The sequence below is a fragment of the Setaria viridis genome, chromosome 1, assembly GCF_005286985.2.
Source record: "Setaria viridis chromosome 1, Setaria_viridis_v4.0, whole genome shotgun sequence".
NCBI classification, from domain to species: Eukaryota; Viridiplantae; Streptophyta; class Magnoliopsida; order Poales; family Poaceae; genus Setaria; species Setaria viridis.
This window is the reverse complement of record NC_048263.2, coordinates 2,691,022-2,761,278: the sequence shown is the minus strand read 5'-3', so window position 1 is coordinate 2,761,278 and position 70,257 is coordinate 2,691,022. Positions and strand designations below refer to the sequence as shown.

The following is a 70,257-nucleotide window of genomic DNA, read 5'->3' as shown; positions in this document are numbered from 1 at the left end:
TCATTTGCACCGTAGTGAACAACTCCATCACATGGAGGCTAGAGCGGTGTGCAAGCGTACGCAGCGCAGAAAATAAAGCCGACAGACATGTATGCATGGACATGGAAAGAGAAGATGAATGTTCTCACTCATCACTCATCACACACACAGAGAGAGAGAGAGAGAGAGAGGGGGGGGGGGGGGGGGGGGGGGGAGTTCTTGAAAAGCCTGCCCAAAGAGCAAAGAGTAGCAGAACAGCAGTAGTGCTCAAACGATCCCACAACTTTGAAACCAGTTTGGACACATTTGCTTGGCCTTTGCCTCCTCCTCTTGCCCTGTGCATTCTCCGTTCTTTGCCTTCATTTGCTCCAGCAACCGGGAAGCTAGCGAGGTGTGACAGCGGCCGCAAGGAGAACAGGCAGAGGTAAACGCATTGTTCTTGTCCAGATCCTTGGATCTCTTTCTTTTAGCATTATGCTGCATGGTGCCAAGATTGTTCTTGGATTAGACAATGTATATAGGCCAACTTTTGCTCTCTAATTTGTTGCTCAGCTCCTGTGGATGATGTCTGATGAGTGATGGGCAGGGAAGCGCCTATTTGGGCACATGCATGATGCACCACCACACTTGCATTCCATTTTATAATGTCATGGAACCTCCCTCCAGAAAAAGATGTATATATATATTATATTCTGCAGAACTGTCGTGCATTTGGATTAGCAATTCCTTTCTTTATCACAACTAACTAGCAGCTGTGGATCATGGCCAATGATGGGGGGTGGTAAATCCCATGAACCTCTTATCCTGTTTCCTCGCAACTTGAGCAGCTCTCATGTCATGGTCATGCCATGCCATTCCAGTGTCCTCTAGCGTTGCCACAGTATATAGGATGGGCGTGGACGCCTGTATGGGGCGCCAACCGCCAACACCTTTGCCTTTGCTGCTCGGGAGAAGCTGCAGGGTCCCTCCATGTCTCTGATGGAGTGATGGTTTGTGAGAGAGGGGAGAGAGCCCAGGCCAGATAAATCTCTGTCTGACCCAGCAGCTCCAAGATCACGGACCTGCTCACTGGGGGCTTTGATGATGATGCTTGTAATGTTCGCAGCCGCCGCCCCACCCCCCCTGATTTCCTTTCAATACCATCATCATGATTCATGCATGCTTTGCTTACCTGAGAAGTGATAGCATCTCCCCTGCCGGCTAACCCCAATTGCTGTCTTGCTTCTTGTAGGTGTTCCATTTGGAAGTGCTCATGTTTCCATTTTAGGATGTGCATGGGGAGTTGAATCTTGAAAAGAGTTCTTGATTTTTTTTTTCTAATTTCTTTTTGGTTGTCTGTGTCTCCTTGGTTCTTGTGTTCGTCTTATATTATTGCTTCTGCTTGCTCCGGAGGAGGCTCATCTCTCAGGTCTCTAGCATCGAGCCATCGAGGTCTTTGCCTGCACTTCTATCGCATCTCACTCACAGTAGTATGCTGGAATTTTGTTAGGCTCCATGCACCTTTCTGTGACAGGATGATGCTACTGCCTACTAGTTATCAGAATCTCGAGCTCGTGGCTTTTATCCCTTCCTTTTTCTTCCCAGCGATCATATTGCAATCACCATGGGGATCCTTTTAGACCTTGTACGGCTTGTTATGAGCAGTTGCACATCTTCTTTTGATCTAAAAAAATGATCTTATTCATGCTGCTGTTGCAGGTGTGCTGAAATCACAGCTATTTTTTCGAGATTCCCTGACCCACAACTATAATGGCGAGCAATCCGTCTATGTTTTCGCCGATCGGGGTGGATGCCATGACTGGCGGCTACTTCATGGTGGGCGGCGGCGGCGGCATGATGAGCGCCGATGTGCCGCACTTCCACCCGAGCGTGCTTCTTGAGCACGGCGGCTTCGGGTTCGGCCTCGGCGACGCGGCAGTCGGCGCCACCGCTACGGCGTCGGACCTGGCCGCGAACAACGTCATGCTGGCCTCCTTCGCCAGCCAGCTCGTGGCTACCGGCCCCGCGCCGCAGGATGATCTTATCGCCGGGAGGACGCCGCCGGAGGAAATGGACGAGGGGTATGGCGCCGACAGCGGGGTCAGCTGTGTCGCGGCGAACCTGCAGTGCCCCGGCCACTCGGGCGGCGCCATGGCGGTTTGGCCGTCGTCGTCGTCCAAGAAGCCGGCCGGCACTTGGAGCAGCGCCGGCGGCTCAAGAGCCGTCTCGGTCCACGCGCCGTACCACCACCTCACCACACTCCCCGAAGTTGCCGGTTTCCACTACCCCCTAGCCGCTGCCGCCGCCGCTGCCGCCGCCGTCATTGCGCCGGCGTCGAGCGAGCTGTCGCTGACCCTGTGCTCCAAGTCGTCCCCGGACAGCGCGCTGAACGCCGCCGGCCAGTGCTCGTCGGGAGCCAGCCGCTCCGCGCTGACGGAGCTGCACCCGCGAGCGCGCAGCAGGCCGGCGGCACACTTCTCCGTGGTGGTGGCGCGCTCGCGGTACGCGGCCGTGGCGCAGGAGGTGCTCAACGACGTCGTCGGCCACATGCTAAACGGCGTCGCGGACGCGGCCGCCGACTCGTGCAGCGGCATCGACGGCGGAGGCTCGGCCGGCGCGCCGTCCGTGGTGAGCTCCTCGAACCGGCTCATGGCCTCGTCCGAGGACGCCGGCGAGCGGAGGGGCGAGGCGCAGAGGGTCAAGAGCGACCTCCTCAAGCTGCTTCAGCTGGTGAGCGTTCGTCCACGCTATTCCTCAAAGCAAATTTCACTGCATTTTTCATGCTCTCTACTTCTATTCAGATTATTTTTAAGCATTTCGAATTTTCGATGATGGTGATGATTTGCAGATGGATGAGAAGTACAACCAATGTTTGGACGAGATCCAGAGCACGACGGCCAAGTTCAACGCGCTGATGCATTCGGGGGGCGGCGCCGGCGGCGGCAACGGCAGCATCTGCGCGCCGTTCGCGCACCGCGCCGTGTCGGCGGTGTACCGCGGCCTGAGGCGTCGGATCGCCGGCCAGATCGTGGCGGCGGCGACCCGAGCCACCGGATGGGGTGGCGAGTCGTCGTCGTCGGTGACCGCGGCCGGCGGCGACGCGGAGCGGAGCTGGGAGTCGGAGTTCATCAAGAAGCACTGGGCGGCGCAGCAGCTGCGGCGCGGCGAGCAGCAGTGCTGGCGGCCCCAGCGCGGCCTGCCGGAGAAGTCCGTCGCCGTGCTCAAGGCCTGGTTGTTCGAGAACTTCCTGCACCCGTAAGTCCATGACCTCGCCGGCATGCCTGTCGATTAACGTGGCGACGAATCGACATTGTTGATCACAATCAGATTGGTGATCTGCTCAGGTACCCGAAGGACCATGAGAAGGACGTGCTGGCTGGAAGAAGCGGCCTCACCAGGAACCAGGTACAAGCTTTTCACTCTGCCTGAAAAAGGATCAAACTCGATCAAATTCATTTCAAAATTGAACTTTCCGGTGACGGATTTGAGTGATTGTGTGTTGGCAGGTGTCGAACTGGTTCATAAACGCGCGAGTTCGTCTGTGGAAGCCGATGATTGAGGAGATGTACCAGGACCTGAAGAAGAGCTCGGGTGTCGGAGGGCAGGGGCCGGCAATGGAGCCGCACACGAGCAAGCGTCGAATTTGCGAGCTAGAAGGCCAGTGAACTCCATAGCTAGCTGCATTTGGGAGCTTTTCTAGCACTCAACTCCTGCCATGCTGCCATTGATCTGTTATTGGCCCTTGTAATTTCCTACTGTTATGTACATATCATTGCCAATGCCAGCATTTTCCAATAGATCCTCAGAGCATCCTGGTTGATGCACTTGGAACCGCTGAATGAATTGAGCATACACTCTTGTTCAGTTGGTCATTCAGGCTTCAGGTGGTGATTCTAGTTGGCAATGTGGGCAGTTTCAGATAAGGGCAGATTCCATGCTTGTTTGTTGTCTGGTTCTACAAGTTGATAATGTCCACAAATTTGGAACTTGTTCTCGCTAGGATCATGACTCATGAGAGAATTCCAGCGAATTTAGAACACACTATCAAACTTGAACTGCGATAAGTACCCCGAACATGACAACGTAGCCATGAGTCATGGAGTCGTGAAGTGAGATTTGAAGAGAGAATATCATAGGGAAGCCACTCCTTTGGGGGAATTGTGAAAAGAAAAATCTATAAAACACATTTCCAAGTTCGGAAATTCTCAGGAATCTCAATACTTGTAGGGGTAAAACTTCAAGGCCAAACGTGACTTCGTTTATACAAGATAATAAATTCATAAAAGAAAAGAAAAGAAAAGAACAATAAGGTCGGCACAGACTGTTTCTCTGTACTTTCTTCCTTTGCGGAGTCGTTTGGTTGTGAAATTTTTAATATGCTTCTATTTTCCAAGCAACACTATCTAAGGACTATTACAGTTTTTAATTTTGTTGTGGGTTTCTTACAGTTTCACCGATTTTATTTTCGTCAGATTTTGATAGGCTTGGTTGCCCAAAGTACAATGCGATACAGTTGTTGATTGGACTATCTGCATTACAACAGGAAGCTACTTGTTGGATCGTAGCTAGCATTTAGGTAGCGCCCCATTTCTCGATCAGGATGTCGTCCAAATTCGCCACGTGAAGGCCATGAAGGCACATGAGATGTTGGGCCTGGGCCTGATTTAGAGCTCGTTTGGTACGGGGACTTCAGCTTCGTAGCTGTAGCTGTAGCACGCAGAGCCGAAGCTACGGGGAACCATTTTTTGAGCTTCATCTCCTTCCTAGTTCATTTCGAGGTCTCGGTATTCGTTCTGACTTCGTGCTACAGTCACGCACAGTGCTAAATAGTGCATGTTACTGTAGCGCGAAGCCGAAGCCCTTTTGACCTAAGCCGTACCAAAGGGAGCCTTATAGTGTCTTCCTGCATGCAAGTTGGAGTTGTTGTCATCTGTGTCACCGTGTGACATGACACTTCATGGAAACTAAAATATTAACAATCATGTGAAAAATAAGGATAACTACATCATGTGAAACATTCAGATTTTTAAAAGAAAAAAAGATAATTGGAGACTCCTTTGGATCCTCTAGGTGAAATCATATGTGATCCTACACAAAGAATCCTAGAAATTCTTAAAACAAGTAAAATATCTAGCCATCATAGACTAAAATCATCATAAGTATTTGATCTATTATATTTTCTAAAAAATACCCACCTATGCTATTATGAAAATAGCATAAAGTAACCCTCTAAATCTGTATCTAAATTACCCACCTTTGCCATTATATAAAATAAACTAAAATAATCACTAATCTTCATCAAAATTACCCATTTATGCCATTATAAAAATAATTTAAAATAACCTCCTAAATTTGCAACTAAATAGCCTACAACTAATACTTAAAAATAACTTAAAATAACCCTTAAAATTTGCATCTCATATGTTATTACATGAGGTAACCTTAAATTCTAATCAAATCACCTTCATTAAAAATATAAATAAATATATAATTTTAAATCGTCTATTTCTTACACTATTTTTGACACAACTCAGCAGGGGAAGCCCCTACCTATTTTTTATATAATTTTTTTTTATTTCAAACCCGTTTAATTCGCTCCCACGGGGAGCCGAACCCGGGCTTTCTGGGTGCTACTCAAGTGCTCTAACCATTAGGCTAAAAATCCTTTCGCATTTCTTACACTATTGATATATGGCATAATAATATATGATATAATAATTAAAGTTTATACGCATGATGTGTGTCACCACTTATAAAGATATAGAGGAAGTGTTGAGAATATGGATTTCTATGTTAAAATTATATCTCAAACTTAGGGTCCATGAAAAAAATTCAAGCTTATACCTATATTGCAAAGTGAAAAGTTCAAGATTATAAATCTTGCTGAAAACATTGTAGAGTAATTACTAACTAAAATCTATCACAATCGGATGAGAATAATAAGTATATATCTATATAAGTATCATGTTCGAATATTTAACAAACGAGAGGTATCTCAAGGTAACAATTTTGTAGTAGCGTGGCTTCATTTTTTTTTCTCCACTGGAGACTCCCAATTAGTTCTCACGAGATATGCTAGAAAAAAAATCAAATCCTAGAAATTCTCACAAAAATCAGAAACATCAAACATCAATCCTCTAAATTCTAATAATCATAGTCATTGGTCTCCTAGAAATTCTCACAAAAATCAGAAACATCAAACATCAATCCTCTAAATTCTAATAATCATAGTCATTGGTCTACTATATTTTTCAAAAAGTTACCCACCAATATCATTATGAAAATATTCTACAATAAACCCTAAACCTATATCTAAATTACAAAGCTCTGCCATTATAAAAATAATCTAAAGTAACTCATAATCTTCATCCAATTTACTCATGCATATTATTATAAAAACATAACTTAAAATATCATTCTAAATTTGTATCTAAGTTAGCCACATATATTATTATTAAAAGTAACCTAAAGTAAACAGCTAAATCTTAATCTAATTATCTTCATATGCATTATACAAAAATGTTCAAATGTAAACTAATATATGATTCTAATTAAATTACCTATTTATATCACTAATGATATAGAAATAATAAATTAAGGTATACACGCATGATGGACATCACCATGTAGACCATTTATACATGCATGTGAGGAAGTGACGTAAAATATTGATTTTATGCTAAACACAATGTGTGGAGATGCGATACAAAATAAAATAGTGTGAATGTGAATGAAAAAGTGTATGGAGTAATTAATAATTAAAAATCATCATAACTAGACAAAGATAAGTACACATCTATATGAGTATTATGTTGAAGTATTGAAAAAAATAAGAGAGTAGTAGGTAAACAATTTTTATTATTAGTTAGGAGTTTAGTTTCTAAGTAATTTTCAAATATAATAGTTTTTAAAAATATTAGCCAATGTGGGAGCACGGGTTGATGGACTAGTATATAGAAACCAAGTTCTTAAAAGAAAAAAAGAGAAAAGACGCACAGAGAGAGCAAACACAATGTTAAGTTCATCTAGACATTCACTGATAGAAAGAGAACTAGTGGATGACCTAAATTATTAATAGAGGTGGTTTTAATACCGGTCCACTAAAAAAATACTCTATCAAATTCTATGTTTGATGCTGCGTGTCTTATTTATTTGATGTGTCCAGTGTCAATTGATAGAGAGGTAAATGAGATGACAATGGTTAAGTTTAATATTGAGCGACCGAAACTCCCATATACATTCATAGAGATGCTACCGTGATTATTAACACCAGAACACCGAAGAGCAGAAGGGGTGATAACATCGGAGATGTTCCCATGTTACTACAAGTCCACACCCTATTTAAGCTACATAAAGACACGTACAACGTGAAAGCATACGTACACTCTCATTTTCATGTTTCAAAGATAGGATGATAAAACTTCTATGAAATTTACCAATTGTCCAATTCCGAGGAGCACGTCAATCATGGAGAAAGGCATTCATGGGCTCTAGACACGCAATGAGCACATGTGACAGCAAGAATTCATACAAACCCGAACGATTGAAACAGTGTTGGCAGTGGACGTAGGACATGGTGTTGGCCGATTGTTATAATAGGAAATTTGGCAATAGAAGCAATAAGATTAGTAACACAAATACCTTATCAAGTAAAATAAAAAATAAACTTTACAAATTACACACTTTAGAACATAAAGATATATTTAAATATTGACTTATGGTTATTTACTCATGAATATTTAAGAACGCGTAGCTGGAAACCTTGCAATAGCATAGGTTGATAGACTACTATACTAAATCAAATGAATAATATAATAAAAACCAAATGAAGTATAACAGATCATAGAGATGAGCCTATAGAATTAGAATTGATTACACTATTTACTTTCACTCCCGTTCAATTCATACGAACTTAAGTGGTTCACATTTAGGCAAAGAGGGGGCACATGCCCCTATTTACATTTGAAGTTTAAGATAACATTTTATCAAAAAATCATGCAAAAAACTAAATTAGGTAATGAGAAGGAAATAATGGTGCACATGATTTGTGGTGGATGAATAATACTACATCGGATGACACGCTTGTGACACAACAGGTAACTAAACAAGTGAAATATGGAAAGACAATATGCTAGTAGTTAATATTAATTGAACTAAAAATGAAATTACAAAAAAGTAGCTCAATAAGAAAATAAACATACATTTGTCTTTAAGCGTACTGCATCTCCAAATATAAGTAAAGACACCACCTAGTGCTTCCTATAAAGTGATTTGATTATTATTGCATATACGTCCAAGAGGACTAGTGAGAAGAAACATACGGATTGGACAACATAGTATGACCTTGAAAAAGGTTTAAGAGAAAAAAAAAGACAAACAAAACCAATGTTGCCAAGGGGCCATTTGCCCCCCTTTCCCCACCCCCATGCTCAAAATACTTGTTGTATGATTTACATATAAAATTATTGAAACTTTACATTATTTGGCCTCTAGCATATAATAAACTTGTATGATACAACTTACTCGCCCCCTATTTTATTCTAATTTTAATTAGGGTCGTTCTAACAAGGAACCCTTACAGTTGAAGGTTGAAGGTTTCAGGCACCTATGACCTTGGTGTTTGAACCTCTATGAATGGTACCGACATTTAGCCTGTTATTTATGTGGCTGTTTTTTAATGGTAGGTGGCGTGCTGTCCTTGATAGAAGCAAATGAGATGGCTCCGTTAATCTTAAGATTTGGCGAGACAATTTTTCACAGACGTTCATAAATGTGCTATTGGCCTATTGTGATTGATAACACTAGAACACCCAAAAAGCTGAAGAGGTAATAGTATTGGAGATGTTCCCGGTATACCTTGAGAGGCTTTAGTCCGAATTTATGTTACAAATTGGGACTAAAGACCACCTTTAGTCCGAACCGGGACTAAAGAGTCCCTAAGGATTATGAAATTTAGATTCGGGATTAACGTAGCATTAGTCCCGGGTTCAATTGTTCCGAGATTTTTGTTGAGGATCGAAAACTAGTTTTTCAGTAATGTTACTCAAACTCCATTGCCCCATATAAGCGGAGTTTTCTAGTGAATAGTGACTTCGAAGATTCGACTTATGGTCTCGTCTAGGCTAAATAAAGACACACGTCCAGCATGAAAAACAAACATGCTATCTTGAGAATCTTAGGTTGAAAAACCAAACTTATATGAAACCTACCAATTTCGCCAACTCCACGGCAGGGACGGAGCTTGACCAAAGTAGGCCATGATGGCCATGACCCCTGGTTTAGGAAATTTCTTTAAGAGGCTCATAGTTCTACCGTTTAAGCACATACAAAATGGTAAGATGGCCCCTCTAAACCTCTATTTTGCGTAGTTGGTCCCCTCTCACTTTCCATCCGAGCTCCGCCACTGCTCCACGGGGAAGCACATCGTCAACCGCCGCCAGAGGCATTCACCGACTCCGGACGGGCAGAACAACAAGCACACTCGAACAGCGATAATTCAATGCTAGCCCGGACGAACGATACGGTTCTGGCCAGTGTAGCCTAGCCTTGTAGGAATACTGTCACTTTGTCAGCCACGCATTGCGTTGTGAGCTGACGGTTCATGGCAGGCATTCCTGTCCTGCAGGACATGGCCGGGCAGTGCTTATAATGCATGGGTCCAATCCGATCCCCAAATCCAAAGTTCCAAAGCCAGTGGAACGGTGAGGACGACACGGATCTGATTGTGCGCGTCACTCGTTGCTGAGACCGACGCATCGTCAGCGCATCGTCAGCGTAACACTCTGGGCTCGTTTGCAGGGCTGCAGTCGAGGTTGAAATGGCTGCAGCTAGATTTTTTTAAGCAGTTTTTTTAGTTTCAGCTTGTCTGAATGAAAAAATATTTAGCAAAATGGCTTCTCCTAAATATGTAACATGAATAAAATTGTTAAAATATCTATAATACTCTTATCTTTTTATTTTTATTTTTTGTTTTTTTTTCTTCCCTATTTTTTTCTCCTCTCTTTAATTTCCTTTATCTCCCTTATCCACTCCTCCGCCGCCTCTTGCCCTCCTTTTCCATGTTGCTCGGCTCTCGCTCGATCCCCCGCCTCGCCTCCTTCCCCCGTGCTGCTGGCACCTTCCGGCCGCACCTCCTCCCCTGCGCCGCTTCCACCTCGCTCCCAACACTGACCGCCTCCACCTCACATCGCAGCGCCCACCGCCGACCACCTATGCTGCGGCAAGCACGCGGGACCTCACACCGGCAGCGAGGCTGGGCGGGGCCACATCGATGGTCACGGCGTCTAGCCGTCCAGGTGCGGCAGTGGCAATTTTCCTGTAATTGCGTCCAACTTCATAGGTATTTTGATCTGCTGGGGATGCAGGTTGGGGAGGAAGCTGCGGGGAGTCAGTTTTTTCGGCTCCCTCTCCCTCAAATGGCTCCAGAGAGTGGATTTTGGGAGGCTTCTTCCCTGGAACTATTTTGCATACGACCCTTTGGCAGAACTTCGACATCTGTGGGTGGAGAAGTTCCAGCCGAAATCCTGCCAAAGCGGGCTTTAGGCCCCGTTTGATTCACCCTGCTTATTTTTAGCACCCGTCACATTAAATGTTTAGATACTAATTAGGAGTATTAAACGTAGACTATTTACAAAACCCATTATATAAGTGGAGGCTAAACGGCGAGACGAATCTATTAAGCCTAATTAGTCCATGATTTGACAATGTGTTGCTACAGTAAACATTTGCTAATGATGGATTAATTAGGCTTAATAGATTCGTCTCGCCGTTTAGCCTCCACTTATGTAATGGCTTTTCTAAATAGTTTACATTTAATACTCCTAATTAGTATCTAAGTATTTGATGTGACACGTGCTAAAAATAAGTAAAAGGAACCAAAACGCCCCCTTAGTCTACGCCAATTCATATTATGAACGACGAAGTGCGACGAGTTGTGACCTGTGACCATGGATGGATGGATCAACTACTACAGTACTCACTACAGTACTCAGTACTCCTATGACATAGCATCGACGACATCGATCATCTCATGGTCCTGACATCTACTCTCAGTCAGATTCGTGGACTGCATGTTCTTCCTTTGTTGGCAGCAGTATTCATTTGTTTATTTTTAGTACGTGTCACATCGAATGTTTAGATACTAATTAGGGGTATTAAACTTAGACTATTTACAAAACCCATTACATAAGTGGAGGCTAAACGACGAGATGAATCTATTAAGCCTAATTAATCCATCATTAGCAAATGTTTACTGTAGCAACACATTGTCAAATCATGGACTAATTAGACTTAATAGATTCGTCTCGCCGTTTAGCCTCCACTTATGTAATCAGTTTTATAAATAGTCTACGTTTAATACTCCGAATTAGTATCTAAACATTCGATGTGATGGATGTTTAAAAAATAAGTTAGTGAACCAAACCAGGCCTCAGCATCTCTGCCGGTATAGAATGACTGCGAGTGAGAGATGTTGACTACACGCTGCATCGATCATCATATATTCGTATATACTGAAGTCTGAACCATCAACCATCCATGCAGATGCAGCGTAGAAAGGAGGCCCTTTTTCAGCTGGGACAGGCAGAGGCTACAGGCTACAGGGCCAATCTGAATTCGAATCAAATTCAGACAGCACAATCACATGCCAGGCCCGGCTTTTAGCCGCTAGCTCTAGCAGCTGAGCTGCTGTAGCCGGCGACAGGGCACAACGCTACGACCGCCGAGCTCGTCAGGTAGCTGTTGCGAGCAAATATCCTTGTCAGTGAAGCAGACGCAGTGGCCTCTGTTCCCGTGTATACTGTTACTACTGTGCTGTGAGCTCAACACTCCACCGCTTCTTCCCTTGGACTCGTCACGTCAAGGGCACGAGGAAAGCCGTTGCCGCGTGCCCTTCTCGCGTCGCGGGCCGGATACGTGGGGCACTCGTCGTACTCTCTAGGGCGGGCTTGGTTCCTAGCCGCAACCTGCCACGCCGCAGGTTCGGCGCCGCCGCACTTTGTGGCGTTAAAAACGGGCGCCTAAGCTTTGGCGAGCCGTGGCGAGAAATAACGAAGAAAAAACACTAGCTCTCGTGTGGCGCGCCGCAGGTTACGCGGAAACCAAGCGCTGGTCAGATTTTTTGCGCGGCGCCTCACATGTGGCGTGGCGACGTATGGCTGGAACCAAGCGCGCTAGTCTCTCTTGGCCCAAGCCCATGCTTTTGTGGACAACACGGCTCGAATCTTGAATCCAGATGGAAATAGTTGGTGATTCAGAATTTTTGCATTTAAGGAGAATTCAGCGTTGAACATGGAAATCTAGATTCCGAGTTACTTTCAATATGAGTAACCTTGTCGCTATGCTTGGAAAAGAGATGGTTTCACATGAAAATGGCTCGATTTCATAAAAATTTAAGGAAGAGTCGTCATGGCGAATAGTGCTTCAGAGGTTTTTTAAAAAATTGTCTACCACATGACTATCTCAACCCTCCCTTTGTCGCCATTCCACCTATCCTTCTTTTCGTTTTTAACTTCTCACGGTTGGATGTGGCTATGATAAGGGCCATGGTCCCATCATACTTCATTTATTTCTACTGACTTATTTAAGACTGAGAAAAATTCAAGTATATATTGTATGTTTTGGTTCTTGTTATGAAACAAATTATATGCATTGTAAACATAATTTTAAGGAACTGCAACTGACTAACTAGTTGCCATGCGCCCAATGCAAGTAATCCTTGTAGAATGCAAAACTAAGCGCTTCCGCAGTATGGTAGTAGTACACAACACGGCAGCAACGTTTCACGAGATGCGGATGAGTCGGAGCAATTAAGGCCAGGCGGGCTGGCTAATCACGCTGCCATTAAGCTTCCTGATGGATCCAGGGAGCTAGGCAAAGCAAGGCCATCACCTTTTGTTTTTTGTTCGAATTATGATTCACGCGATTCATCTCATCGACCGATCTGATGGAGCACACCCAGTGCTCGTCTATATATTGAGGTGGTGTAGGAGTATCTGTTGTCATCTTGTGGAGGTTGTGGTTAGGACAGACTGAAAAACTGCACCTAACTATGCTTATGTCAACCTTAACGGTTAACAGTACATGCAGCGGCAAGATTCAGATACTACAGCAGAGCTGAGCGTGGTTGAGCTGATGATGAGGTCCTCTCCGGTAGACCCTGTTTATCCATCTTTATTCCCTCCGTCCCAAATTCTATATTATTTTAGCATTTCTAATTCTAGGATAATAACTTTTACTTATTCATTTATTCATTTAGATATACACACTATTACAAAAACGATCCTTCATCCCCAGCGTTAATATTGAGGCCACTTAGACTTTATACCGGTTGGTGTTACAAGTACTAAAACTTTTGGAGCATTAGTATTGGGTGGTAACAAAGAGTTCTCCACGATTTAATACAAAAGAGAAACAACTCTTACCTAGTCACATGTGATGTGTAGGTAAGATGGTAAGGAATGTACGCGCGGGGTTTGAGGTCCCGGATTCGAATCCCACATACCATGCACGTATATATTTCACATGAAAATCCACGATTTGTGACTTGCACATGAGCCTCCTAGGTGGAATAACCAGCCTTTAGTAACGGACTCGCAGTAAAGTAACGGACTCGCAGTACCGGTTGCGAACCTGGTACTAGGAGGATCTTAGACTTGGTACTTAGTGACACTATGTCTTCTAGGTATTAAAGAAACAAATCTAGGTACCACATGGCTAGAGCCCTACATGCAAAGTTTTCTTTCAAAGCATAAGTTTCGCTATATTTTCTTATACAATTCTAGAAAATTAACTCCCAAATTCCAGCAAGCCCGGCCCTTATCATGTGCAAATTTTTAAAGCAGGCATAAGTAATAGTGGGAATATTGCAACGACTCCTTTAATATTTAAATATCTTGAAAATATATCTGAGAAGGAGATATTCTTGTTATGAAATGTAGGGCCGTGTCGCATGGTTCTTTGCAGAAAATATAATGGATTCGTATGACATAAATAAAATAAAGTTAGCTATTAACAAGAAAAAAAGGTGAAAAGTAGCAACACGAGTCAGCACTTCTATATACTGCTCACTACAAAATCAAAATGAAAATAATCAATAGTTCATTGTCATAGGAGTATTATTATCTGTTTTTTGACGGTCCTGGGTTGAGTAAGAGTTGACCTGAATTAATTCTCAAGTTAAGACAGTGTAACCTAGATTAATTATGCTTATGTCAACCTTAACAGTGCTGCGGCGGCAAGATCCAGGTATTATAGAAGTATATAGATGTTGATGCTACAGGCCTAAAGCCAATTAAGTCTTCTTCACAACATATGATGAATGACGAATTCCGTAGAAATCTCATGGCTCAAGCTACTTCCAAGGATTCCAGAAAATTAGATTAACTTTAATTAATCCAGAATTCTTCGTGTTGTTAGTATCACTACGTCAGATTTGATTTGTATTAGCATAGACAATTTAGCGTGCTGGCGGGCGTGATTGGCACCCGCCAGCACAAAGTTTCATTGGGCTGGCGGGGAAGCACCTGCCAGCACAGAAGCCACTGTGCTGGCGGGCGACCCAAGCACCCGAAGGCACCCGCCAGCACAGATGCACCCCATTTGTGCTGGCGGTTGGCTTATGTCGCTCGCCAGCATAGAAGATACCATGCTGGCGGACGACCTAAGCACCCGCCGGCACAGATGCACCCCATCTGTGCTGGCAGTTGGCTTATGTTGCCCGCCAGCACAGACCTTGCCCATTTATGACCGCGGGCATCTTTTTCCCCAGGCAACCTTCCATTTGGAGCTTGCCTGAGAGGAGCTCGGGAAAAGCTCCAAAAACATCAAATCTAAGGGGGAAGGTTTTGCTCTTGATTTCTTTGGAGGAGGTGGCTATATAAGGTGACTTTGTGCCATTCCAACCTTCCTTTTCAACTTCTATCCATCATTTCCAGCTTTATTGGGTTATCATCTAGATCTAAATCTAGACCTAGAAGAGAAAGGAGGGAAGAGAGAGAAAATAACTAGAAATGGATTATTTTTGTAAATAAAATTTTATGGACATATTATAACCATTACAATGCTATGTTTGTTATTTTAATGTAATATAGAATTGAGTTTGATTATATTTTTCCTACTTATTAATTATTACATCCATAGTTTTAATTAATGAAGTTGATTGAATTAATATATAATTGAGTTTGATTTTTTTCCTTCTTCTTATTAATTATTACATCCATGGTTTAATTGAGTCTCATTTAGGGTAATATAGAACTGATTTTTATTATGTTTCTTCCTACTTATTAGTTACTACATCCATAGTTTTAATTAATGAAGTTGAGTGAATTAATATATAATTGAGTTTGATTTTTTTCCTTCTTCTTATTAATTATTACACCCATGGTTTAATTGAGTTTCATTTAGAGTAATCTAGAATTATTTATTGTATTTCTTCCTAATTATTAGTTACTACATCTATAATTTAATTTAGTTTATAGAATTGCGACCCATAGCTCATTAAATTTGTTAATATAACATAGAATTCTTGTCATAGGTTGTTAAAGATGGATCATAGAGCATGGATGTATGGCATACGGAGACATTCCCATACTTTCATGTCAGAGGTGTCAAAGTTTGTGGAGGCTACGAAGAAGCACGCTCGCATTTGCAAGACAAAGCAAATATGTTGTCCGTGTTTTGACTGTAGCAATAATATTGTATGGGAGGATACTGATGTCATCAAGAGGCATTTGATAAAGCGAGGGTTTGTGGGTGGATACACAATTTGGTCCCACCATGGTGAGGTACGAGGTACTTTCAACAACACAAATATTGATACTGACTGTGATGATGCAAATTAAAATGATCATGTTATGATGGATGGTGATTATGACCGTGGAGATTAAAATGGTGATCAAACAGATGCGCGTGTGGAACCACAGGTGGACAAGGAACGTGATGTTGATATGGAGGACATGTTGCACCACATTGAACCGGAAGTGTTTCTAGGGAGTGCTAAAGGGTTAGAGAATTTCGAGACACTGAAGAAGGCAGCAAAGGACCGTATGTATGTGGGATGTGGGAAGGAGTGGACAGTGTTGCGTTTTGTCCTTCATCTTATGATTCTAAAGGCTAAATTCTGCTGGTCAGACAATAGTTTCAATGATCTCCTTACTTTGCTGGGCAATTTGCTCCCGAAGCCTAACTTTGTGCCAAAAACACATACGAAGCAAAGAAGATTATCAATCCATTGAAGATCCATGTGCAAAAAATACATGCGTGCAGGAACCACTGCATATTGTACCGCAGTGAGTACGCAGCATTGGAGAAGTGTCAAAATTGCGATGCTAGCCGTTATAAAAGTAATGCCGATTTCTGTGAGGACCGTGCCGATTCCTCCATCGGGAATAAGAGGAAGAAGGTTGCAAAAAAAAAAAAACTACTGGTGCTCAAGTGGAGGACGAGTCCTGTATAGGTACTCACACGACAACTCAGTGCAGAGCCCCTACCTTGGTGATGTGGTACTTGCCGGTGACGGACCGTTTGAAGCGTTTGTTCTCAAACCCGAAGATCGCTGAAATGATGACTTGGCATGCTGATCGTCCAGTAAAGGATGACAGAAAGCTTCAACATCCTTCCGATGCTCGCCAGTGGAGGACCTTCGATGCCAAACATCCAAACTTTTCAGATGAAAAAAGGAATATACGGTCCGCATTGAGTATAGACGGCATGAATCCGTTTGGTGAAAGAAGCAGCACACACAGCACATGACCAGTGCTGATGACCATATACAACCTTCCACCATGGCTTATTCACAAGAGAAAGTTCCTTTTGCTAACCATTCTCATACAAGTCCCAAAGCAACCTGGCATTGACATAGATGTTTTTCTTGAGCCATTGATGGAAGATATGTAGAAGCTTTGGGAAGATGGGGTTTGGATGTCGGATGAGTACATACATGAGCACTTCACACTAAGGCAATTTTCTTTGTTACCATCAATGACTATCCCATCCTATTTGCTCTAATAGGTCAGGTAAAAGGTAAGAGAACATGCGTAGTTTGCTTAGATGGAACATCATATGTGTACCTTAAGGGATCTATGAAGGCAGTGTTCATGCGGCACAGGCACTTCTTGTTGAAGACGCACAAATACTGCAAGAGAAGGACTTTTTTGATGGCACTAATAAGAATGATTTTACTCCAAAACCGGCTATGGGTAAAATAGTATTTGAAATGTGCGAGAAGGTCAAGTTCAAACTCGGTAAGAAGTTATTAGGTGGTGCTAATAATTCGGAAAGGGGAAGGAAGCAGGCTGAAACTACAAACATCGCAGATGTGCCGTTTATGAAGATGTCTATCTTCTTTTAGTATTTGCCATACTGGCGAGAGCTGGCGGTGCGTCATGCCATTGATGGGATGCATCTTCAGAAGAATATGTTCGATAGCACCATCGGATTCTTGAGCTTATCAGGCAAGGCAAAAGGCAGACTAAAATCACGTAAGAAACTGGTTGACTGTGGCGGATCCACCTCGGATTACCTTGATTAAAGCACGGTTAAGTCGCCTGACACGCGACACTCATGCCTTAGTCAAGTTAACTCGAAGTGCCGTCGGATTTCATCCGATTAAACCACTTAACAGGACCGAGTTTAGCAAACTCACACGGAGGTGAGTGGTTCCAGAGAGTACAACAGATCCACCAACAGATTAACAAGTTGTTACACACTTGGTTGTAAAACAGAGTTTAACAAGTTCTGAAGAAACAGACAGAAGGTAAAACAAGCGGAAGCTACTCGTCGGGGTCGGACGTCCTTGGTGAGGCCAGCCAGGACATCAGTGATCCCATTCCCCGCCGTCCGAGGAGGGATCCCACTCGACCGTCTAACCCGGAGGGAGCTGGGGCGGCCAAGTGCCAACAGGAGCAAACTCAGGAGCTGCGACTTCACCTGAAAAGAAAGCCACAAACAAGGCTGAGCTGCTAAGCTCAACAAGACTTAACCGACCGGTGGTAAAACTATTCCACCACTTCTAGACATGCAAGGCTCTTTGGCTGAGGGGTTTGTTTGCCAAAAGCGACTACAGTGGGTCCTTGCTTTCAATATTTTAGCTCAGATTCTAAGTTCATTAACCAGTCTACATTGGCGACTTAGGCTAAACAACCATAGTTTTCAACAACAAAGCATAGAACAAGCATCGAGTTCATATCATCATCATGTTCCATCTTTTACTCAGTGTAGCATAGCAATCAAGCAGTCTCAAACTGTGAGCAGACGAATCGATTCGAGTTTCTTAACCATGCATGGTGAACCTAATCTCACGACATCCGCGCACCACAAGGGGTCGCTTCCTGTGTCGGCCGTCCCCATCAATTCCTAGGCACGTGTCAGGTCCAAACTTCCCTTGGCATGCAATGCTCCACAGTCCCGGACTCTACCGTACTGTGACCGCACTTGCACCCACATGATGCACCATGGGAACCTCGTTCCAGGGACAGCAGGGGTATAAGCCACGCCCTAGTTCAATCAGGTACTAGGCTACCCCATCCCATACTAGGTATGAGATTAGTACTTTCAAACACTTGATCACGAACACCACCATTGTCGGGCCTTAACAGATTCCATAGACAGACGAGGCGCTCAACCGACCACCAAAAGAGTTAACCAAACCCTGCCCCGTCCATCGTCCTTATGATGGTAGCAGAAGGAGAAACAACCAACTCCTACAACTCGCGAGTGACAGGAATCACTCGACTTTTACCGTTTCCTATTTAAGCATAGCCACTACTCGGCCCAACAACTATTGTGCAGATCAAAGGAACTATGTCATGCATCTAAGGTTGCAAACAACTCTTGTAACGTAAATGCACAAACAAACGAAGGAAGGCATGTGTAAGTTTAAAGAAAAAAATGGGTTCATGCTCCGGGGCTTGCCTTCAAGCGGAGGGGAGGAGAACTGGTCTTCAGCTGGGGTGACGTCGGCTTCTGGAACTAGCAGCTCAGCTACAGCTCCGTCTTCTGGCACCGGGTGTAGCTCGTAGACGCCGTCAGCGAGGTGCAACTCTACACGAATGCAATGCAGGAGTTAGTGTTTAGACGGTTATTTCAACAACACTTGCAGGTAAAGCTTGGATATTTTGTAGCAAGGCTACAGAAAAGGTGGGGAAGTTTACTTGAGTTGGTGGAGAGCAAGATAAAAGGGTCGGATGGGAAGAAACTTATGATCTGACCCTTAGACTAGAGGAATAGCTGTGCTGGGGGTCCTCAGACTTAACGTAGAGAAGTCCCCGATTTTTACACATATACCCTCGGGTCAAGGAAAAGGATACAACCGAGTCCTCGGGCGAGGCAGATAAGGGTTGGCTAACAGACAGGGTCGGGCGAGATGGAAAAAGGGATCGGGCGAACAGACAGGGTCTGACGAGACGGAAAAGGGGTCGGGCGAACAGACAGGGTCGGGCGAGACGGAAAAAGGGGTCGGGCGAACAGATAGGGTCAGGCGAGACAGAAAAGGGGTCGGGCGAAACAGACAGGGTCGGGCGAGATGAAAAAAGGGGTCGGGCGAACAGATAGGGTCGGGCGAGACGGAAAAAGGGGTCGGCAGCTTACCTTTGGTTTATAGGTGAAGTTTTGGGTTCGGGAAGGAGCAAAATTGGGCGGGAGGACTGAAGCACTAAGACTTGGGCAGCGGCGATGTCCGGCGGTACTCCGGCGACGGCGGAGCTTCTTGTGAGCAGCAAGGAAACTCTAGCACTGCACGGAGGAGTAGGCGGCTGGGTGGATTGGGGCGGAGCGGGTCTGAGCGGAGAAGGGGAACTCTCAAGAGGTTCAGCGGGATTTGCTCAAGTGCTTGCAGAGTAGGGGCGGTGAAACGGCAAGGGCGAAGGAACTCCGGTGGGACTCCGACATTCCCTTTTATAGCTGCGCGGAAGAGAGAGAGTTGGAGCATCACGAAGACCGGGAAGGAAAAGAATGGAGTGCGCTGCCATGGCGGCGATTGAGCGGCGAGGGGCAGCGGAACAGGACTTCGGAGATGACGCCTTCGGCCATTGGGCACTGGAGACAGGGCGGCGCAGCCGCGGTTTTGCCGGTGGTTGAGGTTTGGCGGAGGCGGGCGTCGTCGAGCGGTGAATTTGATTGGTGTGACAGGAAGAACGGCGCTGCAAGCGAGGTTGCATAGGCGAAGTGACAGGGCGGACGGCGTCGCGGTCGAGCACGGAACAGCGGCATTGCCGGGGCACGTCACTGGCAAGGCGGAAAAGGAGCTGTTGCGGCCGGTGTCGGGGTTGGTGATGGAGGAATCGTCGCGTAGCGCATTCGGGACGGTGCGACTGTGGAGAGGCGGCGGAAAAGCCGGAAGGCATCGTGGCTTACAGCCGGGGGTCCGATGAGGTGATGATGATGGGCGCAAGCAGCGAGGCAGCTTGGACGCAGCAGGCGGCAAGGTTCTGCCACAGCGGCGACGGGGCACCATGGCGCGACCGGCGAGGGTGCGAGTGAGACGGGGCGCTGCAGAAAGGGTCGCAGAGGAGCTTCCGCTGCGATTGGGGAAGAGAGCGCGGGAAACCATCCGGTCGCGGCCGGCGACGGGGCGAAGCGGCGGGCGTCGGGGAAGTTGAGCCACGCGGTGGGGGAGCTCTGAAGTGGTGCAGGCCGCTCGAGTGCGTCTACCTCGGGAGATCCGGGGGAAAAGATTGCGGGTCCACTCGTCAGTCTCGGTTTCTCCTCTGCCCAAGATTGAAAAGGGACACTGTTGTTCAGACTTAGAAGGAACCGGCGGGGTGGGTTGGGGTCTTCAGGGGTCGGAGCTGGGAACCGGAGGTTGAGCGCTAAAGCTCGGGGGAGCTGAGTCAGCGGGATTAGGGACTCGGATTAAGATTAACTCGAAAGATTTGACCAGGGTCGTCACATTGACCTTCAAATCAGGCTAGAGCTCCACCCGCGAGAACTTCCTAATGGTAAGCATTACCTTCCCCCGGCTAGCTACAACTTAACACTAGATGAGAGATTGGCTATGTGCAAGTGCTTGCGTGGGTTGAAAGTGCTGACCGGATTCTCATCAAACATCTGGTCACTAGTCTCATTGAAGGACATAACGCTTGTCGGCTATAACTCTCATGATTGCCATGTAATGATCACAGTTTTTCTCACCATTGCGATCTGGACTATCAAACCAATATTCGTAAAGATGGTTATCACACAGATATGTTACTTCTTCAATGTGATTTCGCAGAAAGTGATCGATTGTGTTGAGTTGGCTAGGCTTCAACTATTAATGTCAGCAACTCAGGCCCAACTCGAGATGTGCTTCCCTCCGTCCTTTTTTCGATATCATGGAACATCTCATGGTCCACATGGTCCAGCAAATAACTGAACTATGGTTTATGTACTTCCATCAGATGTGGATATACGAACGGTTCATGTCAACTCTCAATGGATATATGAGAAACAAGGCTTTGCCAGAGGGCAGCATGATTGAGAGCTACCATACAGAAGAAAGTGTTGATTGCTGCATAGATTACATAAAAGATAAGAGAGCTATTGGTTTACCAGAATCTCAACATGAGGGCAGATTATCCGGGAGAGGTACCATTGGAATGAAAAGATTCATAGACAAGGACAACCAGCAATTGGAGAAAGCGCATTCAAGCATTCTACAATAGCTCGCAATAGTGGAGCCCTTCATCGAGCAACACCTAAATGAGGTCTATGGATAAAGTAATGGTCGCTCGGATGATTGGATCATCAAAGAGCAAAAGCGTCATTTCCCATCATGGTTGAAGGACCATGAGCAGCTATTTGAAGGAAATTCTACAAACGAAGTAACATTGACCAGGTTGGCATTTGGGCCATCAAGCAATGTCACCTCGTGGCAAGCATATGAAATTAATGGATACACATTTTATACCACTGCAAAGGACAACGAAAGCGTGGCATACCAAAATAGTGGTGTTCGCATAGAGGCGATTGATACATCCGGACAGAATAAAACTTACTACGGTTTCATAGAAAAAATATGGGAACTTGACCATGGAGAGAATATCAGGATCCCCATCTTTCGGTGCCAATGGGTCAAACACCCGAATGGTATTACAGATGATAATTATGGGTTGACGCTTATAGACCTAGCCGATGTAGGTTACAAAGATGACCCATGGGTACTCGCTGAGCGTGTCACATAGGTATTCTACATAACCAACCCTATGAATGCAAAGAAGCACATTGCCGTCTCTAGAAAAAAAAAGGATCCTTGGAGTTGAAGGTGTAGTGGACATTGAGGATTACAATCAGCATGAGGAATTGGACATGTTCAAAGACCATGAACGAAGAATCAAGCATGTTGAAGCAAACATTGATAAATCCATCAAGCCATCGTTACGTACTGACTGTGAAGGAAGCCACGGTTACGTGCTAACTATGAAGGAAGAATCAATAAAGGATAAATTAACATTTCTTATTAATTATATTGTAAGACTTATTAGTTATGTTGTAAGACTTATTAATTATCTTGTAAGACTTTATTAATGTGGATTAGACTTTATTATCTTGTAATTGACTACCAGCATAAGAAAAGGGTAGGGATATATCCATGCCACAATTCAATATAACCAGTTCTGATAATAGTGCAAGTTTTTACAACAATACTTAAAGGTTCTAGAGAGAACAAGTTCAAATGCATAAGAAAATGGTAGGGGGTACAACCATTCATGTTACATATTTCATACTCCGGCTCGCTTCCTTAGATATGGAATATAGTTAAGGTCTCTAATCGTCCAGCCTAGAACTTCATCAAAATAAGTTAGAGCATGGATGAGTGCACTCTCTTTCACTTCCCATGGACGACCACATACAGTACTATAAATCTCTAACAATGGAGATGTTAACTGGTGTGGCCTATAGAAAGTGAGATGAACTTGGAACTTCAAATCTGGGGTGAACATCGGGTTTCCACCCATGTAAGTCAAATCAAACTTTTTTAAGATTTGAGCCAGAATCGCACGAAAGCTCACTTCCACAATGGTAGTACCATTTATATCCTATAAAATATGATTATAACATGATGAAAGTTAAAAGATGTAATATAACTAAAGTTAAAAGAATGATAAAAGAATGTTCCACACTATGTCATTAAGCCGAGAAAGCCTCTCAGCAGTCACAATCACATTGCCTTCTCGCTCCTCGAACTGCTTTATTCGAAAATATAAAAAGTATGGCACAAAGTACTCATGATCCTTAAGCTTCTCTAGGCAGGCCTCCATGACGGTCCTCTCAACAGTTACCCTATTTGGTGCTATTTGACCCCATGCGGCAATTGAAACCATCGGGATGGCCTCTCCTGGTGACATCGAGGTAAATCTGTATGTCAAATAGGTACTTGAAAAGAGAGATGTACTCTTTTCAAATTAGGTTCACCAACATCCTCGATTTGCACTATAGGAGAAGTTCCACCTAAATCTTTGACAACATCTTTGAGCCATCTAATAGGTTTGATAAGTTGCATTGTATGTAAGTAAATTTAGAATTTATTCATGTGTAGTAACAAAATCAATTAAAAGAAGGAAAGAATATTACTATGTTGGGAATTATTCCTCTGCTTCGATCGTTGAATGGCAAGTCAATGGGGCCATGGAAGTGAAGTCATGGACAACTAGCGGGAGGGTCATCGAGCTCGAACTATCCCTTGCCACCACCACGGCCGCCACCACCATGGTCGCCACCTCCACAATCGCCACCACCACGGGGAAAACAACTTCCACTTGCCATAGTTAGCCCAAACTATCCACATAAAATTTACGAAATGCTCAGAATAAAAGATTATCCAAAATGATGGAAGAAATTTACAATTATTGGTTTAGATCTCATGAACATTGTTATAACTAATCATAACATTTTTATTATCATTTTGCAATTTCATGAAATAAAAATGGAAAAAGGTAACAACTTCTAATTTGTAACACAATCCCTATCTTAAAAAAATATAGTGTGATCTTCATATAAGCTAATCATAACATATTTTTTATCATGTTGCAATTGCATGGAATCAAAATGAAAAATTATAGTGTGACCTGCATATAAACTAATCATAACATATTTTTTATCATGTTGCAATTGCATGGAATCAAAATCATAACATATTCTTCTTAATTAATTTAGTTGAACAAAATGGAAAAAAAACAGCCGGTCGAGGAGGGGAGGCGGCGCGACGGTGGCCGAGGAGGAGGTGGAGCGGCGGCGGGGAGCAGGAGGCCCGGTGGACGACGCGCGGCGGTGGCGCTCGGGGAGAAGGACGATAGCACTCGGGGCCTGTGCGAAGTCGGTTGGGGAGGAGAGAAGGACGACGGCATGACGAACGGGTCGGGGATGAGGTGGGCAAGTGGCGGCGCGATGGCGGACGGGGAGCGGAGGAGGTGGACAGGTGGCAGCACGCCGGCGGCCTGACATGGAGCACAATGCAGGGCGCACGAACGACTTGCGGTGGGGAGCAGGCAGCCGGGCGGACGACGCGCGACGGTTGCGCTCGGGGAGGAGAACGGCGGCATTCGGGGGCCGCGGTGGAATCGGGCAGCCTAATGGCGTAATTTCTGTTCACAAATGCCGGGAGTTAAAGAAAATTTGGCGGTTCCCTAGATTTTGTAGGAGGCCTCAGTGCTGGTGGGTGGCATTAGTGTCCATCAGCTTAGCTCCTCTGTGGTGGCGGGCGGCACGCCGCCAGCATAGAGTTTTTACCAAATTTTCAACCAATTTAAATACTTGATAAACGATTTCAAAATTATTTCAAACTTCTACAGATGAACATAAATGTTATGTAGTGAATGTAAAAAATATAATTTCATACATAACACAAATATTTTGACTAGTTAGTTCACATGTCACTATAGGTTGAAACACCTCATGAGTTATAGAGTAATTATGACTTCCATATCCATTTGGGAAGGATGTACTTTTATACTATCTCAAAATTGTCTTATTATTTTTGTCCATGTTGGTGCACTGGTAAAGTAGTTACATACCAAATATCATAATTGTTGGACCAATTTATATTTTATTAAAATTTAGTTAAATCAAAAATTAAATGGATTTTCATGTTAAACCTTTGAAAAATTTCCATATTTAAGAAAATTCGATGATTTGAGATAAAAACTAAAACATATGTTAAGAAGAAAACACCAAATCTAAGAGGGAAGGTGGATTGTGCCATTCCATCTAGGCTTATTTTATTTTTAATAAAATATATATTTATTGAACAATCATGATATTTGGCATGTAACCACTTTAACAGTGCACCAACGTGGACCAAAAATAATAATATAATTTTGAGATAGTGTAACAGTACGTCTTTCCCAAATGGATATCCAAGTCATGATCGCCCTATAATTCATGAGGTGTTTCAACCTATAGTGACAAGTGAACTAACTAGTCAAAACATTTGTGTTATGTATGAAATTATATTTTTTACATTCACTACATAACATTTATGTTGAGGTGTAGAAGTTTGAAATAATTTTGAAATCATTTATCAAGTATTTAAATTGGTTGAAAATTTAGTGCAACCTATGTGCTGGCGGGCAGATGCCGGCCGCCAGCATAGAAATTCTGTGCTCCGCCAGCCAGCACAGAACACAAGGACGCCCCATGTAACTTGCGGCTGGGTATAAAAATTTCTATGTCGTGGCGTGAAATTTCCACTACGCCATCAGGCTGCCAAAATTTTGCGCCAGAACCGCCGCCCTCCTCGACGCCGCCGCGAGTCACCCAAGCGCCGCCTCGCCTCTCAGAGCACCGCCGTGGCCCTCTCCCCGACGCTGCCTCCTCCTCGACGCCACCACCCCATCTCCACCACCGGCCACGCCCCCTTCTCCACCGCCACCCTCCCAGATCGCCGCCACCACCCCGTCTCCACCGTCGGCCGCGCCCCCCTCTCCACCGCCACCCTCCCGGAGCACCGCCGCTGGTCACCCGAGCGCCTTCTCGCCTCCCGGAGCGCCACCGCGGCCCCCTCCCCGACGTCGCCTCCTCCTGGACGCTGCCGCCGCTCACCGTGCACCACCGTCGACCACCACACCTCGTCTCCACTGCCGGCCCTCCCCTGACCTCTGCTTCTCCCTGACGCCGCCGGCCACCTCCCCGACGCCGTCGGCCCTCCCCCGGCCTCCGCTCCTCCCCGACATCGCTGGCCACCTCCCCGCCGCCCGCGGCCGTTGCACCCCTGCTTCTTCCTAATGCCCGACGTCGCATAAATTCATGAATCATAAATATGTATAAATTGTGAAAGAAAAAGTTTGGTGTACAATTATTTATTGATATGCATATATTCTTGAATAATAAATATATATAAAAATTGAAAGGAAAAGTTTGGTGTACAAATATTATTCATATGCATAAATTCATGAATAATAAATATGTTTAAATTACGAAAGGAAAAGTTTGGTGTACAAATATTTATTGATATGCATAAATTCATGAATATAAATATGTATAAATTGTGAAAGGAAAAGTTTGGTGTACAAATATTTATTGATATGCATAAATTCTTGAATAATAAATATGTATAAATTGTGAAAGGAAAAGTTTGGTGTACAAATATTTATTGATATGTATAAATTCATGAATAATAAATATGTTTAAATTGTGAAAGAAAAAGTTTGGTGTACAAATATTTATTGAATGCATACATTCATGAATAATTTTTAATTGCAAATATGACAATTTTGCATATTAAGAGCAATGGACAACAATGAGGACAATGTTGAATCCTCCAAGGAGGATTCTGATTCTGACGACGATTGTGGATCGTATTCTACTCCACCTGAGTACGAACCAAGCCCACCTAGGTCTCACAGGTGTCTAGATGAAGATGACTTTGAATACGATCCAACCGTGGATCATTAGGTACCTGCATGCACATTCATGTACTAGCTAGTGATGTGTTTGTTGTTCACATGAAGATGATAAACTCTAACTATTGTTTTCTTTATAGAACGATGACCAATCCTCGGTTCATTCCCCATCGTGACGTCGTAGAACATCTACTCTGCATGAAGAGGAGGTAGATTCCTCTGCACCACAACCTTCGGCTACCACTGCTTCTAATAGTAATCCGAAAAGGAAACATGGGAAACGAAGCTGAAACCAACCAGTTCCCTAAAAAAGGTATTCTTGTAATAGAAGAGCTTGGCGCTAAAGGTGAGCCCATATTACCTGAGGGGATATCTGCTAGGTTTCGGAACATATGTGGAGCTATTGTTAGGGATAAATTGCAGACCTAGATCACGACTAGTAATTGGAAGAATGTGCCGACCACTAGAAAGGATGTATTGTGGGCCACATTGAAAGAAAGGTTCACTTTTCCTGAAGGTCAAGCGAAATTCGCAAGAAACTTTGCTGAGGGCCTCCTTGGGAGATGTTTCAGGAATTGAAGGACTACTCTTAATAAAGAATATGTACAAAAAGGCAAGAATGCTAGGGAAGGCTTCGGTAGGATTCCTCCAGAAATGTGGGAAGAGTTCATACAATAGAAGAACATGCTGGAAGCAAAAGCCCTGAGCGAAGAAAATACCACGAAGGCTATAAAAGTTGCCCAGAACCCCCATCACTTGGGTGCGGGAGGGTACGCAGCCAAGATCGCTAAATGGAGGAGAGAGGAAGAAGAATGGAGGAGAGTTGGTTTACCGGATATATTTGAAGGCTTGGATGAGCGCAGCAGGAATTGGGTACTAGGTCAAATTCCGATATTAACACTCGAAGACAAGGTTAAATTCAAACACCCAACAATAAACGAAATTTACGAGAGATTGGAACAGCTCGCCGAGACGCAAAAGAAGAGTCTTTTCAAGTCGGACAGGGAGAAAGATCAGCTAACCGCCATGATTAGAACCGTGGAGCACTGTGGGCGTGTTCGAGGGATGTCATCAACATTGCCCTGGGGTAAAGCATTCCCCAACGACCAAGCAAGCTACCGGAAGCATGACCGTTATAAGAAAAACCTTCAAGAGAAGATGAGAGAAATCACCAAGCAAGAGTTCATGGAGTTCTTGGCCAGCCAGCACCTAGCAATAGTGGCTGACTCGACAGTATCCGATGGTCAACGACAGGCAGAACCAACCATGCTGTTTTCCCACACAGGATTCGTTGCTCCGAGTAGTGATGACTCCATTGCAAACGTGGGGTATCCTGTTGACGACATACAAGTGGATACACCATGCAGGTTGGTTCTACCTTATGGAATGAAACAAAATAAGTTTCGAGAGGTCGCAACTAGCATGGCAGTAACAGCACATGTGTTTCCAAAGGCACCCCCGCCAGAATACGCCTGGGTGCAAGTTGTTACAGTGTTGGATGAGTCGTGCAAGATAGACATCCCTATTGATGAGGGGATTGAGGTTCTCAGTGATGCAATGAACTAATATATACTGTGGCATCGCTGAGATACCATTTTGACTAATGCATCGCCAAAAACCTCATGGCCGAGCCAAGATGTACCCCTTCTAGATTCAAATGTTGACACGGAGCTACCAATGAGGATGAGTAGCCAATGCTATCACTTGTTCGAGAAGCTCTCAATGAGGACGATTGGACATCACTACTCCAAGATGATGAATGGGTAGATGATTTAGAAGTTATTGATCCAACATCGCCTTTGCTGACATCTCCACCTCCCTAGAGGCCAGGGGTACCTCGTATCATCAGCATATATGATCAAAAGGCTTCATCAACAGAAGTCGACAAGTTTTTAAACGTAGTGAAGAAGAAGGCTTCATCTTCCGATCAAAAATCTGTAACTTGCGATGCCTCTCGGCGAAAGGAAAAGGATCAAAACCTCAATTTCTTTGCATTAGATGAAGTCCCAATCGATTATGAGCATGGCAAACCATTCTTGTTTCAGTGGGATCTGCTGTAGGGCCCATGGGAACTGAATAAGCTGCATGGATGGATCATGAATGCAATGGAGCAAGGTATTGGAGAAATCACCATGCATGTCCCAACTAAAGTTTTCCTTGGCGTTCTCAATTACCAGATTGTGATCGATTTTGAGGATTTGCACAAACTTTATCATTGACAACACCTCGACGTGAATCTCATTACCATATGGTGCTTGTAAGTCCACATGTACCACATACTTGAGTTTTAAATACATACGCATATATTTTATATGTCAAGTACCTAAGTGACCTATTCTGCATGATGCAATGGAGGGAGGAAGAATTGACAAATGGCAGGTTCAAGGTAGCGTACCTTGACCCAGCACAAATAAGCGAGCCAGAGCACAAACTCAAAATGACCGAAACGATCAAAGCACAACTGGAAGCAGCACAGACACAAGTGGAGAAAAATACTATAAAATTAAAAGCCCACAGAGATAAAATGCACAAAGTGTCTGTATATATTGCAAGAGTAACGAGGAAAAAGGCTGACAAGGATCGTATCATGGCTCCTTACAATTTTTAGTAAGCTAGCTAGTTTTAATTACTATATATATATACTTGGTGCTATTTAATACCATCTATAATAAAAAATATTTTAATATAATGCAGAGACCATTGGATTTGCATCATTATTTTACCCAAGCTAGGAGAAGCCAGCTTTAGTAGAGATATACAAGGAATTCATAGGCATTATACAAAAGTAAATGCATGTTGACATTCTATGCACCTAAGTTGTATTACTAACTCTTGTCTTTATATCCTTAAAGTGCGTACAAGCTTTGCATACTAAAAGGTGGGGACCACAATCCAAAAAGGAAGAAAGCTATGAAAATAATATATCATAGATTCGTAAGAACATAAAAGCTTGGTTTTTTTCGTATAATGTAGACTTGTCATTAATAACAACTCATCATTTTTCTATTTGATTGCAGTGCCACAAGCAACCTTCCGGCTCTGTGCTATGCGGATATTACGTGTGCGAGTTCCTTAAAAACAATGGGAGGTACTGAACGAACCCTGAAGACGTAAGTCTCTTATACACTGCCATGTGCTAACTTCCTAATGGTAATACATCCTAAGCTTCATTTATTGTATACCTGCAGATGCCTAGGATCGACACTCATGATGCCATGCTCGAAGACAAACAAATCAACAACATTTGTAGGGACATGGCAAGGTTCATCCAATGCGAGATTTATCATGAGGATGGAGCATTCTTTGATAAAGATGGTGTGTTGATGGCGGACAACTGTAAAGATCTTCATAGATGGGCGTAGTAGTTTTAATATTAGGGTGGCAAAGAATAGCTCTATCCCAAATGTTGGATTTTTAATAATGTGAATTATATGTTATTTACGATGCAGTTTTGAATAATGTGAATTATTTATTATTCAAGTTTGTTGTTATGTGGTTGGAGATACATATTTCAATTTGACGGCTAACAACTGGCGGGAAATAAAATTTTAAATAACTCACGAAAAATAATATATTGGATGGGAAAATACATATTCCTGGCAGGTGGCATAAGCACCAGCCAGCACAGAAAGCATCTGTGCTGCCGGGTGGCTAATGTCGCCCGCCAGGACAGACGGCATTTGTGCTAGCTCAAGGTTGCTGGCGGGTGCTCGGCCCGCCCGCACAGACCACTTGTAGCCGCCAGCACAAATCTTTTATGGCCTAGTGTATTTTAGTAATAATATGTTATAATATTGCATAGAGTGCTTGAAAAAGAGAGAGCTATCCATCCGATGAAATCGAATGGTAGAAGCAAAGGAATTACCATGAAGTATCTAAAGAATACCAAGAAATACCAATTTGGTGGGACCAAGTACCAAAAATAGTGAAAAATTACTATGATGCTCTTTTAATTATATGTACATGTATTAATTCTGTTTCGGTGAGAAGGATAAGAAAGGAAAGTACCTGCAAGTACCACTGGTACTACATCTATAATTTCTAATGTATTTATTAAAAAGCAGCGGCTACAAAAGAGGTTCTTATCATGAAATGGAGGGCTGGGTTCATGGTTCTTTGTCCGTGGAAAATCGATTCCTGCGGCCTAAATAGAAAAATAGAGTCAACTCGACGCAATCACCGCATAGAAACAAAGTGAGAGCACTTCAAAGTTCTAACCATGAAGGAAAACTAATTGTTTTTGAGAAAATCAACTGTTAGGTTCGGCAAGCTTAAACTAGAGTACGTGAGGTGGGTGCAGATTAACATAACAACATGTAAAATGCTTAATTTAGTATAATAACTTGACATGTGGGTGCAAAGAATCCAATAACTTGTAAACTATGTACATAATTTATTAGTTCATTATTTAAAATTGAATAATATTTTATAATTATGTTCGACTAAAGTCCAAAACAAGGACCCTGGGACGTGGGACGTTTTCTCTAAGCTTCTGCTCATGTATTTAACATTTGCATACAAGCATGTAAAAATAATAAGAGTGAACTTATCAATACTAAATATGAAATTAAATATTTATAATCAAAATTAAATCATCGTACAAAATAATTAATATGAAGATATAACATTAACTTCCTGAACGCTTAAGGTTCTAACCTTGACCGAATACATTGCCATTGCGACGCGAATATCAATTGTCAAATAATGCTCCATAATTTGTTCTAACGCGAATATATACCTGATCCAGCATTATTCGTTATAACATTTGGAGTGCAGATACACCAATTTATCAAGTTATTACACTAAATTGAATATTTTACAAGTTTGTGGACCAATCCGCACACACCTGTCAAGTTATTGTATTAGATTGAGCATTTTACAAGTTATTGGATCAATCTGCACCTACTTGACAAGTTGTTGTATGGTGGGTGCAATTTATTCTAAACTATATATACCAGACGAAGCAAATTATTAAATAATTCAGCCATTTCCCCTCCTTTTTCTTTACATTCTTTGCTATTTCCCCTCTTTTTCTTAATACTTACACATCTCATGATGGACTTAATTCATTACATGCAAGTTGCATGTTTCTAGATGCATCCTATTATTGTTTAATCCTATTATTAGGAAATTGACACATCAATTATTTTGTATTTTTTTGGGTGTACTTTCGTGCTATCATGACGGCGTTTAGCTCGCCACGCGAATGCACAATTGGTGCCGTTTGTCGCTGTGAGGAGTTGACCATTTGGTGGGCCCTACAGAGAGTGGAAAAAAATAGTTTTCTTTGGGGTCTTTCTTTTGCCTCGTCCATTATCTACTTGCTTAATTGCTTCGCTTCCCAAGCAATACTGGCCACAGCTTTTTGCAGCTTGGACCCCCTTTTTTGAGATATACACATGATTCGCTTGGTCATAATTTGCTTGGGAAAGGCACCGAAAAAAATAAATAATTGTCAAATGGGTCGATGATATGAATTTTTTTCTACAACTTGCTGAAGAGAGGCACTGCAAAGCTAGATTTGGGTTCGTAGCACTTGGAGTATTATATTTGATTTCGAGGTCTTTCTCTTTATTGTGTCCACATATGTGGATGGTCAACACATTTGAAAAATAAGCAGGTGATCACACCAATTTTCTCGTGAAGGGTGCACTATAATTAATCGCATTATTCTGCTAATTACGAAAGCAATGAAATCATACAATGGAAACTCTAAACAACTCATCATTTCTTTTATGTGAAAAGGTCCACATGAGATTATTTTTTAAATCTTTATACTCCCTTCGTTCTTTTATATGTGACCCTTGTTGGCTCAAAATTGATCTAATCAACATCATATACAAAAGAGCATAGGTATATAATATTTCACATCTTACTTCCTTTGTTTATCACCACAAGGCATTTTCTTATTAGAAAAAGTCAAACTTTGCAAGTTTTGAACAGTTATTAATCCAATCATACATGCATTCAGTGTACAAAAGTTATATTATAGAGATTCACATGAAAAAATATCTAATAAGATGACATCTGATTCGGTAGCAACTAACAATGTATTGTAAGAGAAGCTTAAATTATATATGTTTGAAGACCTTTTGTTCTGAACTACACCTTACACTGATAAGATGAAGTATATGTAGAATGTTGAGAAGTAGTCAAAAGAAACCACATATCCTTCTGAATTGTTGGAAACCCCTCACACTTATATTTTTTTTGGGGTGGGGTGGGGGGGGGGGTTCACGATTTAGTCGAAATATGCTGACATAGTAGCCTAATCACTGTAGGAATTTCTTTTTGGGTTATATATCACTATAAATTTGCAAATATAGTATTAACATTTTGATAAGTTATATGTTAGGGACGGTTGAAATTATATGTTACTGGGACTTCTCACAACCAATATATATTATTTTGATGAGCGGGACGACGATACTTCACATATATATAGTAGAAAGCCAAACCTTATAAGTTCTATGGCATTTTAAAAAGGACATCATGTGCAGACCCTTGACGCACTTTATGACATATATCCATCCTTTCTCTAATTCCACAATATGTAATTATTTCTACTAAGATTGGTATGTTGGGGACGTGCAGGGCTAGAGCAGCATGGCATTGGCATGGTCGTTGACGGTTGGCAACATGCCATAGAGCGAAGAGGCATATGGGAAAGATGTTGAAAGCAATCCATCAGCAACCATGATGATCAGTAGAGTTTCTTCATTAGGTGATGGCATAAAAGGTTGGACGCAGTCGAGCATAGAGGCAATTAAGCGAAGGTGAAGTGTCCTCCCCTCCAGTTTGTACCCGTAGCAATTTTCCCTTGATGATCCCCACACATCACATGATCCACTTGATAGGCTAAGGAAGAGAAAAAGCAAAGTCTTCAGCTGAAGCACATGAACACTTCATATATATTGTTGGTGCCAAAACTAAAAAAAATATCCAAGAAGTCCAATTACATGCCTTCTAGTTTGTTCTTTCTTCGTCAAATAAACTTGTCGAGTCCAAGAGAACCAAACAAGAAATGGATGTCTTAAAAGTATGGGTACAACTACCCAGCTTTGATTGACAAAAACAAAATAGACTGACGGCATTATGACACTGCAGGGATAAGGATAGAGCAGATATATATTTACAAAGAAATATCCAAGGGAAAAAAAATAACACCAACTTGCACCCCCCCATTTCAGTCGATGTCACCAACGAACTCATCAGATTTGCAATAACAAAAGGCTAAATAATTGACAACATTTTCTCTTCTTTTTTTTTTTGTTGAAAAATGAAACGACAAAAGAGCAACGAAAATGAAAAGCAATGCGAGAAGCATCACCATGCAGGCATGTGTGGTGGTGCCCCATGAGGATTGAAGAGAAGACATGATGGGCGCGATGGATCAGTGATCCGTGCCGCCGCCGCCGCCGGAGGGCCGCGGCGAGGAGGAGGAGGAGGAGGTGGCGATGGCGGCGAGCTTCTGGAGGTTGAGCTTGACGACGGTGTCGGTGAACATGCGCGTGTCCTCCTCGGTGTTCCCCTCGGGGACGTCGACGACGTAGGACTCGACGACGACGCAGTAGGGCCCCGGCTGGAACTCGGTGACGGAGGTGACGGAGCGGTAGTTGCGGAGGCGGTGGTCGCCGCCGACGACGCGGAAGCTGAGGATGTGGCGGTCGTCGTCGAGGATCTCGAGGCGCTCGGTGCTGGTGGAGGCCGGGAGGCCGGAGACGACGGTGACCTCGCGGACGCTGCCGACGGTGGCGCCGTCGCCGGACCGGAGGTCGCAGGACTTGATGAAGTGCTTGTAGCGCTGCGGGCTGGCGAAGCCGCGCACGATGGGCCACACGGCGGCGAGCGGCGCGTCCACGCGCTGCGTCACCAGCGACGTGCACGTCCCCGGCGCGCGACCCGGGAACGTGTGGTGCGCGCGCACCACGGACTCGAGCTCCCGCTGCTCCGCCTCCGACAGGCCCTGCCGCAGCGCGCCCTCCATGTGAGGCTCCATGCCTTTGCCTCCTGCTGCTCTCTGTCTCTACTCTCTAGCTACCCGTGTCCGTGTATTATAGTGTTATAAATCTGAAATCTCTCTCTCTCCCTCCCTCCCTTTTGTTTGGTTTTTGTAATTGATTGTTGGAAGGTGTCTCACCTTTTATGGTTGGGTTCTTCAGTTGTTGGTGCCTTGCTTGGGTTTTATTTGGCCGTTTAGCCTAAGGGACCATTCTTTTATATTTAACCTAAGGGCCCAATATTTGATCCGGTTATGAATCCTCAAAGCCGGGAAATGGTGTCAAACTCTTTGTGTTCCAACGCTCAGCTTCAAGGAAACCTGACTAAACGAGCTATTGGTGACAAAATCTTACTTAGAGGATTTCGATTATTCCAAGTAAACTTCTTCACAAACTTACTTGTAAAGCCTAAACATGGAGCTAAATCTTGGCCAAAAATACTTAATAATTAATAGTTTTAACCCTTGTTATTTTGAGTTTTTCGGTTTTCTAAAGTTAATTTCTCCAGGAACTTGCTATAAAGCCTTAAACACGGAGTTACTTCTTGGCTAAATAGAGCTTAACTATTTCCATAACGTATAGGCCAGATGTGAAATTTGTCTCAAACTGGGTTCTAGAATTTTTAGTATCCAACACCACCACTTTTTTGTTGGCAGTGTTTTAAAACACAAAATAAAGTATCGGATTACATTTGCATTTGTGAGGGATTGATGGTGATGCACAAGCTTCTAGTGTTTCTTTCAAGGATAGATGCACAAAATATTTAAATATTTCGAAGATAATGTTGGTTGAGGCGCTTTCCTCTCCCCTCCGCTAAGCATTGCTTGGTATTGCATCTGTTTTGAAGTCGAAATATTTCCACGTAATTTTTTCACAACCTACAAGAACATTTGACTCGCTGAAGTGGTGACTGCTTTCATGTGAAATTCATGCGGATTACCGAGAAATTCAACTGTTTCAAACAGGGTCAAAAGATGTTTAGAACTGTGTGTGTGTTTCAATCTGGACAGTGCGCAGATGATCATCAGCAGTAGGAGGTTTGATGGAGATGCGGTGCACGGGCGGGAAGACTGGGGATTTGGGAAAGTCAACACATTTCACGGAATCCTACAAGCCCACATTGTGCATGCATGTGACAGGCAGAGGCAGAGGAGACCTTTCACTCAACTGATCGTAGACGACCTTCTAGCATGATGTAGCGCCGTTGACCATCACTGTTCACTACTAAAAAAAAATACTCAACTCATTTGGTCTCGCAAGATAATTAAACAACCTGATAAATAACTTAATTATTTTATTGATTTTAAATTATAGATCATTTTGACTTTTCTAGATAAATCGTTTTTACTATGTATATAAACATAACGTATTATATACGTAGCGTATATCTAGAAACAGAGGGAGTAGTATACAACTACTTCAAAGTTCAAACGTGTACGATAACTGAGAACTAGCTTTGATCAACTTTTTTTAATCGCAATATGTTCTCGTTGGAAGCAAATGCAATTATGCAAGTGGATGCACGGGTGCTTTATTTGGTACGAACAGTGATGTGCTCAGAGAAAAAAACAGCAAACGCACACATGCATACGGAGGCAGTGGAAAGGAGCCGTGAGATTTGTAGGGCATGTGAGCCTGATAGCGACAAAGCAAAGGCAGCCTGGCTGGCCGCTGACAAACTACTACTCTTCTTCTTTCTCCAATTATTGTCAACATATTTAAGCCTTTTTTCCCTTTAATTATATCAGTCAATAGATTAAAAATGAGTTGGGCGAAACTATTCCAGTTCCTCACATTTTATTTTGTATAATGCTATCTTAGCCATCCATCTACCGTAGAACGGATCTCAAACACCGGAAGGTTCACGTATAAGAAAAAAAGTTCGAAAGTTATATAAATTTCTTGAGCCCATGTTCTACTCAAGGTGGAGGCCCGAGGAGAACCCTAGCCAGCAAGCCTAACTCACATGTAGCTGGCCAGATCTAAGCTTGGCCCACCGTGGAAAATATATGTATCTTCTGGAAGAAAGGTTTTTTTTTTCTATTTATGAAACTTCCACTTTAAGATTCGTGCTAGAGGTAAACAGGCGGCTGAGGTTCTAGTGGGTGGGCCACTTTAAGATTCATGCGAAGAGGTAAACAGGCAGCCGAGGTTCAGCGGGTGGGAGTGAGAGGCGGGCTGTTTTGAACAGTGGATGAAATCCCATATTGTATATTTTTTCTTATCTTCCTTGCTTGAAAAGAATCAACATTCGAAATGTATTGCATTAAAAGGAAATGATTTTTTTTTCCCAAAGAAATTCAGAGGACGACATATGTTCAAATTCCAATTTTGAAGAGAATCCAGAATTTTGCACCAGTACTTTCACCACAGGCATATTTGATACACGTGAGTCATTGAACTGCAAGTAACTCAACTAGCTTTATATATGACTCGCTCATTATCACGGCATTGTTCTACCTTATTAATTCGATACATATGAACTGTTCCTCACGGTTGCTTGCATTTCCCTTTGTATTCTGGTAAAAATATATGTTCTTTGAATGGTAGCAGACATGCCTATCAACAACCGTCTGTAGTGACTTCAACGATCTCAACATCCACTTAGGTGCTCATAAAGGGTTTTGAATGTGTGAGCGCAGTCATAGAAGAGCGTGTCTAAATAAACCCACCCGAGAGACATTTTTCCTTGCAATCAGCCTTATATCAGCAACCGCCCACGAATAGTAGTCTTTCCAACATGCTCGAATGTACCCGGTGTTGCGCACCTCGCTAATTGCCTAATTGGCACGTACTTGGTCTAATCGCCATGGAGTTTCTTATTCAGACAAATCCATTGCACAACTACTTAACCCTACCAATGCTGCTACTACAAAAATAAAATCTGAAATGCCATGGATTTTGAACAATCCATTGCAGAAAAATTTCCTAGATCCGTTGCAGACAATTTGCTACCAAGCTTGTGAAGCCTTCATAAATTACCAAAACCGGCATAAAAAAAATACTAAAATTCTTTTAGAATCCAGGGACCCCACCAGTAAGCTACTAGCAATAGCACAGCCTCGAAAAATTCTTCATATAATAAAAGCCCCTAGGGTTCAAACTCAGCCATGCATCTATCTTTAGAGGGTGGGAGCATACCATCTAACTAGCGTTCATTTTGTGATGAATGTATGAAAATAAATCTATTTGAAATGTTCTTACAAATTTGATTATTACTTGGTTAATTAGCAATAGAATTAACTTAAATTTGAACTTAAAATAAAATTAATATATGCAACGATTTGAACTTGTAATTGCAACCTTAGGGGATGTTTGACAGCACTCTACTCCGAAAAAACAGCTTCTTTCCACCAACTCCACAAAACTCCCCTGCCAAACATGTCCAGCTCCACCAACTCTAGCTCCAAACACCCCCTTAAACAACAATAAACTGAACACTTGATATTCTAGTGTCAAAAGCAAGGCTTTTTTTCCCCGCAAAAAAACTTTGTAAGATCAACTTGCCTTTATTGCTATAGGAACTAGATCACCTTCATCTTTCAGTATCTTCAACCAGACCCCTCTTTTCCCCTGAACCATGAAACCTATCAGTCTCTTTGTACATCCATTATTTAATGGATGTTTGCACACATTACCTGTAGAGACTCCAGTAAGCCAGTGAGACCTGGAGTGATGCAGAAAAAGCATTGGATGTATTTGGTAAGAAATTAGGGTGAACCACAACTCACCATATTCACCTTTGACGGCATCGAGCACATCAATGCCCCCAAGCAACGGTGTTATAGGAATAACCGCAAGAACCCCTTCTGCAATGATGTGCCGAAGAAACATGGCGCTATTCCAAATATTGAAGATTTCAAGCAATGACTTCTACAAGTGAAGCTGTCAGGGTACAGTATTGTAAGGGAAAAGCATGGAATCTGGATAGAAATCAGTATGCGGAGATATACTGCACAAAAAAGGATCAATATATACAATAACTATACAGTTGTTCTATGACGGACATGTACATAATCAGGTTATGTCCATGAAAGCCATCATAAGCTGTTGGTTCTACTTTCTCTGACATAGTACTGCACAGGTTCCCCTTCCCCCCCTTCCCCTAACCCATCCCCAAACAGAAGATTTAGCATAGCATTGGTGCATTGTCACCTGCTACAGGCCTGCCAAAATCAACTTCTTTTGCATCTGGAATCTTTGGCAAAACCAAAGAAAGATAGCACCTCAAATATGTTAAGGAGTGCACAGCAAAATGCCATTGTTTTATCATTCAGCAAACTTGAAGTCCAAAACAATTGGCGATCCTAAGAGGCCTATGCCTCTTAAATAGAACAGGGAAGACTCGAGTCAGTCACAGAATATTTGACAAGGCATCTAAATTTTTTAAATGGGGCTCTGCAATATTTTATTGTTAGAAAACAAGAACAAGGCATCTATAGTTTATGTATCTGAATTGAACCAGGACATAGTCTTGTTATGAGGGACTGCCCGAAAAGACACCTTATCGGCCTCCTAAATTGAATTATTCCCAACTTTCTAAATTAGCTCCTATTTGATCTCAAATGATGACAATACAATTCTGGAGTAAATTAGTAATACACAACTATAATGCATAAAATCCAAAACAATTTAAAATAAATAGGAGTATAATTTCCAAGGTTAAAAATTAAGAATTACAATTAAAAGTATCTGGAAATGTAAACATCACAGGCAAGCTGTACAAATAAAAAAAAAGTAAAATGGCTCAATATTTACATTATTTAATGATGGATTCCAATTTCAAACTAGAATAGTTTAGTTATGATTATCATAGAACATGAAACAAATGTAAAATTCAAATCAATTTGACACTGAAAATAGTCTTCTAAATATAAAATTTTAGTCTAGTTGAAGTGTTAAATATCAATCTGAATTTTGAACACCACCCAACTTAATTTTTTTGAAATAAAATTCATATCTACAAATTCACATTTGACCTTTCATATCAACATCTAATATAAACCTGTACTTAATTTTTAACATAGAGTTCAAAATTTCAAAACTTGATACATCTAGATTCTGCAAAACCAGGATACAAATCTATACCCAGAATGTAGTTCAATGTCTTGGATTGATAAAAAAGGAAGACAAATTTGTACCAAGAGGTAATTTGGCAGGTGTGAGTATGACTGCCTGGCAGCTCATATGTCCGTAAAAGGACAGCCATTTGGTAAATTCTAATGCATGGGATTCTTCCACAACACCCTAGCTAGACACAAATTAGAGGATTTGTGACCACAAAATGCAGTTGATCATCTTAGAATGACATGATGGATGCAGAATCTATACATGTTCCGTAAGCATGTGGATAACGGAAGTTTGGAGCTTCAGCATGTCAGTTTATTCCTCAACTAGTGCTTGTTTACTCTTCCAGAAAGTGAGAAGCACGAAATTGAAGCAATTTGAGGGCTTGGTTTGCAACCACCCGCTATTCAACTAGTAGCAAAAAAGAATTAGGATTTGTTCAACTCAGTTTCTGGAAGAGTATAAATACCACAATTTATTCCAACATGTATTCAATATTCACTTTCCTAGTACAGTGTTGAGGTTTGAAAATATTCAAGGTATACCCTTTCATAAGCATATTTCCACAAAATGTCATTACCTATGTGATGCAAGAAGATGCAACCACGTTACTTTATTCCGGTTTAATATTCTAAAGACATAAAAAGTAAAGTACACTGGAGTCCTTAAACCTGCCTTTGATGTCTCCACCATTGGTCCAGCCACTCCATCTAGCCTATTAAACCATGAATAGCAAGCAATATCACCCTTGTTTTCAACAAAAAATCACAACTTCATTTAATTATATAACATCAATTTCAGATTAGATTAGTAATGATAAAAAGAAGGATTGATGAACACAAGAAAAATAACGCAAGTTTAGCTCCTAGAGAAATGACACAGAGATGAGCTATGATAATCATTCTTCCATTAATCAGGACATTTCTTACCAATACAATATATGGAGAAAATGGGGGTAAAACACCTGGCCAGCAATGTACATATTACATTAAAAACCTGTGGTCAGGCATCTGTACCCATAAATATTTTGCTAATAGATGATATTTTTTAGCGACACGTCTTCCTGAATCCCTCAATTAAAGCTAAAGCTACATCACCAGTGTGACAAATGTGAAAAATAAAGATTCCTGAGTGTGGCTACCATTTGTGGCCAACATGAAACATAGTTTCAGTCTCCTGAAGTGAGCGCAAGGGACCTTACCATGAATCAGAAGATCCATTTAGCTGGGAGACTGGAGGTTCTTCATGTTCAAGTGCTAGTTACGGTTAACCATTGAACCTTATATATGATAACTACTATATCATGAGAATGCTACAACAAAGTTTACCAATAGTTCTAACTAAAAACAAATATTTAAATTTTAAGGTGTGAACAACTCCTTATTAAACTTCCTGTAGGGATCCAAAATGTACTGCTTTTCAGTTAAGAATAGGCATTGGTTAAAATAAAAGAAAAATATTCACACTTCACATGATGACAGATGTCGGGATTGATAACCGTTTGAAGCATATTCTGGTATTCTTATGTTGTTTCATTCAAAATGTTGACAGCCACAGATCATATCCACAGAAAATTCATAAATATCTTATCCTATTGGAATGGAAAATTCTTCTCACAACTCAGAACTTGTACAAGGAATTAGGAGGTTCGCAGATTGTTTTGCAAACTAAAATCGCTTTCAAAGGAATATGATTTGACTACTACAGACTGCCATATTAGTGGAGACGTAGACAGAGGCACCTCATCACATTAACTGATACTGCCATGCTGGGTAGTTAAACAAGTGGTACCCTGATGGCAAAGCCATTTCTCATAACACCCAACTTGAGATCATATCATATGAAAGCATATGGAACAGTGCTTAACTATGCTAAAGCTCATAATTGGTAGATTCAAGGAGAAAGTTATGTTTCATTTGAACAGGAACAGCTCCGGCATTCTCCCACATACATACACAAAACAAAAGGAACCGCCTAGGCTACAATGATGGTGCACAAAAGACAAAAATGAATGACACCTTGTCTGCTTCAGAATTCCCTTCCGCAGTGCACATGTCCTTGCATCTGTGGTCACCAATTTAGTTTTTTGGATGCACAAAAATGATCCAAAAGCTACACCAGAACAGGCTGGATATCAGTCTGTTTTTTCCAGCTAAACCGTTGGCCCGGTCCGGTTTCAATAACTACGAATGTAGGTACTAACTCTGAGTTTTGCATGATAGGTTCTACCATCTTTAAAATAGTCTTCCGATAGGAGAAGTATAAATGTTCTTACCTCTTCTCAAGATGTCCATCATTCACGAATTGTTCAGAACTGAAATATCGGCAGCCATGCAATAGTCTTGATACTTAACTTATCATTCTGATGAGTCAGGACTACTAGTTTGTTCCACGATGATTGAGCAATCATTTGGAGACATTGCATACAGATTATGGATCCTCAGCTCCACCTCACAGGAGGTATGCAACCAAAAGAACCAGGGTAGGTCATCACACTGGACTTACAACCCAACCTGTAATCCGACTTGGCTTACGTATTCTTGCTCTTTGTTGAGATCTAGCTTCCAATCGCTCAAGTATTGAGTAAGTTATCGAGTCAGGAGTCAACCCCTGTTGCTTGAGAGTTTCATAAATTTTATGAGCTTCTGCTGTCTTCCCACGTCTCTCCAAACAGTCTAGTAAAATGTTATAGGTTACAATATTAGGAACACATCCCTCTGCAATCATCTCATCAAATAAGCTGCACGCCATATCAACCTTATTGGATTTCCCGAAGCACTCAATTAATATGCTGTAAGTAAAGACATCAGGATCATATCCTTTCTCTTGCATCTCTTTGAAAAGCATGTGGGCTTCATCCGGATCTCCATTTTTCCCAAGGCAGTTTATAAAAGAATTGTAGGTAATGACATCAGGCTTACAACTGCTAGCCTCCATTTCTTCAAAAAGTTCACGCGCCTTATCAACTAAGCCAACCCTACCAAAACTTGAGATCATGATATTGTATGTGAAAACATCAGGAACAACCCCATTGGTTTTCATCTTAACATAGAGATTGCTTATGAAAGACACCTGCTTCAGCTTCCCAAGAGCAGAAAAGACCATATTGTACATTCCAACATCTGTAGCAATCCCCTTTTCAGGCATCATATGTAGTAGATCAATAGCCTCTGCTGTTTTTTCTGCATTGCATAATGCCTCAAGCATTGATACAAAAGCATCCCGTTCTCCTTTTTCATGGGAACTCCACATTCGACAGAATACATTATGAGCCTCACTTGCATGCCCAGATTTGCAGAGTGACTTGACCAAATAAGAATAAATCGACCTGTTCAGATGTCCACTACAGATATCTAGAACCTCATTCAGCCGGTGTAGTTGTCCTCCTGTTGCTAAAGAATCCAGGATAACCCTATATGTGAATTCACTAGGCTGGCAGCCACTCTCAATCATTTTAGAAAGCATAAAAATCACCTTGTCAACCATCTTGTTCTTACCAAGAGCCTCCATAACAGTATTATAAGCAATCAGGTTAAGAACACATCCTTTGGACACCATTTCCTCCAAAAGTGAGAGAAATTTAGTGGTCTTCCCAGCCTTTCCAGACATTCTAATTAGTATAGTGTATGTGTATGCATCCGGCTCACAATTGTTTTGTTTCATATCTTCGAAGACTTGGTAAGCTTGGTCAACCTGCTTGAACCAAATTTCTACTTGTTAATTGATAATCAGCAGTAAGATCGAAACTTTTTTTTGACAGGAAATGGAAATTCAGGGTTTCCAGAAACAAAGCTTTACTGCTGCAAAAGGACTAAAATGATGACTCATGGTACACCTGCGTAGCCCATGTCAAAGCAAGTTGGCCCATGGCCCACCTGTAAGCGTATGCGAAGCCATAAAAGGCAGCACCGTGTACTGAGGGAAGGTGGGAAGGTTCGAACAAATTGATTGCAATCCTGATCCCCTTCCTGTGCTTCCTCGGCAAGGATTCTTTCGGTGATTTCTTCTCATGTCTTGGCGATCCCATCAGCGGGCATGGAAATTCTATTCGGTGAGAGCTTGTCTGCATCCTCACGTCCCAGTCCTTACCGCCGGCGACCATGGGGTGCGACACTTGCAATATCTAACAACTACACCTACCCAAGAAGCGGATAAACTTGTAATGATCTTTGTTCTTATCTAAATAACATCCTACTCCCTCTCTTCCTGCGCCCTCATCGTTCCACTTTTCCTAGTCATCCATCATCATCATCCCCAATACGCCAAAGCATGTCCACCTCCACCAGTCCAAGGAAGGTCTAATTTGGCTACATGAGCAGTGTGATACAAGGATGGAGGAGCCGAACAATAGTAGCACAGGGCAGAGGGTGAGAGGGTGCACCGGTGCAGCACACGATGAGGAAAGCAGCAAAAGCATTCAGCAGCTGCATCAGAGCTCCACTGGGTATAGCAGTAGATTCCCCCACACCATATTGGGGACATCTGATTCTTTTTTTATGTAGCAACACACTAGCATTAAAAAATTAGTGGAAAAGGTGAAATTCTTGCAGCAAAACAAGCTTTCTACAAGAAGTTTTGAATTCTTCCAGATATGCAAGTGCCTATGTCCAACATTAAACGACGTCACCGAACACCAGAATGGATAGAATCCACAATCAGATACTTCAGTTAATTCATTCATATAACAATATCACCTACTGTACCAACCACCTAGAAACCACAGGCAGTGGAACCTCATCTTTATATACTCTTTACAGTATAAATTTCACAAATTTCATCTGCCAGAAATATTTGGGTAACACATCTTTCATACTCGTGATTCCTAAATGCTATGGTCAAATGATCAGAGCTAAACATACCAACAACAGTTCACCCAACCATTCCTACCTCCTAAGTTAGCAAAGTATGACAAAGAACATCGCTGAATATATGTGATCGTGCTTATTATCATACCATTGCAGCCTTGGCAAGCGCATCAAGCAGCATGTTATATGCAAAGATGTCCAGCTTGTAGCCCTTCCTCCGCATCTTCTCATACATCTCGAACCCCTTCCACACCTCCCTGCTCCTCAGGTGCGCCTGCACAACAACCTTGTAAGTGTACCCGTTCAGCCTCAGCCCCCACTTCTTCGCCAGCTCCAGGCACCTCCCCACCTCCACGCCCATCCCCACCAGCAAATTCACGGTGGAGATGTTGCCGGGAACGCCGTCCCGCTCCATCTCCGCGACGAGCAGCACGGCCTCGGCGGGGTCGGCGCGGGTGCGGTGGAGGAGGGCCAGGATGCGGTTGTAGGAGAAGGCATCGTGCCGAAAGCCCGGGAGGGAGGTGGCGGCGAAGCGGAAGAAGCCGAGCGCGAGGGCGGTGTCGGGGGCGAGCGCCTTGATGACCTCGGAGGCCTCGTCGGTGGTGAGGGTGAGCCGGTGGGAGCCGAGGTAGTCGGCGAGGTCGAGGAGCGGGGAGGGGGAGGCCGGGGAGCGGAGGATGCGCGCGACGGCGCAGATGAGGTGGCGGCGCGGGAGCGAGAAGCCGCGCGGGTCGACCGCGGCGGGGGGCGGCTTCGGGGAGACGGTGACGGTGAGGGAGGGGCCCGAGGGGGACGGCGTCGCGGCGGCGATGCGGCCGGAGTAGGTCGTCGCGAGGCGGCGGGGCATTTCGGCCGGCGTGGATGACGGCTGAGCACGCGGTGCGGCGCCCGGCGGTTTGGGGAACCTGAACCCCAAACCACGGAGCTTACAGATTTCACTGACATGTGGGCCCAGATGGTTTCCACCACTTCCTGGGACCACGTGTCAGTGACGTTCTGTTAAAGATAGTGGAGCTCGAGTCAAATGGTTAAACCCTATCGTCTTTGCTGCTCCGCTCATCCCGGGCCAAAGGTTCCAGAACCTTCTAGACGCCTCGATCGCACCACACCACGCCGCTCCCGATGGCGCGCCGCCATCACCTCCTCTCCCGCGCACTCGCATCGCACCACCTTCTCCCTTCCCCGGCTACCTCCAGCCTCCGCCCCACTCCGCGGCGGCCTCTCCCCCTCCACTCTCCGCCGCCCTTTTCTCCTCCCCATGGTCCTGCGCTTCTCCCCTTCGTCGCCGCCGCTTCGCGGCAATACGCCGCGTCGAGCTTCAGACGAAGGCGCTCGTCGCCGCCGCCGATGTTGCTGAGGCGGAGGAGGGCGAGGAGGCCGACGCGGAAGGGCCCCGGCGAGCTCATTGTGCAAATTGGCATCGAAGAGGACCTCCCCGACGACCCTGAAACTATGGTATTGCTTAGGCGCCCTAGTCCCATAGCTTTGAGCGGATGAGAGGCTTTGCATTTTCCCAAAAATTTTCCCGTGGCACTTTTGTTAAATGTTAAATTGGCATTATGTGTTCCTCATTGCGAATTTCTGCGCAGAGCATTGCAGAAGCACTCCAAACTGATGTTGGGAAGGCGGCGAAGGTAGCCTTTGACGACCTTGAAGGCTTAGAGTACAAGACCAGAGATCCTTCTATAAGCACCTTGAACAAGTATGATAGCGTCGAGGTCTCTCTGCTGCTTTGTGATGATATCTTCATCAGGAGGCTGAACAAGGAATGGAGGGATGAGGATTGCGCTACTGATGTTCTGTCGATGTCGCAGCATATCCCAGGGCTTGATATTCCCATTGTATGGCGTCCTACCATATCAGTCTATTTGTTTCGGATGCTTGTTATTTGACCTTTTCCTTTACATGTTTTATTTTCCTCCAACAGCTGCAGTTGGGTGACATAGTAATTTCTGTTGAAACAGCACGGCGGCAAGCAGAAGAAAGAGGCCACACACTTCTTGATGAGATAAGAATTCTCATGGTTGGTCCATTTTTCTCATTGCTACTAGTATTTCAACGCTTTGGTACTGTTCAACTGTTATGCTTTATATATGTTCATTTCCTAATATCTAACTGCAACTTCTCCAGTTGCATCAATGATTCAATAGCTGTGTAGTTCTCGTTAGATTTATCAATATAGTGATTTTGACATCATACTGAACTTTGAACCGTCGTATTAAAGGCTGCGTAAATAGGTAAATAGCTTTGCTTATACTTCATAGTGGCACTATTTGAAGAAAAACACTGTTTGAAATTTAAAAGCTGCTTGGAAAAAGTAGAGACTACAATTTGCAGTGAGTTGCACTGTGCAAATGCTCAACTGATCATTTCCATCTGCCATTGCTTATTGATAGCTTGAATGCATCTATGCTTAAGGGGTTACTTCTATTGTAAATTTCTAATACTGCTGCAATTTGTGAAGCAATCTGTATATGGCTGTCAACATTGGAACAGCTTGCACGTTATTTATACTAACCAACTTAATTCAACAGGTGCATGGATTGTTGCATTTATTGGGCTTTGATCATGAACTCAGTGAAGAGGCTGAAGTCGAGATGGAGAGGGAAGAAGAACATGTATTAAATACTCTTGAGTGGAAAGGAAAGGGATTAATTAAGAGTGCATATGACACTGCTACCAATATGGAACATTTACAAAATTCTGTTGGTATAAGTTACCTTTGCACATTTTAACCATTTATTCTTTCCATCTAGAAAGGAAAATTGAACTTCAAACTATTTCTCATCACTGGACTACCCATGGATTGACCTGTTGTGTACAGAGGCCAATAACAATATAGAGAAACTGCGCGTAAGAGAGGAAACTCGGACCAAATTAAGCCATATAATTTGTGATATAGATGGTGAGTTGATCGAGTGCTTAGAAGTAGTTGGATTTTATTGGATCTTGCCAAGTTCTAGCATGTAACTATGGAAAATTGTTAAGGTACTCTTGTGGATTATGACGGGCGCCTGCATGAAGAATCAATAGAATCATTGAGAGAGGCAATTGTAACAGGAGTAAATGTTATTATGGTTACTGGAAAGGTGGGTTCTATGCATTCATTGTATTTGTTCATTTGAATCTCAATGACACTGATCTGAAGTGGAGGCTAGTGTTAAAAACACTACCAATCATATGCCAGCTTTTCGAAACCAGAAAAGAGTACATGGAACACTCTGGAAAGTTTTTATGAATGCTGATAGTTAACACACGAGGATGTTTAGATCTTTAAGTCGATCTTATTACCTCAGTTGCTTCCTAGTTCTCTTCGATTGTCTATAGGCTAGTTACATATGCTTATTAATTGAGGAAGTCTATGAAACACTTTTAGAAAGTTCTATTTTCAGTAATTATGTAATACTGGCAAAGGAAAATTCAATTGCACATTAGTTACTGAAATTGTTTTTTTAGTGAAGTTCAAAAAGAAGAAATATAATATCATGTGATGGATCCAGAAGTAAAGCATGTGCCTAACCTCCAACAGCTGACTTTATTTTTACTTGTCATCCCATATTACTTTTTCTTATGAGTTCTTGATATTTTTTTCTTAAACTAGAGCCGGGCTTCCATCATTAGAACCTTGAAGCTTCTTGATTTCCATGATAAAGGTGATTTTGTATCAGAGACATCACCTGGTGTATTTTTACAGGTACATTATGTCTGATTCCACTTGAATAAGAATTCTATATTTATGGAGATTTGTTGTCAAAGTTTTGTTCCCTTGCCTTGTTTATTCTTGTGATGAAGTTGTGAAGATTTTTGTAACATTAAATAGTTTCTTTCCCCCAGGTTATATTTCCTTTCACAGTTTCACTCAATGTCATAAAGGTCAAATTATTCATGTGTGGTTCACTGGATTAGTATAGCCAGATGCAATTCCTTAACAATTACCTTGACCACACACTGTTTACGTGACATCTGATTTTTCTCTTACAAAAGAACAGCTCATGTCCCATCTCCAACGTTGAATCGACCTGCACACGCAAGTGCTTCCCTTATATTTTTGTCCTCGCTTCATGTAAAAGGCTTAACCCGGGGGTGCTATGTTTAGAGCGACAAATATTATAAGCTCTGGCCCTTGCGTCCCAGAACTTCCAAAGTGGTACTATGCCCACCAACTACAACCACATATGGGCCACATGGGGTGACAACATCCACTACTATAGTATATTGGGCCAGGGTATTACACAAAGTTACATGGGATGCAATGAAATCTTATTTTGTTGCACAAATGGTGGACATGGTTAAATGCTTAGATTTTGAAATATGAACTTCATTAACTTCTGCCTGATTCATGTCAGTTATTTCTGCAACTAAACAAATGAAAAAAATGTTTCCTGATGCATATGTAAGGGTAATGTAGAAGGAAATGGGCATCAACTGTTGAGCTCTCCCAATTATTTTTCCTTGTTTATCTAAACAAACTATTGCTTTTATAGCATATGATCTTTTCTAAAGTGACACTTGGCCCCAAATGGTTATATTTATGCTACATTTGGTTCAGGGTTCACTTGTCTATGGAAGGCATGGCCAAGAAGTTTATAAAGCAGAATTGGATGTAGATATCTGCAAGGAGGTAGTTACTAGCAGTCATGTCAGTGAATTAATTTTTAGCAGCAGCCGTACTTTTGAAGGTTTTTTAATATATTGTTAGATACGCTATCCTGTTGAAGTTTTAATTCTGCACCCGCTATTCCTTTATTAGGAAGAACTATTATTTAGATTAATTTCAGCATTTTCTGTTATTTGGTATTGCTTTTGGATGATGGGCATGAAATGCATTCCGCTTGAGCATGAACTCCTTTTACTACCATCTTTTTATGGCCTCTATTAACAATTATATGTCTCCTTTAAGCATTTTCACTAGGAAAACTCATTTAGAAGTGGAAAAATCATCACTTATGTTATCTAAAAATTCCATTTTTTCCATTTGCAGGCATTTCTGTACTCCTTAAAGCATAAAATTCCTGTTGTTGCGTACTGCAAGGAACAATGTTTGACCTTGTTTGAACATCCATTTGTTAACTTGCTGCACACTGTGCATCATGAGAACAAGGTATGATCTATAGATATTTGCTAGACAGACTTCTGTTCTTGTAATAGCAGGCTTTAGGCAGTTGAGGCAAATTTGAATTTCATATCAGGTAAAAGTGATGCATTCTATTGAGGACCTTCTGGAATATTCATCTATTCAGGTTTGTCCTATACACTTACTAATACTATAACATTTTAAAGCACATATTGAGGTATTTGTTTTCATTTTTTGGGGCAACTTTCCAAGTAGCAAATCTACAGCACTTGATGATATCATAAGTTTATAATGTGCCAGCTCATCTGAAATAGTCCAAATTGTGGTTTCATTTTTATATATTTAGATCATCCAAAGGCACTAGCAGGAGCAGGAAGACTGCTCTGCTTAGCAACACATACATTGAAGCAGCACTATTAGCAGTTGGGTTTGCAAGTTTGAGTTATGACTCTTAGTACCAATTTGTTAGGATCAGTATTACCTTCTAGTTGATCAAATTGTCCTCTTCTCTATATAAACAGAGATGAAAGAAAGTGGAGTAAAATAATGATGTGTCCTAACTCACAAAGGTTCTTCAACAAATCTCTTTAAAATGGAATTGCTTGAAAAACACTGTTGAACAGCACTCTGTATATCTTCAGTAAATGAGATATATAGACATAAGATCAGTTTGACTTCCAGTGGACTTACACCTATTTACTTGTACTTGCAGAAGTTGCTACTCTTTGACAGTGCTGAAGAGGATTCATCAGTCCTGAGGCAGCATTGTTCAGAACTGACTGAAGGGAAAGCACGTGTTCTCAAAATGCAGCCAAATATGATTGATATTGTCCCACTCAGTGCTTCAAAGGGTGGTGGTATAAGAATTTTACTTGATCATCTTGGAATAACAGAAGATGTAAGTATTTATTCCCATTGAAGAACTATATTTAGTGTTCATCTTTTGTACCTTATCTCAATCTTTGTGGTGTCCTCTGTTAAAAAAGTGCCAAGTGCTAATGTTACAGTCTTCTTACGAATATTCTTCTGCAGTGTGATCTTGATGCTATTGGAGACCATGCAAGATGGCTGAGCAATTAGTGATTCTTTGAAATAGTTACTGGATCATGCTTTAGAAAAAGCATAGTGATTGAGAGCTTTAGATGTTAGAGAAGGTATGCATGTCATGCACCAAAAGATAAAGAATGATCACTTTGGACATGTTTATTTGAAGGGTGCAAAAATCATAAATTCATAGCACATCCTTTTAGGCTGGCAATTTTTATATTTTGGAAAAAAGGCTAAGAGGGCGGTGAATGGCAACTTAAATATTTCGTTAAGGTAATGCATTTTAAAATTTGTACTGGTGTAACTTCAGTGTGAACTTGCTTTTTGTTTAAGTTTAGATAACATAAGTTCCTTGGTTGTCTTCTGAACAGATCCTTCTGTTGAGATGTGTGAAAGGAGAATCGAATGGGCCGCAGCCATGTGACAAGTCACCATCATTAGTTCATAACAATTTTGACCCTCCGTAGAATTTTGTATAGTTGTGTTTTGTGTATCTCTGCTAAATGTTGCTCAGTATGTGTGTAAATGGCTCCTCTACTTTGTGGGTATTTATTCATTATGAAAAGAATACTGGTGTAGATTGATGAGTAGGAATTCGATGGAGGCATTATGATAAAGATAACTGTATTTTCTTTGATGTTGAGTTTTGATGATTATGATTCACCCTTTCTCATTCCATCCATTAAAATGTTCGACCTTCATATGGCTCATGAAATGTGGCTTAAAAGAAATTGTGTTGATCCTAGATGAAATGTACTTTGAATAGTCATAAATAAAGCATACAAGAAGTACAACTGGTCAATGGGAAGTGAAGGCTTGGCATCCTAGTTCTTATTTGTTCCAGGTCTCACTTTGTTACAGATCAATATGCATTCGTGTATCTCTTGTTCTGGTGTGCAGATGGTTTAGACCTGCTGTACGAGTGGCTGGTGTTGCTAGTTCTTGACATTACTTTAGCAACTGAAGCATTCGAGGGCCTCTTAGCTATCACCTTTTTGGACGCTCTTGGTAAGTTGTTTGACCGTTGGTTCATGTCTAATCCTGCTGAATAGCTTTTACACGTCTTCATCCTCTTACTGTATGAAATTTTCTTTGCAAGGTCTTGAACACATGTAGCATCAGATATTGATGTGAATGATTGGGACTTTCCTTGGTAGTATTTGGACAGCCCTTTCCTGTGGGAATTGAATTATGTGTAAGCAAATTTGAATGCTTGACAATTGAAGTGAAGTTTGTGAAGGTAATATTGAAAAATTGATCCTTTAGAATCATAACATTCTGTTGTCCAGTTATTCAATTTTCCAGCAAATGTTCAAATTGAAGTAGAACTCAGTTGCATCCTTATAATAAAATCTTGTGCAAAGGGGAACCCCCTCCTAGTGAGGACATATGATTTTCACCATTTGTTAAACTGAATGAACTGATTTTGCAAGCTGACAAACGATTCATTATCTGGTAGGGATGGAAACTAGCCAGTATTAACAAAAGATATTAGTATAAAGAAATCGCAAATTTTACTTGAGCATTTGTAATTTTGAGGCTATCTCTATTTGTACCATTACCATGTATGTAAAACTTATTAGGGTACTATTTAATAAACAAGTTTTGGAGCCAGGTGACAAATTATGATTTGTCATCAGCAATTAGAAAATGTAGGCAACAAATTTCACGTTTTCAAAGCAGTATTCTGTGATTTCTTGTAAACAACTGGATTACAAATGAGCATGGCGTTGTTTTCTCTAACTGAGTATTTGGTTATACTTGTGCAGAGGGCAAATATACGCACCTGATTGGAAGCTGGGCTAGCAGAGTGGACAACTCGTACAGTGGATCCTCGGTATCCAGCTGCAACATGCTCGAAGATGCTGATGACGGTTCGGAGGGATGAAGAGGTGGGGATGATGTTGCGTCATCAGACAGATTTGAAGCTGATGAGCACAAGGACTCGCTAGATGCACCCGAGAAGGAAGCAGACTCAGAGTAATCCCCACCTCGTTCATCGCAGCTCTCATCGTGAGATGGTACATTGCAAGGCTCTGCCATTTCATAGGAAGCTCTGCTCAAAGTTTGGAACTTGGAAGGCAAAGGAACGCAGCTTATGTTGATATATAGAGACGTAGGAAGAGATAGCTGCTCAAACGGGTAGATAGATATGCATCTTGTTTTAATCAGATAGGCTCCATCAACTCGGCGCCAGAGAGTAAGTGATAGTTACCCTTACTCCATGTGGCCTGATAGATCTGTGTATCAATATTTCTTATTACTTATGAATTCCGTCTCTTGGCTGTTCACAGGAAGGAAGAAATTGACGCCAGTGGCAGTTATTCTGTGCAGATCAATGGTAGCCTGATTGGGGAGCATGTGAAAACGACGTCCTCTGGCTGCTTCAGATAAGCATCTTATCCCGGTCTAAGAAAAGGAGGTTTATCCCCGCGGATGAGGAAGGATAAGGTTGATAATGGCTGCAAGAAGGTGCTTTCTGTTAGCTTGGGGATCCTGCCTAGGGTGTTGATTATGGTAACTAAAAGCGAGATTGGTTTCTTTATTGCGTCCCGGCAGACTTGTGCAGCCAGTCGGCTGGATCTCAGTCAAGTCGTCATCAACAATGGAGGAATTAAAGAAACCACGCTCCCTTATCCTGCACATGTTCTCAGGAATGGTTAGTTCATGCTGATTAATGAAGATATATACGGTATATGCAGTAGATATGTATGTTTGCTTCTCTTTAAGCTTTCTGAAGAAGTTTGGTACTGTAATAATTGGTTAATAGGCAAAGGGCATGTTTAGAAGTCATGAAGTTACATAACACAATTTGCTGAGGGCATTTCCTAATGCATTCGCAGAGCAGTCGCAGGTTTCCTACAGAAGCAGTTGTCAGTTACGTGCATTACCTTCTGTCTGAGGATTTATGTGTTGCCATTTGCCAGAAGTGAACGGTTACACGCAAGGAGTGATTCTCACGTTACGGTTAGGCCATGCGTAGAAGTGAGGAACTTTATGCACTTTCCCTTAAAAAAAACAACGGAACTGAATGAAGGCTTCCCCTGCAGAACCTCCTCTGGCGGCAGTAAAGTATCCTTAATTACTAGCTAAATGGCTGAAGGGGCCAAGGAGGAGATAGAGATACCCTTGCTACACTTGCACCGTTACGTGCAAGCTTGCAACGACGGAGCCGGACAGGCAGGGATAACGCATGCCATGTGTAGGCTTGCTTGGATTGGATTGCAGGATCCTCTGAAGAATTTTGTAGAATAGGAATTATTACTTTATCGGCGCAAGAGGCCGAATTTTGGGGCACCCTGCCGGTTCTAGCGTGGGCTGCCGGCCTGGCTCCAGCCAGGTCGCAACAGAAGGCGAACCGAATTGCCGACGTAATTGTTGGGCCGCCCGGTAATTGTTGGGCTGCGCAGGTAAAAGAATCATCCTAGAAGGGTCGAATTAAAGAAAGCGACAGTAGTAGTGCGGTGTCCTCCTAAATCAAGTTTGATTTTCACGCATGCTGTCCTAAACAATGAAAAATAAGTTTGAATACACTTGTGCTAACATAATAAAGAATTTTTGAAACTGTTGTTCCTTTTCTACCGATCTCCAACCCTTTCCCAAATTGCGAGACTGCATGAAACGTGGATCGTCCTTTTCTCAGATGAAAAGCCCAGAGTGAGTGCTACAATGATGAACAGTGCTAGGTGAACATGGTTGCTAGTGAATAGTAATTCATCTCTTACCAAGCAACTGCTTAAGTTGAAGTCACCACTGTAACTGCACCGGATCCTTGTCCCCCAAATTAGCCTCTCTAGGCTCGACAACTCGTTCTCCTCCTTAAAGCTGCTACTGCTACCACCTACTTGTAACTTGGCACAAGCTGCTTGTTAGATAGATCATAGTTTGAATAGATTCTCTCAAAGAGATATCATTGTACACGTACATGAGATAATGATGCACTGGCTGTAGTTAGTTGATGTTGTATCTTGTAGATCAAGTATTATCTAGAGTTTGTTGTAATTTAAACTAGCTTACAGCTGGTAGCATCTATCTCTTGTACAAGTCCTTGTACTCCATGCAAGGGGATGTTCCTTGCCTATATAAACATGAAACCGCCGGCCAGAGAAAGGCAAGGCATTCCACCCAATTCCAATTAGCGCCTCTGCTTCTTTCATGGTATTTAGAGCCTAGATCCAATCCACAAACCTCCCCATGGCCTCCTCTTCCTCCATCATTAACCCCTTGGTTGGCATCGCAATCTCAGAGAAGCTTTCCAAGTCCAACGATGCCATATGGAGGGCGCAGATCCTTGCTACAGTAAGGGGGTCGCGTCTAATAGGCCACCTCAACGGTGAGACGCCAACACCTGCCGTGGAGATCAATGGCAAGGTGGGTGACAAGAAAATCAAGGTGCCAAACCCGGCATACGAAGAGTGGTATGCTAAAGACCAGCAGGTCTTGAGCTTCATCCTCGGCAATCTAGGTCGAGATGTTCTCTCTCAAGTCGTCATGAAGGAGACGGCTGCAGATGTGTGGACTACAATTGAGGCCATGTTCTCATCACAGATCAGTCGCGCTCAGTCAACACACATCTCGCCCTCGCCACGACCCAGAAGGGCAACATGTATGTGGTGGAGTACGTCGGCAAGATGCAGGCGCTCGGAGATGAGATGGCCGCCACCGGCAGACCACTTGATGATGTGGAGCTGGTGGAGTACATCCTCACCAGCCTCGACTTGGACTTCAACCCCTTCGTCTCCGCTTTAGTTGCAAGAACGGAGTTTGTTTCTGTAAGTGAACTTTATGCACAACTTTTAGCCATTGAGACTCGCATGGAGCTCATGGCTGGTGGCGGCTCCTTGGCCAACATGGCCAATCGTGGAGGTCGTGGAGGACGTGGATGTGGCTTTGGTCGCAGCCGTGGTGACGGTTGTGGCCGGGGCAACGGTGACAACAACAGTAACAACAACTACATCCCAACTCTCAGCGCCAAGGTAGCAACACCGGCCATGGCAACCGTGGCGGCAACAACAACTCTTCCTCACACCCTACATGTTAAGTGTGCCTCAAGGTAGGCCACACCACAGATCGAAGTTGGTACCGCTTTGAAGAGGACTATGTTCCTGAAGATAGGCATGCATCAGCAGCCATGAAGTTGTACAACGTCAACAAGAACTGGTACACCAACACCAGGGCGACTGATCACATCACCGGGGAGCTAGAGAAGCTCTCAGTCCGAGACAAGTACAATGGTGTGGATCAAATCCACAACGCCAATAATACAGGTATGAACATTAGTCATATCGGTCATTCTACTATTCATACCCCTAATCGTGATCTCAATCTCAACAATATCTTACATGTGCCCTCTACCAAGAAAAATCTAGTTTCAGTACACCATCTTACATCTGCTGGTAATGTTTTCTTAGAATTTCACCCTGATTTCTTTTTTTATAAAGGATCGGGACACGAGGAGCACTATGCTTAGAGGATCATGCTGGAGGGCCCTCTATCCTCTTCCTCCCACACCAGTCATAAAGCAAGCATTTGGAGTCAATAAACCATCCTTTGAGCGATGGCATAGTCGTTTAGGTTACCCTGTAGTTCCTATCGTTGAGACAGTCATTAGGAGTTATAATCTTCCTTATTGTTTTGAGTCGAATAAAAACTCTATTTGTGATGCTTGCCAAAGAGCAAAGAGTCATCAATTGCCTTATCCAAAGTCTACTAGTACATCTAGTCATCCTCTTGAGCTTGTGTTTTCTGATGTGTGGGGCCTGCGCTAGATTCAGCTGGCAGATATAAGTACTACCTTAGCTTTGTGGATGACTACAACAAATTTACTTGGATATATCTCTTAAAGTTCAAGTCAAAAGTTTTTCAAAAATTTTGAGATTTTCATAATCTTGTTGAGAGGTTTTTTGATCGAAAAATAATAGCAGTACAAACCGATTGGGGAGGTGAATATGAGGGCCTTCACCTGTTTTCACAAAAATAGGCATCTCACATCTTGTTTCTTACCCCCATGCCCACCAACAAAACAGCCCTACCGAACACAAGCATCGTCACATCGTTTGAAGTTGGTCTCTCCCTTCTTGCGCATGCTCAAATGCCCCTGAAATTTTTGGATGAAGCATTTCTTGCTGCTGTGTTCTTGATCAATAGAACTCTTAGCAAAGTTATTGATTTTAATACACCCTTGGAGCGTTTAGACCATGTTAAACCTGAATACTCCTCTCTTAACATCTTTGGGCATGCTTGTTGGCCAAACCTTCAGCCCTACAATAAGCGCAAGCTTGAGTTTTGATCAAGGAATGCGTCTTCCTTGGCTACAACAATCTACACAAGGGTTTTAAGTGTCTTGATGTCAAGACCGAGAGAGTTTATATTTCACGTGACGTCTTCTTTGATGAAAGCATCTTTTCCTTCTCCAAATTACACTCCAATGCTGGCTCCCGCCTTTGTTCAGAAATCCTCCTCCTTCCATCTCATTCGCTTAATCCATCTGCTATAGGGGGTGAATTACTAGATGACCATATGCCTAATGATTCTACCGCTAATAATTTTGTACAAGATATGCACTCCCTGCAGCAAGAAATAGATGCAGAAGATCTGTGTCCTTTTCCCGGGGCTGATCCTCCTGCGCCGCTGTAGGATCAGCATCGGGATGGGCGTAGATCCAGGCGCTAGACGAGGTGCCAGGCGCGGCACCCGTGCGAACTCCTCCGCATCAATCGAAGGTGTCCACGTGTCTTCAACCTGGCATCGCCTCCGCGCCAACTAGCAGCAGCCACACACTCGATCTCTCTGCCCGTGTCATCCCTGCCTCCGACCGGTGCATCGGGGCGAGGGGAGGATGAGGTCGTTGTCCCCCGACAGCACCAGCGCTTGTGCAGTCCTCCACATCGGGATCTGACGCAGCTCCAGGTGGATCTAGTGTGGCTCCATCTCCTATGGTTTTGCCAGCAACAACAGTACCTGCTCAGCCAGAAGAAGCTCCTGATCGCCGAAGGACTCGTCTACAGGCAGGAACTCGCAAGACTAAAGTATACACTGATGGCACTATTCGTTACAGTTGTTATACATCTACTATTGAACCACAAACATTAGAGGAAGCCTTGACTGATAAAAATTGGCACAATGCAATGGATGTTGAGTATGATGCATTAATGAAAAATAAAATATGACATCTAGTTCCTCCCCAAAAGGGCCACAATATCATAAATTGTAAATGGGTGTATAAAATTAAAAGGAAAGCAGATGGAAGTTTGGATAGATATAAAGCTTGGTTAGTTGCAAAGGGGTTTAAATTAAACAAAGATATGTCATAGACTATGAAGATACATTCATTCCTGTAGTGAAGATGGCTACTATTAGGATTATCTTGTCCATTGCAATATCAAGAGGTTGGAGTTTGAGACAACTTAATGTTCAGAATGCATTCCTTCATGCCAGGATTTGTGTGCAAATTAGATAAGGCTTTGTATGGTTTAAAGCAAGCACCACGTGTAGGCACGTTTGAATTCTAAGTTTCTTGAGCTCGGGTTCAAGTCTTCAAGGGCAGATACTTCACTGTTTTATTTCAACAAGAGTGATATAACTGTATTTGTTCTAATCTATGTTGTTGACATTATAGTAGCCAGTTCAACCAAGGAAGCAACCAATGGTCTGTTGCATAGCCTGCAACAGGAGTTTGCATTAAAGGACTTGGGAGAGTTGCATTATTTCCTTGGCATTGAGGTAAGCAAGGTGCATGATGGGATTGTTCTAACTCAAGCCAAGTATGCCTCAGATCTGTTGAAAAAGGTAAATATGTCTGAATGTAAGTCTGTGAGTTCACCATTGTCAACTAGTGAGAAGCTATCATCATTTGAAGGAACACCTTTGGGAGCTAGTGATGCTACACAATATAGGAGTGCTGTGGATATTAATACTTGACACTTACCAGACCAGACATAGCTAGCCTTTCTTGTAAACAAAGTATGTCAGTTTCTTCATGCACCTACTACAATACATTGGGCGGCAGTCAAGCGGATATTAAGATATCTCAAGTCAAATACCAAGATTGGTCTTAAAATCAGCAAGTCTAGATCTATGTTGATAAGTGCATTTTCAGATTCAGATTGGGCTGGTTCTCTTGATGACAGAAGGTCTACAAGAGGTTTTGCTGTCTTCTTAGGGTCAAATCTAATTTCATGGAATGCACGAAAGCAGGTAATAGTCTCAAGATCAAGCAGAGAAGCTGAGTATAAAGCTATTGCTAATGACACGACAGAAGTAATGTGGATTAAAACATTGTTCAAGGAAATTGGAGTTGTATGTCCACCTACAGCTTGGCTGTGGTGTGATAATATTGGAGCTAAGTATCTCTTTGCTAATCCTATATTTCATGCTAGAACCAAACATATAGAAGTTGATTATCATTTTGTTAGAGAAAGAGTAGCAAATAATTTTGCTAGAACCAACCAACTGGAGACCAAGTTGCTGATGGCTTCACAAAGGCGCTGACTGTCAGTCGGCTAGAGAACTTCAAGATCAATCTCAACCTTGCTCAGTTGTGATTGAGGAGGCCTGTTAGATAGAATATTTGAATAGATTCTCTCAAAGAGATATCATTGTACATGTACATGAGGTAATGATGCACCGGCTGTAGTTAGTTGATGTTGTATCTTGTAGATCAAGTATTATCTAGAGTTTGTTGTTATTTAAACTAGTTTACAGTTGGTAGCATCTATCTCTTGTACAAGTCCTTGTACTCTACGCAAGGGGATGTTCCTTGCCTATATAAACATGAAACCGCCTGCCAGAGAAAGGCAAGGTATTCCACCCAATTCCAACTAGCGCCTCTGCTTCTTTCACTGCTAGCTTGATGGACCTTCGGATCGAGACTGGATAACTCACTATCACGTTGTCGTGGTAGACGAATCCCTCTCCTCTACCCTTCACATATTTTAGAAGAACTTCCCTTTGCAATTCATCAGGAATCAATACACTTGGCCATTAGGGGTCTTCAAATTTATGATATAGTTGCCTTCATTCCTTGCTGTCAGAATTGCCATATGATACTTTTGATCGAGTTGCATAATTCGTCTTGTTAATTGTTTCCTAATAATATTACCATTGTTGTTTGATTTTATATTTTTATATATGTTTTTTCTTTTTCTTTTTCCTTCTTGCATCGTTGCCTTGGTGGCAAACGTTGAGTTTGATCTCTAGCCTACCTCTAGCCTATGCAACTTAATTGCTTGTGGTTAAAAATCTTCATTCATGTTGTTATTATTTCTAAGCAAATCTGTTCTCTGAACCATGTGAACTGTTGCTTTCCTGTCAACATGTCCCAAAAAATATTTTTAGCTTTGGGACCACCTAGGTGGTGCCCATCCACACCACAGTAGTTTGCATATAGCAAATTAGGAAGATTAATAGATATGGGAAAATCAAAAGACAGCATGCATGCATGGAAATAGAACTAACAACATTATTTAGGGGTACCCATGTCATTTTTCAAGACTACTAATATGTCTAAGATTTACTAGAAGTACACTATTTTGTTTCTTACATCGCATTGTTGTAGAGACCGGAATTTGTGCTATATATATCAGCAATGATGCATCGATATATTCATTTTCCTAAAAAAATTTATTATTCCTTTCTTTTGGAAAAAAGCGTGCACACAGGAAAGACATCTCATTTTCCTGCAAGAAAGAAAGACATGATATTATCATGTAATAACATGAGCCTATCTCTGGCCACACCACATTCCACACCATCTCAAGTAGTTTTTGTGGCGACCTCCTTCCGAAAATTTATTTCTCTCTGATACAAGTTTCATCACATAAATGCATAAAAAAAATAAATGATGCATATTTTAATAAAATAAGGTGTATCTCACCGTTGACAACAGATTACAGCATAACCGCCTACTCCACAAGCAGGAGAGACGATACACTACCTTATAAGTCTCCATCTTTACCTGAATACAATGAGAACAAGTTCGAATACACTTATGGTTGATACTCTCAGCAATTCCCAATAATTCAAAGTACTTATATACATTTGGGTATGTAGCAAAGGATAAGAGTTTAGAGGCTTAATCTATGCCTAAAGCACCTTCACAAATGAGATAGTGAATTAAGTTGTGAGCATTTTTAGAGGACTCATTAAAATACACTGTTTTGATATTCAAAGGTTGTGGTGCTAGAGGGGAAGAACTCATTCCCCTACAAGTTCCCATATTTTAAATGTTGATACCTAGTTATTACTTCCAAAAACACTACACTTTTCCAAAAGAATCACAAGACTAATCATTCAGCATTTAACTTAGTGAGATCTTGATCATGATCCTAGGCTATCCAGAGAGATATAGCCCTACGCACGGGGTTTATAGTTTCACCACACGATCAACCTGCCCATACCCTTGCAAGAGGCAGTACTAGCCTACGAGATCCGTACCAGCTGTCACCTTATGGTAGTATTTCCTAGTCCACCCACGAATGTATCAGGGGTCTTTGCCATCGCCTCAACACCTCAACAAGAATCGCCACCTAGGAACTCATCCCAGTTTAGCCGTGTTTCTTCTCTTGAACATCCGTAGCACATTTTGCCCCTTGGGGTGGACTTCTAGCATCAACTAGTGGGGTGTGAATCAATGCCTCACATAATGGATACACCGCAAAGGATCACACCTGTTTAGCTTGTATGGTTGTTCGTGTCACAAGAAAGAAAGTCGCTCATGTCCTGGCTATGGAAGGCTTGTGGGGGCGGGTCCTTGGGTGCTTGGATCCATTGCATTGTGCTCGAATCCATGCATGCCACTTCCTTGCACGACCATGGTTGGAGCTTGTCTCAACCTTTGTGACCGCTGGCTCCAGCTGTCCAGGTGGTCTTTTGCTTTAAATTGGCTATGCTTGGCTACAGTTGCGACCTCTACATTAGACATATGCTCTGGCCTTCCTGTGCTATCCTAAATCGTCCCCATGCTGCATGATCTCTTTCTCTTCGATTCCCCATAGTCCAGCCCCTAGTCCTGATGACACGATGGAAGCCCGTTGCCTCTGCGGGAGGGTGGCCTCATGTGAAACCCTGCTTGGCCTTGATGCCTTTTGCTGATGTTTGTGATGCCTCGATCACTACTCCTCTCCTTGGAGGCATCATCGTAGCCTTGATCTCATCGGTGCAGGATCCTCCTAGTAAAAACCTTGTTCTGGCTTAGTGGTGTGACGATGACAGCGTTGGCAAATCTTGTTTCCTTATTTGAGGCTTCTCTGTTGGAAGATCCCTAGTTTGATTTTGTGAAGTGGTTGGCTACTGCAATAGTATTGGATATGGGTAACACTTCCACACCTTGTGTTCCAATCTTGGAATTTATTAAAGTTGTTGGCATTGGGTGCACTTTGCTTGTGGTTGGTGTGCTGGGTCAGCAGGTGTCCTTGGAAGTCAGAGCTTCTGCATCAGCCGATGAGAAGGAGCTCGACAATAATGACACACGAGACATAACCTCGCCCTAACTACCTAGAGTATGATTGGTTCGCTGCTGAGCTAAGCAAGGCTCGTACTAGTGAGCCATGCAATATTGTGTTGAATTGTTGTCTGCTGTATGTAGCCTGGTTGCTGCGAACAGGCCTCTAGCTAAGTTGGTTAGGTGGCTCTTGTATCATTCCTCAGGTTCTGGGTTCGACTCCCCGTGGGGGTGAATTTCAGGCTGGGTTAACTCCAAGAAATGTGCCGAATTTCAGGCTAACTACTCTTGTGTTGTGCTTAATATAGGGATAATTTGACATTGACACCACCAATCAACCTATCATAGACGCATGCACTGACATGCTCAAGTCGCAACAGAGACACAGGAGGTACCGGCTCAAGAAAAAGTTCTTCAATGATCTTCCAGCAAATGAAGTCCCAACCAAATTTTCTGTGACCACTCTAGATGATGACCAGTGGAACAAACTGGTTACAATGTGGTCTAGCCCATCTCATAGGGTATGATAGAACTTCAACTTGCCACTAGCACATTTGCATGTATTGATCTGTTCCTCTTATTCATGTATCTTACACGAGTTTTCATTATTGTAAAGGAGAGGTGTACTAAAAACACCAGTAATCTTGGGGCGGTCAGGTTTTCTCAGCGCACAAGATCTAGAGCTATGTTGCACAAGCTTATGTTGCGGTAAGCAACTGAAAAAGTCATGTTTTTGCTCTGTACTTCATTTGATGAACCTGCTCATGCTCTGTGTTCCAAGCTAACAGTTTATGCTTGTTTTCACATCATATTAGAGGGAGAATCATATGGAAGGAGACCAACTCCAATAGAACTTTTCAAGAACTTCCATTGCAGCAAAAATGGCTACACTGCTCCAGTACAGGTAGCCAATGTTAGTACTTGTTTACTTTGCATTCTTATTTGCAACAACAACACTAGAAATATTTATGAGTACTTTTGTAAGACCTTTCATTTTCTTTCTTTTATTAGGCTCGGATGGAATGAATTATCGCGCAACCTGGAGACGACCAACCAAAGACTGCTGCTGAAGGAGTGGCTGAAGTTGTCCAATCTAGGACATTTTGGGAGGTTTCTGCCATTCATCCACCCTCAAAGAAAAGGACTAGGGTTGGTACTGCGCTGCAGGTAGAAGAAATCCAATCTGATCAGGTTGGTACTGCGCTGCAGGTAAAAGAAATCCAACCTGATTTTGAGAGTGAGAAACAGGGGGGGGGCACAATTTTGGCAAAAGATTGTTGAACAAGTGTCTGAGATGGGTGCACTGAGATTGAGGGCTGATACACAAGAAACAACATTGAAGCCTCAAATAGAAGAGCTCGAAGCTTTAAAGAACACCATAAAGTAGTTGTATTATCTGATTTGTAGCATGATAAACTTCAACACCAGTCAGAGCCAAGTGAATCCTTCCCTCAACTGAAGTGTGTTGCTGGAGAACTTGTTGTTTGTTGCTGATGAACTTTTATTGTATGTTGCATTGTTGATGCTGAACTAGTTGTATGTTACATTGTTGATGCTGAACTTGTTGAATTATTCATTGATTGTGATGCGAACAATATGGAAGTTGGAAATGAGCTATTTTTGTGTCTGTGATTGTGATGGTGATCAGCAGCCAAAATTGAATATATGGCACTATGAAATGCAATAATAGGCTAGCACCCAGAAAAAATATGGCCCAATATGGTACTGCAAAATCCAATAATGGTTCTTCGTTAGATGGGCTAGGGGCAAGAAAAAACTACCCAATATGACGTGCAACAAATATTTTTTAGCCCAAAAAATAGTGTGGAAACCTAAAATGGGCTAAAAATAGCCCAACAAAATTGACCTCATAAAGGCTATTATATGGACTAGGCTTCAATTTGTGACAAACCAAAATCGTCATAATACTGCTGCCATGTCGGAGCCATGTTGGATTCTTGTCCAACGTGGTGCAATGTGCGAAATAGTTTTATGACGACTTGTGAGATGAATTTTTATTCGTCATTATCTTAGTGACGCACTGAAATAAGGAAAGTCAGTAGTCGCGGTTTATGACGCTCGACTAATGATGAAGGATTTTCGTCACTCCAACGTCATAGATCACAGTTTATGATAAAAAAATACGTTTATGACACTTTTCGGTTCGTCATAGATTGGAAGATTTCTTGTAGTGGTTAAAAAAAATCCCCTCGTCTGTCCGACAGCAAAGCATATGTCTAAGGTCCAGCCTAGGTCGTTGGTCATCTCACACGGGCTACGGTGCCGCTACATATGTAAGGGTGGGGCAGGAGTTCGGGATTTTCTCCACCTGCATGAGAAGGTCTTCTTCTTAGCAAAATGCTTGTGGCTGTCTTACCCCCTAGGTCGAGTTTTTTTAGCCTGGCTGCTCAAAGTTCTTGTTTGGTTGGCTGCATGAAGTAACCTATGCACACACACCGAGCTCTTTCAGCTTACCCTAGGCTACGCTCATTTTTGCCGCATCCTGGGAGCCAGGCTTGACAGCAGCTTTTGCACTTCTGGGGCCATGCTCAACGCTTGGACTGGGCAACCAATCATCGCACACTTGCAGCTCGGGAGCCTATAAGACCCATATACAGCGAACCAATCGGACCCCTAGCCTCTGGAGGAAGTGGAACATTGGATGTCTTGGGAGAGGGGCCTGGATATGCTGCTACAAAATCCGGGAAGTGGATTGACCTCAAGACGCTGATAAGCTCGGGGGAGGAGTGCTGATACCCTGAAGACCTTGCCGATGGAAGTCTGACAACGTGATGCTGTTTGAGTTCATTTCAGTTTTCGTTGTTAGGTGTTTTTTACCTTCGTTTTCCTTCGGTACTTGTAATGTGAGGCTGAGGGTGGATAGCTTATTGGTATGATGGGTCTACCATATCATGGGTGCTGCTATGAACCGAAACACACAAATAACGGTCTTTTTCTCCTGAAAGGGTTTCTAGCCTAGTGGTTAGAGCAAGTAACCAGTAGGTCCAGATTCGACTCTCTATGGAAGCAAATTAAACGGGTCTGAAATAAAAAATTATACAAAAAATAGGTTGGGATGACTTAGGTAAAATAAACAGTCTTTTTGCTTGATAAAAAGACAGGGATTTAGGCCCTTTAAACTTAAAAGAAAGAAGCATGTCTCAATAAAAGGATATTTTATTGGCAGAATAATACAGGTGGGTATGCTGCAGATGAATACAAAGCGTTGATTATCTCAAATATGTCTCAATAAGTATAGAGGCTGGTAACTTAAGTAGGTGGAGGGGCTTTGGATAATTGTCATCACACGATCGGGTAACTTGGGCGAGTCGCAACAATGCCGCATAAGCCTTCGGGGTCAGCCACATCCTTCTTGAGCCAGACGTAGCCTTGCTGTCCCCAACCCTTGCCCCAGGAGTTCTTGGCGATCCAGTACTTGCCTTTGTCATTCCCCTTGCCGACGTACCCGACGATGGCCATGTCGTGGTTGAGCTTGTCGCCGGAGCACGCCGGGCCGACGAGCTCCCCATTCTTGATGCACATGCTGTTGTACACGCCGTGTGTGTAGTGTTGGAAGCAGTCGTCGTGGGAGTCGAACCCCACGGCGACTGGCCGCCTGGCCACGGCCGTCATGAGCGCCTCCTCGCTCTTCTTGACGAACTCGAAGTCCCTGACGCTGACATCATGTGGCAGGCGCTTCTTCTCTTGGCAAGCGTCCTTCCTCTCCTTGTAAGGGTACTGTGAATCCAAGGCGATCCCCCCGTGCTTTTTGACCCATTTCATGGCGCTCCACGGCAAGCCGCTGCTGCAGCCGGAGTCGTAGCTGTCGCAGTCGATGAGCTCCTGCTCGGACAACTCCGGCGGCTGCACTCGCTTCGCTATCGCGTATGCGCTCTCGATCACTGCCACAGCAGCGAAAGCCCAGCAAGACCCTACAACACCATTGCATGCAGAAGCCAGATTACCTAGCCTACCGTGTCAACTTAACTTCATGGATGGCCAGACTACTGTTACCAAAGTTATTAATATTTGCCTCAATCCGAGGTGTATTTACTACTCCCTCCGTTCCGAAGTGTAGGTCGTTTTAATTTTTTTTATGCATAGATTTTGCTATATACCTCAATATAAGGTTATGTCTGGATACATAATAAAATATGTGTATCTAGAAAAATTAAAACGACGTATATTTGAAACGGAGGGAGTAACTGTTAAACCTGTGGACCTTATGTCCAGTATAGTTCTCTATATGCATATGCCATGACATATGGTTCCGTGATTTGGTGGTTAATTGTGCCAAACAATCGCAGTCCGCTTGTAAATGAAATGCCAACCGATCGAGCTAACTTACCGCACTGTTCTTGATTCTTGACCTCTGTGACCTTGCCTTCCGCTGTCCAGTTGACGCGATCCGGCACTTTGTCAACAGCCGGCAGGTAAGGGCCCTCGCTCACATGCCCAGCGCGAGTTGTGATCACCGTCTCCTCCTCCGGCTCCTCGTCCTCCTCCTCCGGCCGCGGCGCACGGTTGGTGTGCGTGGCCAGGAACTCCTCGTGGGTGAGGTCGGTGAACGCGTTCTCCCCAAGCGTGTAGGTGAGCCGACCGTCCCGGTTCGCGGCCTCGATGAACTCCACGTTCCGCCTGTATATCTCGAACCGCCGCAGCTTCTCCTCGGCGGTCGCATACGACCGGCCGTGCTCCGCCATCCACCCATGGAACCTCTCCAGCATCAGCAGCTCGTGCTTCTCCAGCGGCGGCACTCCATTGGTGGTCGCCGCGACGCCATGGCCACGTGAAGAGGAAGCCAGCGGAAGCACGCCCGTCAAAGTGACTAGGGCTAGCAGGGCCAGAGCTAAAGTAGGCGATGAGGAGAGCGGCATGGCCGGCTGCTTCGAAGGCCGGATATGGATAGAGGTGGTTGTGGTGCACGGTGGACGCTGCATGGCTTGTGGATTAATAAATAGATGGTGGTGCAGTGATGGTACCATAGCAATCGCTATCTTTATTTATCTCATTCACAGGCTCTGTCCAGACAGAGAGCTGTCCCAGCGTGTGGCACGCTTTGTGGTCCTTGTCTTAGTCCATTCATTAGACGAGAATATCTGTGAATTAGGTTTAGTTCTACATAAAAAAAATAATGGTGAGAAAACACAATATATGAGATGGGTAGCTCTCACGAATCAGACTAATCTTTTAGATTGAGTTAGACTCGATGCATTGGTTAGCCGTGGGTTTCGATGAACTTGGGCCTGGTAGGGCGTTAACTCGTAGGTATAGCGAGTTGGGTTGGATCTGCTGCATACTCTAATAAGTTTTTTTATGAATACATGCTTAATTATATACATGCGAGAAGAGGTCTTACGCAATAGTGTACCTTTAACTATGATGTCCACATTTGTGATGAGAATATTGCCTCGGTGAACCAAGACATTGTGGTACCTTTGTGACAAATTCAACTTATAGATCTAGATAGACGACCTATATTGTTTATTTGTCTTATGATGATTGAGAGATGTATTGTAATTTGTAGATCAATTGTAGTGTAAATTTATGCTATTTTTAGGTTTAGCTATAGTAATAGTGAAGGCATGTAATTAGCACTAGCAGGGACACATTACTTTTTCTTCCTGACATAGTGAGAATTTTATACCTTGATGCACAATAGTCTTTGGTACAAGGGTTACCTCATAGAGGTCTGCAAAACAATTCGCACGCACTCCTCATGAATGCATGGATGACGGGAATATTGGTTTACACTAAGAAAAAAGAAATGGCATGATACACGACGGCCGGAGGACCACCAGCAGCAAGGTCGACCACAGATGGTGAGGCCGGGCTTTCACAGACCAGACAAAGTCGTGACTCGATCACGCTCTTTAATAATGTCTACGTGCGTCTTTGCATGCTAGGCAAAAGAGCACCAATAGTCTGGCTAGCTAGCTAGTGACAGCGTCTCTGCAAGCTAGACAAGAGCACCACACGTTGCTTACATATCCATAGTACTATACAGAACTAGTGCTATACAAATATTTTGTAGGACCGGTCGAAACCATATCTTTAAGAGCAGGTGTAAGGTTCGCTCTTGTGTCGCAGCAAAAAAATAGGACATAAGTAGGAGCGGGCTCCGAACCGCTCTTGTAAATGCATTTCTAGAGGCGAGCCATAGAATGAGCCAGCTCCTGAAAATAGCAGTTAATGTGGTTACCCGGACCTAGAAATCAATGACTCATTGGTGTAGGGCTCCCTAGAAATTGATTTTCAAAAACGGATTGGCTACTAGGATACCGGACAATAGCTGGAGCAAAACTCTTCTTCCTCCTTTAGAAAAAAAACATACGCTTTTAAAAATTATGTTTATAGTAGTGGCACAAACCATACAATACATTTCCCTTTCTGAAGAACATCATCCACACAACTGTTGATTGACGACACAGCACTTAATTTGGTGCCTTTATTTCAGTGCAAGCAAGGAACGTTGGTTTGCACCTAAAAAATAGGAGATGGTGTGATACATGATTGCTGGCAGCCAAGCGGTCTTGCCAGCCTCTTAGGCGGCGAGGGCTTTCCAAGAACATATTACAATAGCCGCAAGCTGCTTATCCAAACTACCTAATGCAGCTATCCAAAAGCAGAAGGTGATGCTTCATCGACGTGTCATGCATGTATAGAAAGCAAAAGATAGTGACTCGTCGTTTGGTCCACTATTATGTATTTCATATGCATGCGTTTTGTCTTGTTGATATAGACAAATAATAGTTGCATACGAACAACGGGCACAAAGCATGATACACGATCCTATGTTGTCGTCAGCACAGGCTCTTCATATCATTGCGGTCCTTCATGATACAAGAGCAAGCATGTTGGTGCAAGTCACTGTATCATAAGCTGTCCTGCCATATATGATGTTTGATAACCTGGAAGAGAGAGGGATGCTGAAAGAAAGAAGCATTGCATAAGATGGAATTTATAGGATGCGGTATTGTAGGAGTTGTTGTGGCAACGCAATTCACAAACTAAAATTCCATTTTTACTACATACACAAATTCACCAACCGGCCTGCAAATCACTTATTTTTAGCAGCAAAAAGCAGGATGGTTGCTAGATCCGCCTCTAAAATTATGGTGTCAACCGCCCGTAAATTTTTTTAGTAGTGAAATGCTATATATATTGCATTAGAAGACACAAGTTTTTTCTTCCTGTCATAGTGAGATATTTCGTACCTTGATGCACAACAGCCTTTAATTTGGTACAAGGGTTACCTCATGGCCTCGATTATGAATGCATGTATGACGGGAATATTGGTTTATATAGCACGGCCGGAGGATCAGAAAGCATCAAGGTCGATCTTGATGGCGAGGGCTTTATTTCAACGACGAGACAAAGTCCTGACTCACGCTCTTTGATGTCTTTGTGCGTCTCTGCAAGCTAGCCACGAGCACCAATAGTACGTATCCCAAGTACGCATGGCTATTCAAGAACAGAAGAAGTTGATGCTACGTCCACACGTGCCACACGTACAAAATGCACATTGAGATAACGTCAAAGGAACACACTATGCAACCATATTTCATATAATGGATTTAACGAAACTAATCTCGTGTTCTAGCTGTGAATATTTTTTATATAATTTTAGTTAAACATATATAGATGGACAAATTTTCTATGGGAATGACGTATCCTTCAACAAATTTTTTTTGCAAAACTCAATAGAATTAAAAGAGCTTTCTTACAATGGTCTTATGTACCAATGTGTACTTCTAAGTACTTTTTCCTTAAATTTTACTAGCCATTGATCAGATTAAATTGGGTTCCATTTCGAAAAAAAATTAAATTGGGTGCTGGTCTCACTATTTTTAGTACTCGGTTCAAACAACCAGTTTGGTACATCTCGGAACTTTTCTCTACATATACCTCCTTTCTTTCCAAAGTACGATTTCTCTAGATGCATGGATGGCTCTCATTTTTTTAGAACCATTATAAGAATACCAAATGGATAAGTAATTTTTATTGATTCTGTGGAACCATTTCTATATGCAGTTAGCATATGGAACTCTGT

At 42.7% G+C, this 70,257-nt stretch overlaps 6 protein-coding genes and 1 non-coding gene across 26 annotated transcripts; 3 read left to right on the top strand and 4 right to left on the bottom strand.

Moving 5' to 3' along the window:
* Positions 1–195: 195 nt before the first annotated feature.
* LOC117835500 (uncharacterized) lies at positions 196–3,830 on the top strand. Of its 10 annotated transcripts, none has more exons than XM_034714877.2 (6): positions 470–1,071; positions 1,211–1,387; positions 1,678–2,688; positions 2,807–3,213; positions 3,303–3,363; positions 3,465–3,830. In XM_034714877.2, exons 3-6 carry the CDS (start codon positions 1,729–1,731, stop codon positions 3,621–3,623), a joined length of 1,587 nt encoding a protein of 528 aa, XP_034570768.1. In that variant the 5' UTR covers positions 470–1,071; positions 1,211–1,387; positions 1,678–1,728; the 3' UTR covers positions 3,624–3,830. The 10 variants fall into 10 exon arrangements, with proteins under 10 accessions (XP_034570777.1, XP_034570743.1, XP_034570768.1 ...); XM_034714872.2 differs by having other exon boundaries at positions 471–1,071; positions 1,469–2,688; XM_034714867.2 differs by having other exon boundaries at positions 475–1,071; positions 1,211–1,410.
* Positions 3,831–33,155: 29,325 nt separating this feature from the next.
* LOC117865348 (abscisic acid receptor PYL9) lies at positions 33,156–34,965 on the bottom strand. Its single transcript, XM_034749524.2, has 2 exons — positions 34,102–34,965; positions 33,156–33,629 (listed from the first exon to the last, which is right to left on the bottom strand). The coding sequence occupies exon 1, from the start codon at positions 34,768–34,770 to the stop codon at positions 34,165–34,167; it is 606 nt and encodes a 201-aa protein (XP_034605415.1). The 5' UTR covers positions 34,771–34,965; the 3' UTR covers positions 33,156–33,629; positions 34,102–34,164.
* A 3,045-nt stretch (positions 34,966–38,010) lies between these two features.
* LOC117865309 (pentatricopeptide repeat-containing protein At1g51965, mitochondrial) lies at positions 38,011–45,490 on the bottom strand. Of its 9 annotated transcripts, XR_011898703.1 has the most exons (5): positions 44,792–45,490; positions 42,114–43,531; positions 40,514–40,553; positions 38,503–38,656; positions 38,011–38,409 (listed from the first exon to the last, which is right to left on the bottom strand). XR_011898703.1 is itself a non-coding variant. In XM_034749476.2 (2 exons), the coding sequence occupies exons 1-2, from the start codon at positions 45,488–45,490 to the stop codon at positions 42,329–42,331; spliced, it is 1,902 nt and encodes a 633-aa protein (XP_034605367.1). In that variant the 3' UTR covers positions 38,011–42,328. The 9 variants fall into 9 exon arrangements, 1 of the variants encoding a protein (XP_034605367.1); XR_011898695.1 differs by having other exon boundaries at positions 40,514–43,531; XR_004642515.2 differs by having other exon boundaries at positions 38,503–42,021.
* A 275-nt stretch (positions 45,491–45,765) lies between these two features.
* Positions 45,766–51,427, top strand: LOC117865334 (endoribonuclease YBEY, chloroplastic). Of its 3 annotated transcripts, XM_034749512.2 has the most exons (14): positions 45,766–46,098; positions 46,233–46,484; positions 46,571–46,666; positions 47,178–47,352; positions 47,468–47,548; positions 47,632–47,732; positions 48,245–48,337; positions 49,193–49,264; positions 49,625–49,744; positions 49,833–49,883; positions 50,430–50,615; positions 50,750–50,871; positions 50,968–51,037; positions 51,136–51,427. In XM_034749512.2, exons 1-12 carry the CDS (start codon positions 45,766–45,768, stop codon positions 50,795–50,797), a joined length of 1,608 nt encoding a protein of 535 aa, XP_034605403.1. In that variant the 3' UTR covers positions 50,798–50,871; positions 50,968–51,037; positions 51,136–51,427. The 3 variants fall into 3 exon arrangements, with proteins under 3 accessions (XP_034605403.1, XP_034605395.1, XP_072151047.1); XM_034749504.2 differs by having other exon boundaries at positions 50,750–51,037; XM_072294946.1 differs by lacking the exon at positions 49,193–49,264 and having other exon boundaries at positions 50,750–51,037.
* Positions 51,428–51,507: 80 nt separating this feature from the next.
* LOC117865355 (uncharacterized) lies at positions 51,508–53,409 on the bottom strand. Its single transcript, XM_034749536.2, has 2 exons — positions 52,551–53,409; positions 51,508–51,939 (listed from the first exon to the last, which is right to left on the bottom strand). The coding sequence occupies exons 1-2, from the start codon at positions 52,805–52,807 to the stop codon at positions 51,627–51,629; spliced, it is 570 nt and encodes a 189-aa protein (XP_034605427.1). The 5' UTR covers positions 52,808–53,409; the 3' UTR covers positions 51,508–51,626.
* Positions 53,410–55,434: 2,025 nt separating this feature from the next.
* Positions 55,435–55,573, top strand: LOC117841765 (small nucleolar RNA Z247). Its single transcript, XR_004637352.1, has one exon. It is a non-coding gene; the product is annotated as a small nucleolar RNA Z247 (small nucleolar RNA).
* A 9,790-nt stretch (positions 55,574–65,363) lies between these two features.
* Positions 65,364–67,144, bottom strand: LOC117843065 (senescence-specific cysteine protease SAG39). The gene is made up of 2 exons (XM_034723630.2): positions 66,553–67,144; positions 65,364–66,136 (listed from the first exon to the last, which is right to left on the bottom strand). Exons 1-2 carry the CDS (start codon positions 67,142–67,144, stop codon positions 65,508–65,510), a joined length of 1,221 nt encoding a protein of 406 aa, XP_034579521.2. The 3' UTR covers positions 65,364–65,507.
* Positions 67,145–70,257: the final 3,113 nt, after the last annotated feature.

What these genes read in the sequence shown, in the direction of transcription:
- LOC117835500 (XM_034714886.2), top strand. Translation starts at nt 1,729, where the DNA reads ATGGCGAGCAATCCGTCTATGTTTTCGCCGATCGGGGTGGATGCCATG. An exon ending in TTCGAGAACTTCCTGCACCC is followed by an intron (nt 3,214 to 3,302) that starts GTAAGTCCATGA and finishes TGATCTGCTCAG; the next exon opens with GTACCCGAAGGACCATGAGA. An exon ending in GCGGCCTCACCAGGAACCAG is followed by an intron (nt 3,364 to 3,464) that starts GTACAAGCTTTT and finishes GTGTGTTGGCAG; the next exon opens with GTGTCGAACTGGTTCATAAA.
- LOC117865348 (XM_034749524.2), bottom strand. Translation starts at nt 34,770, where the DNA reads ATGGAGCCTCACATGGAGGGCGCGCTGCGGCAGGGCCTGTCGGAGGCG.
- LOC117865309 (XM_034749476.2), bottom strand. Translation starts at nt 45,490, where the DNA reads ATGCCCCGCCGCCTCGCGACGACCTACTCCGGCCGCATCGCCGCCGCG. An exon ending in CGCTTGCCAAGGCTGCAATG is followed by an intron (nt 43,532 to 44,791) that starts GTATGATAATAA and finishes TGGTTCAAGCAG; the next exon opens with GTTGACCAAGCTTACCAAGT.
- LOC117865334 (XM_034749512.2), top strand. Translation starts at nt 45,766, where the DNA reads ATGGCGCGCCGCCATCACCTCCTCTCCCGCGCACTCGCATCGCACCAC. An exon ending in TTATTATGGTTACTGGAAAG is followed by an intron (nt 47,733 to 48,244) that starts GTGGGTTCTATG and finishes TTCTTAAACTAG; the next exon opens with AGCCGGGCTTCCATCATTAG. An exon ending in TGGAATATTCATCTATTCAG is followed by an intron (nt 49,884 to 50,429) that starts GTTTGTCCTATA and finishes TTGTACTTGCAG; the next exon opens with AAGTTGCTACTCTTTGACAG.
- LOC117865355 (XM_034749536.2), bottom strand. Translation starts at nt 52,807, where the DNA reads ATGGCAGAGCCTTGCAATGTACCATCTCACGATGAGAGCTGCGATGAA. An exon ending in CTAGCCCAGCTTCCAATCAG is followed by an intron (nt 51,940 to 52,550) that starts GTGCGTATATTT and finishes CAATTCCCACAG; the next exon opens with GAAAGGGCTGTCCAAATACT.
- LOC117843065 (XM_034723630.2), bottom strand. Translation starts at nt 67,144, where the DNA reads ATGCAGCGTCCACCGTGCACCACAACCACCTCTATCCATATCCGGCCT. An exon ending in CAAGAATCAAGAACAGTGCG is followed by an intron (nt 66,137 to 66,552) that starts GTAAGTTAGCTC and finishes ATGGTGTTGTAG; the next exon opens with GGTCTTGCTGGGCTTTCGCT.